Source organism: Lissotriton vulgaris, chromosome 2_1 (assembly GCF_964263255.1).
Source record: "Lissotriton vulgaris chromosome 2_1, aLisVul1.2, whole genome shotgun sequence".
Taxonomy (NCBI): domain Eukaryota; kingdom Metazoa; phylum Chordata; class Amphibia; order Caudata; family Salamandridae; genus Lissotriton; species Lissotriton vulgaris.
The window spans coordinates 1,157,696,533-1,157,768,621 of record NC_141687.1 but is presented as its reverse complement, the minus strand read 5'-3'; the positions used below and the strand labels follow the sequence as shown (position 1 = coordinate 1,157,768,621).

The 72,089-nt window shown below is 44.2% G+C and overlaps 1 pseudogene; it reads left to right on the top strand.

The window, feature by feature from the left end:
• Positions 1-17,871: 17,871 nt before the first annotated feature.
• LOC147731736 (uncharacterized) lies at positions 17,872-64,550 on the top strand (annotated as a pseudogene).
• Positions 64,551-72,089: the final 7,539 nt, after the last annotated feature.

Below are 72,089 nucleotides of genomic sequence, written 5' to 3'. Positions count from 1 at the left end.
TGATTGGATCACACATTTTCCTATCCCCCTCCGTTGATCTTGATGTGAAAAGTGTATCCAACAATAGCAAATCACTAAGAAGATAACTGCATGGCAGGTAAAATAGCCATCACAGATGACACCATAATCAGGGTCAGAATGGACTGAAGACCCTGTCACCCCTGTCTAAAAATCTGATGCCTGCAAAGAGCCTTGCAATGTTGAAGTTATACATAGAGCATGGGGCACAGCCAATCAAATGCAAACACAAAAAGAACTTTAATCAGCAAGGACACTGACAAAACCCACAACAGAAGTAACTGTATTTATTCACATATTGCACAGATGTAGCAGTAGAACAATAGTAGACAACAGCAAGGAACAAAATGATGTACACAGTCAAGATACTATGCACAGGTGAAACACAAACAGGAAGGCCAGTGTCCATAGCACAGGGGAGAGCCCAACACAGCAGAGCAACAGGGCCAGTGTCCATGGCAGGTGAGCCAGCAAGTACATGAGAGGCTGCATAGGCGAGAGTTCAGCACAGCAGAGCAACAGGGCCAGTGTCCATGGCAGGTGAGCCAGCAAGTACATGAGAGGCTGCACAGGGGAGAGTACAGCACAGCAGAGCAACAGGGCCAATGTCCATGGCAGGTGAGCCAGCAAGTACATGAGAGGCTGCACAGGGGAGAGTACAGCACAGCAGAGCAACAGGGCCAGTGTCCATGGCAGGTGAGAGGCCAACACAGCAGAGCAACAGGGCCGGTGTCCATAGCACAAGGGAGAGCCCAACACAGCAGAGCAACAGGGCCAGTGTCCATGGCAGGTGAGAGGCCAACACAGCAGAGCAACAGGGCCATTGTCCATGGCATGTGAGAGGCCAACACAGCAGAGACACAGGGCCAGTGTCCATAGCACAGGGGAGAGCCCAACACAGCAGAGCAACAGGGCCAGTGTCCATGGCAGGTGAGCCAGCAAGTACATGAGAGGCTGCACAGGGGAGAGTACAACACAGCAGAGCAACAGGGCCAGTGTCCATGGCAGATGGCACAGCAAGTACATGAGAGGCTTCAAAGGGGAGAGTCCAACACAGCAGAGCAACAGGGCCAGTGTCCATGGCAGGTGGCACAGCAAGTACATGAGAGGCTGCACAGGGGAGAGTCCAACACAGCAGAGCAACAGGGTTGGTGTCCATGGCAGGTGAGAGGCCAACACAGCAGAGCAACAGGGCCAGTGTCCATAGCACAGGGGAGAGCCCAACACAGCAGAGCAACAGGGCCAGTGTCCATGGCAGGTGAGAGGCCAACACAGCAGAGCAACAGGGCCAGTGTCCATAGCACAAGGGAGAGCCCAACACAGCAGAGCAACAGGGCCAGTGTCCATGGCAGGTGAGAGGCCAACACAGCAGAGCAACAGGGCCAGTGTCCATAGCACAGGGGAGAGCCCAACACAGCAGAGCAACAGGGCCAGTGTCCATGGCAGGTGAGCCAGCAAGTACATGAGAGGCTGCACAGGGGAGAGTACAGCACAGCAGAGCAACAGGGCCAGTGTCCATAGCACAGGGGAGAGTACAGCACAGCAGAGCAACAGGGCCAGTGTCCATAGCAGGTGAGAGGCCAACACATCAGAACAACAGGGCCAGCAACACACCCATATACGAAACAATGTTCAGGAGTAGCAAACCTGTATGAGGCACAGGCGTATGAGGGGGATGTCAACTCCTGGCTGTCCTGCGGACTTGTACCTGGCTGTGTGTTGGGGACAGCAGGTCCACTTGACTGTGTTGACCGAACCCCAGGTTATGTGGTGCTAACAGTGTCTTTGCAAGCTGGAGGGCTGTGTGGACCAGGTGGCATAGTGGCACGTGGAGGTGGAGTCATGCAGACCTCTGACACAGTGTGGGTCAGAGAGGTGGGAGGGGTGCCCTTCCACTTTTTGGGAATATGAAATGGCTTCCCTGTCTTGGGATTGATCGGAAGTGGTGATGACACAACTGGCACACACCCCAACTGTCCCACATCAGGTGCAGATACTGGCACCACCTCTGGAGATGTGCTGAATCCCGCGCAATGCTTGGTCTGGCTACGCCTCTGGACCACCTTCACCTCTTTGCCAGGTGTACCCCCTACAGTGCCCTCCTTCGACTTCGTGCCAGGGCTGGTCACTACAGTGCCCTCCTTTGCCTTCTTGCTAGGTGTATCCCCTACAGTGCCCTCCTTTACCTTCTTGCTAGGTGTATCCCCTACAGTGCCCTCCTTTGCCTTCTTGCCAGGTGTACCCCCTACAGTGCCCTCCTTTGCCTTCTAGCCAGGTGTACCCCCTACAGTGCCCTCCTTTGATGTCTTGCCAGGGGTGGTCTCCACAGTGCCCTCCTTGACCTGCAGCAATGGTCGTGGAATTAGGGTAGATGTGGTGGGTGGATGTGTCCCTGTGCTCTTCCTAGGTGTACCCCTGATATGCAACACTTCCTCAGTGGGCATAGACACTGCATGGGTAGGTTTGTCTGAAGTTTTAGTGACAGGAGAGTCTATTGCTGGTGATGGCTTTGCGGCATGTGAGCCTGATGTCTGCCTGATTGCTCTTCTGGCCTTGCTTTTCCCTGACTGGCTCTTGTCTGTGCATTCTGGGGTGGACATGCTCTTCAGTGGGGATGGTGTCTGTGGGCGGGAGTGTTTGGCTTGTGTCTGTTGTGTACTCCTTGTCTTGTACCTTTTCGTTGACGCACGCGAACCGTGGTCACTGTCATCTGATGTGGCCTTTGACTGGGGGGTGGACAAAGGCACCTGAGCTGCAATGGGAGCATGTGCCTGTTGAAGGGCTGACGTGACTGTGGATGACAATGCCTGGACTGTACGGTGTAGCCCACCCACGTCAGAGTATATGCCCTCCATGTATGCAATCACCTGGCCTAATTTCTTGTCATGGACACTGAAGGCATTGAGCAGGGCGGTCTGGCCCACACAAAGCTGGCGCAGGAGCTCAACACACTCTGCACTAAGTGCAGCAGGGGGGACAGGTGCAGGGGCAGCGGTGCCAGGTGTGAATGTGACTCGTCCCCTCTTAGTAAAAACAACAGATGATGGACCGAATGTGGATCAATGTCACACACTCAACCCAGTCCAAAGATCTGGGCCCAAATCCATCGTTTTTTTGCACTCCACACCACCCCGGGTTAGACAATGGCGGTATGCAAATCAGCTCTGACCCTGTGCCCCATGGGAACAGTCCAGTCCGAACTACAAAAGCCATGTCCTTCCCAGAACGGAATCAAGCATCCGAGGACCGGACCGGTTTCGAGGTAACACCTCTCATCAGCCCGGCTAGCTTGACTCCAGTGGTGTGGAGTGCCTGGGACCCACGTCTGGGCATCCCCAGCGCACTTAGGGCGGAATTTGCAAAAACAACAGGTGATGGACCGAATGTGGATCAATGTCACACACTCAACCCAGTCCAAAGATCTGGGCCCAAATCCATCGTTTTTTTGCACTCCACACCACCCCGGGTTAGACAATGGCGGTATGCAAATCAGCTCTGACCCTGTGCCCCATGGGAACAGTCCAGTCCGAACTACAAAAGCCATGTCCTTCCCAGAACGGAATCAAGCATCCGAGGACCGGACCGGTTTCGAGGTAACACCTCTCATCAGCCCGGCTAGCTTGACTCCAGTGGTGTGGAGTGCCTGGGACCCACGTCTGGGCATCCCCAGCGCACTTAGGGCGGAATTTGCAAAAACAACAGTTGATGGACCGAATGTGGATCAATGTCACACACTCAACCCAGTCCAAAGATCTGGGCCCAAATCCATCGTTTTTTTGCACTCCACACCACCCCGGGTTAGACAATGGCGGTATGCAAATCAGCTCTGACCCTGTGCCCCATGGGAACAGTCCAGTCCGAACTACAAAAGCCATGTCCTTCCCAGAACGGAATCAAGCATCCGAGGACCGGACCGGTTTCGAGGTAACACCTCTCATCAGCCCGGCTAGCTTGACTCCAGTGGTGTGGAGTGCCTGGGACCCACGTCTGGGCATCCCCAGCGCACTTAGGGCGGAATTTGCAAAAACAACAGGTGATGGACCGAATGTGGATCAATGTCACACACTCAACCCAGTCCAAAGATCTGGGCCCAAATCCATCGTTTTTTTGCACTCCACACCACCCCGGGTTAGACAATGGCGGTATGCAAATCAGCTCTGACCCTGTGCCCCATGGGAACAGTCCAGTCCGAACTACAAAAGCCATGTCCTTCCCAGAACGGAATCAAGCATCCGAGGACCGGACCGGTTTCGAGGTAACACCTCTCATCAGCCCGGCTAGCTTGACTCCAGTGGTGTGGAGTGCCTGGGACCCACGTCTGGGCATCCCCAGCGCACTTAGGGCGGAATTTGCAAAAACAACAGGTGATGGACCGAATGTGGATCAATGTCACACACTCAACCCAGTCCAAAGATCTGGGCCCAAATCCATCGTTTTTTTGCACTCCACACCACCCCGGGTTAGACAATGGCGGTATGCAAATCAGCTCTGACCCTGTGCCCCATGGGAACAGTCCAGTCCGAACTACAAAAGCCATGTCCTTCCCAGAACGGAATCAAGCATCCGAGGACCGGACCGGTTTCGAGGTAACACCTCTCATCAGCCCGGCTAGCTTGACTCCAGTGGTGTGGAGTGCCTGGGACCCACGTCTGGGCATCCCCAGCGCACTTAGGGCGGAATTTGCAAAAACAACAGGTGATGGACCGAATGTGGATCAATGTCACACACTCAACCCAGTCCAAAGATCTGGGCCCAAATCCATCGTTTTTTTGCACTCCACACCACCCCGGGTTAGACAATGGCGGTATGCAAATCAGCTCTGACCCTGTGCCCCATGGGAACAGTCCAGTCCGAACTACAAAAGCCATGTCCTTCCCAGAACGGAATCAAGCATCCGAGGACCGGACCGGTTTCGAGGTAACACCTCTCATCAGCCCGGCTAGCTTGACTCCAGTGGTGTGGAGTGCCTGGGACCCACGTCTGGGCATCCCCAGCGCACTTAGGGCGGAATTTGCAAAAACAACAGGTGATGGACCGAATGTGGATCAATGTCACACACTCAACCCAGTCCAAAGATCTGGGCCCAAATCCATCGTTTTTTTGCACTCCACACCACCCCGGGTTAGACAATGGCGGTATGCAAATCAGCTCTGACCCTGTGCCCCATGGGAACAGTCCAGTCCGAACTACAAAAGCCATGTCCTTCCCAGAACGGAATCAAGCATCCGAGGACCGGACCGGTTTCGAGGTAACACCTCTCATCAGCCCGGCTAGCTTGATTCCAGTGGTGTGGAGTGCCTGGGACCCACGTCTGGGCATCCCCAGCGCACTTAGGGCGGAATTTGCAAAAACAACAGGTGATGGACCGAATGTGGATCAATGTCACACACTCAACCCAGTCCAAAGATCTGGGCCCAAATCCATCGTTTTTTTGCACTCCACACCACCCCGGGTTAGACAATGGCGGTATGCAAATCTGCTCTGACCCTGTGCCCCATGGGAACAGTCCAGTCCGAACTACAAAAGCCATGTCCTTCCCAGAAGGGAATCAAGCATCCGAGGACCGGACCGGTTTCGAGGTAACACCTCTCATCAGCCCGGCTAGCTTGACTCCAGTGGTGTGGAGTGCCTGGGACCCACGTCTGGGCATCCCCAGCGCACTTAGGGCGGAATTTGCAAAAACAACAGGTGATGGACCGAATGTGGATCAATGTCACACACTCAACCCAGTCCAAAGATCTGGGCCCAAATCCATCGTTTTTTTGCACTCCACACCACCCCGGGTTAGACAATGGCGGTATGCAAATCAGCTCTGACCCTGTGCCCCATGGGAACAGTCCAGTCCGAACTACAAAAGCCATGTCCTTCCCAGAACGGAATCAAGCATCCGAGGACCGGACCGGTTTCGAGGTAACACCTCTCATCAGCCCGGCTAGCTTGACTCCAGTGGTGTGGAGTGCCTGGGACCCACGTCTGGGCATCCCCAGCGCACTTAGGGCGGAATTTGCAAAAACCACAGGTGATGGACCGAATGTGGATCAATGTCACACACTCAACCCAGTCCAAAGATCTGGGCCCAAATCCATCGTTTTTTTGCACTCCACACCACCCCGGGTTAGACAATGGCGGTATGCAAATCAGCTCTGACCCTGTGCCCCATGGGAACAGTCCAGTCCGAACTACAAAAGCCATGTCCTTCCCAGAACGGAATCAAGCATCCGAGGACCGGACCGGTTTCGAGGTAACACCTCTCATCAGCCCGGCTAGCTTGACTCCAGTGGTGTGGAGTGCCTGGGACCCACGTCTGGGCATCCCCAGCGCACTTAGGGCGGAATTTGCAAAAACAACAGGTGATGGACCGAATGTGGATCAATGTCACACACTCAACCCAGTCCAAAGATCTGGGCCCAAATCCATCGTTTTTTTGCACTCCACACCACCCCGGGTTAGACAATGGCGGTATGCAAATCAGCTCTGACCCTGTGCCCCATGGGAACAGTCCAGTCCGAACTACAAAAGCCATGTCCTTCCCAGAACGGAATCAAGCATCCGAGGACCGGACCGGTTTCGAGGTAACACCTCTCATCAGCCCGGCTAGCTTGACTCCAGTGGTGTGGAGTGCCTGGGACCCACGTCTGGGCATCCCCAGCGCACTTAGGGCGGAATTTGCAAAAACAACAGGTGATGGACCGAATGTGGATCAATGTCACACACTCAACCTAGTCCAAAGATCTGGGCCCTCTTAGTGACACGGATACGGGCAGCCTCAGAGGAAGTGGATGGGAGGCTGGGCATTGGCCGCTGGGTGGTAGATGATGATGCAGACTCCCCATCTCCTGTGCCTGCCAACATGGAAGCATCCCCGCTGGCATCAGATGATGTGCTACTCTGTGTCTCAGCCACGGATTCCTCCTGCATACTTCTGTCCCCCTCAGATGCGCTGGTGGGCTCTGTGTCACTTGCCTCTGCTGCAGCTGTAATGCTACTCTCGCCACCACTGGTGTCTGGCTCATGTTCCCCCGTGGTCTCTTGTGAATCTGCATTAGAGAGAGATACAGGGTTGTGTAAGTGTCATCATCTGGTCACACAAATTCTAATCAATGCACTACAGGAGAGGCCCAAATCTACATGGTGACCACCACACCCTGCAATCACTGTGCAGCAACACACAACATAGACCACAACAGTGCCTGTAACGCAGAATAACTGCCAGGAGTGAGGCATAATGATGCCACTCAGCACTACACCCTTCCCGTAGATGGAGTGCCACCCCCCAACTTGACCTGCCCTAGGGACATGATGTGGATACAACACCTATTACCACTGACAGACCTTCAGGGAACCGGAAGGGAAACCACACACACCTATTATGACATTACATGCCACAATGCCAAGTAGGCCAGAGAAAGCACCATGGGGTAATCTCAGTCACATTGTTGTCAGATGTGTGGGCCTCAACCATCATGGTGCATGCAAAGTAGGCTTACATGAAGTCACACTCATAAAGTTGACACTGCAGTTCACCACAATATAGATTCCCCACACTATCCTCATGATGAATGACCATGAGGAGCCCTGGCAATGCGAAAGCACAGCAGGGAGGATCAGCTCAGTAAGGCCAGGGTGGGCCAATGCCTCATACAAGCACACATCGCAGTAGCCACTCACATCACACAGCAACACACGCACATCACATGGGTCACCGCTGCCATAGGCCCTGTACACATGCATCCACTCCCAGCTAAAGTCACCCTCCCCAGATACTCACCACCCCTGCCTTGCTGCCGATGCTCCTACAGATGTGTATCCAGGTCTGGATGAGTCACTGCCAGTATGCGGCCCATCAGTGGAGTCATGCTGCGCCATGCCAATCGCCCTGTGCGTGGTAGCATCCCCAAGGTCATCTCTGCCACTTGCTTTGCCAGCCGGCTGATGTTGTCCCACCTCTTGTGACAGTGGGTGCGTCATCTGTTGGAAACCCCCAGGGCTCGCACCTTTACTGCAATATCCCTCCACAGGGCCTTACGCTGGTGTACTTTGAGCTGCAGGTATGAGAGAAAAGAAGGGTAAATGAACAGTTACACAATGTCAGATAACAACATCTATCAGTACAGTGGCAAGACACAGACTCAGGACTCATTGTAACCTCCCTCCAAAAGTGGGTGACCCTTCACAATGGCACTCTAAATGGCCCAAACATTTGTCATTGCAGGCACACATTGGGGCGCATAGGCTCCATGATAATATCACAAATGCAGGATGCCTCAACACAATATGCATCGACAGAAGTGTTTAAGTCTGAAATTATATAGGGCACAGATGGGGCATATCTACTGGTCAGTGTGAAGGAACAGGAGCATATGAGTCTGGTGATGTTTTATCGTTTGGGTGGGCAGCCACTGAACCTACTCTGTGGGTCACACTGACTCAGACTACAGGGGCACACTGAAACATTCACACAAGCAATTACGGTCCTGGCACCTACATGGCTAACACCCGCTCGCTCTGTATTTAAAAAAAGTTTTTGTACAGCGCTCGCATACCCAGCGGTTTCATGGCGCTAGTGGTGATCAGTGAGTGGCAGCAGCAGAAGGATTAGGGGTAAGCTTGCGTGAACAGAAAAGTTTTAAGGTTTTTACGGAACAGGGGATAGGAGGGTGAGGTGCGCAGAGCAATCGGAAGGGAGTTCCAAAAAGTTGGAGCCAGGACAGCGAATCTCGCTCCGCCCGCCCTCTGTTTTTTAAAGCGAGGGATGGCTGACAATGTAACATACCCCACTCACACATACAAGTACAGGCATAGAAAAGAGTGACATTGGGACACACACACACTCCCTTGCCCTGGAGACAGCTTGTCTGTCGGTGTCGTACACAAACCCACACCCTCAGGCATATACTTCAGCTGCACAACTACAAGTCTGACATCCCCAGCCCTACAGCTACCTTCATGGAGACTTACCACTTCATTGGGACCACCAAACAGCCTTGGGTACTGTGCCAGCACATCGTCCACAAGGACCTCCAGCTCCTCACTTGTGAATGGACTGGCACGGATCTTTTCTGTCCTTGCCATCCCTGTGGACATGAAACACCTGTGGTGGAAGTGAGTGGTGAGGGGTCCCAGGCACCAGGCTCTCCAGGCAGCAGCAGGAGAGGGTCCCAGGCAACAGGCTCTTCAGGCAGCAGCAGGAGAGGGTCCCAGGCAGCAGGCTCTTCGGGCAGCAGCTGGAGAGGGTCCCAGGCAGCAGGCTCTGTGAGCAGTGGAAATGTGAGGCTCACTCCCAGAGATTTATAGCCCCCTGGGGTCGTTTGGAAGCTGAAAAGCTGCTACAATTGGTTTTCCAGGTCTGCCTCTTTCAAAAGCATCCAATGACCGCCTCCGCGGTGGCGGTGCACACCTTCCACGATTTTCAAATCTGCATCATGCCTCCGCGATCATCACTGCCATTGGCTGTAGGCAATGCTCCATGGCGGTGACGCACCACGGGTACCCGGGGTGCGCTACCGCGATGGTGCATCATTCAAAAGCATCCAATGACAACCTCCTTGGTGGCAGTGCACACCTTCCGCGATTTTCCAATCTGCATCATGCCACCGCGATCATCGCTGCCATTGGCTGTAGGCAATGCTGCATGGTGGTGACGCACCGCGGGTGCCCGGGGTGCGCTACCACGATGGTGCATCATTCAAATGTATCCAATGACCGCCTCCGCGTTGGCGGAGCATGCCCACCGCCATCTACACATGTCTCCATGCCAATGGGTACCACACTTGTGAAGGGGGTGGTGCTGGTGTCACACCACCGGGGCCAGGCGGTAGCTACCGCGATTCATGCGGTGAAGCATGCCCACCGTCATCTACACATGTCTCCATGCCAATGGCTATCGCACTTGTGAAGGGGTGGTGCTGGTGTCACACCGCCGGGGCCAGGCGGTAGCTACCGCGATTCATGCGGCGGAGCATGCCCACCGCCATCTACACATGTCTCCATGCCAATGGCTACCGCACTTGTGAAGGGGGTGGTGCTGGTGTCACACTGCCGGGGCCAGGCGGTAGCTACCGCTTTTCATGCAGTGGAGCATGCCCACCGCCATCTACACATGTCTCCATGCCAATGGCTACCGCACTTGTGAAGGGGGTGGTGCTGGTGTCACACTGCCAGGGCCAAGAGGTAGCTACCGCCATTTTCATAAATTGAAATGGCTATGTCCATCGTGTACACTGTATCAGTACCCAGCAGCAACATGGTGAAGAACACATCCTTGTACACACAACGCCATTCTTCCATGTCATCCACAGGTGGATGCACATTCTGTGTGACACACTTTGGTCTGTGGTCCCTGCCATGTTAGTTATGCATTCGATGGTTGATGATGCTTGCCACTCTTGAGCTGGTGTCAATGATGTTGAAGAAATCAATGTGTTGTGGGTCAATGCTGACCTTGACAAGGCTTGTGTCACTGTATGGTTTCGTACCAGACTGGTGCTTTCACATCAGCTCATGCACACAACTGTAAGTTTTCCTGCTACTGTGGTGAATGTGTAGGTGGATGTGTGCAGACTTTACATGATGCATTGAGGTGTGACAGGTACAGCAGATGGTTATGATACAGTCATGGTAGTTTCAGACACATTAATGGATGTCACAGCACCTGGCGTGCACATGTGACATGTGTGGTTCAGTATGTGTGCATTCACATTCACCAATGTGTTTGTGGCGCTCTTGTATTGTTAGTGGAGAGGTGTGCCCTCTGTGTGTATCAAAAGGCCACCCATGTAACCTGGTGTACTATGCATCTCTCAGGCAGTCTTTGTAGTTCCATGACATCGTTGATGGTATGTGCTGTGGCCATCTCATGATGGTTGTCACTGACCTTTTCTAATTTACATCTCAACTAGGAGGAGGCCAAATCTCCTACGTCACCTGACAGTGCTGGAGGACATGGAGAATGTTGCAATAATTCGGAAATTCCGCCTGGACAGACCAAAACTGAAGATTCTGGGGGATCTTTTGGAGCCCCACCTACAGCCTCGCCGTCACTATCCAACTGCATTCACACCCACATACAAGGTGATGGCAGCCCTCCACTTTTTTGAAACTGGTTCCTTCCAGGAGACCCTGGCTAGCGCTGGAGGGATGTCGCAGCCCATGTTTAGCCAGGTGCTGAGGGATGTTCTTGCAGCCATGATGCTCCATAGGAATCGCTACATTTATTTTCCTAGGGAAGCAGAATTTGCCGGTGTGAAGGGTGACTTCTATCCCCTTGGGCGCATCCCATATGCTGTTGGTGCCATCAATCGCACCCATGTAGGTCTTGTGCCACCACAGGCAACAGAGCACATTTAGAGAAACCGTAAACATTATCATTCTATTAATATGCAGGTGGTATGCCTTGCGGACATGACCATTTCCCATGTGTGTGCAAGATTTCCAGGCTCTGCACATGATTCGTATGTCATGAGGAACAGCATGGTGCCCCGGATGATGGAAAATCTGCATCCCGAGCGTGCTTGGATTGTGGGTGAGTATGTCTACTGATGTTGTGTGCTGTGTGTTACCTGCTGCACTCTGGCTCTGCAACATTGCAATGGGAGTTTGTCATTCACAGGTGACTCTGCATATCCCAGTAGGCCATGGCTGTTGAGCCCGCTAAGGAATCCCAGGACCCCGGCTGACATCTGGTACAATGAGGCCCATGGCAGGACCCGACGTGTAATTGAGCGGACTTTTGGCTTGCTGAAGTCAAGATTCCGCTGCCTTGACAGGACAGGAGGTGCACTGGCATACTTGCCTGGGAAGGTACGCAAGATCGTTGTGGCATACTGTATGCTGCACAACCTGGCCATCCACTAGGGGATCCCCCTGCTCCTGGACGATGGTGAGGAACCAAGCCCACCACCTGCTCAAGGACCTGAGTCCAGTGATGAGGACAGTGGAGAGGAGGAAGGAGTTGACCTGCGCCAACAGCTCATCGACCGCTACTTCACTTGAAGGTGGGTGACGACGTACGACGTGTACATTGTCTGGTGTGGTTGATGTTGTTGTGAATGGCTATGCACAGATGTAACAGACAGGCACATGTACAGTCTCCTGTGTGTGTTTAATGTGACAATGACGTTCCATATGGGGACGTATGCTGGCCTCTATTTGTTCACACCTGCAGCCCATTGTCTTGTATGCCAGTAGTGTCTTGTGTATGTTTTGTGTAGTGTTCTGTCTGTGATGCCACAATGACATCAGTGACTGTGGTTCTGTTGTGTCTCCCTAGGTGCTTCAGAATGATCCTGCCCTACATACAGGACATCATTTGGTCCCATCATGGACATTGTCAACACTGAAAATGTTGTACTAAAAAAGATACTGCACAAAATCTGGTGCGTCAGGTATTTTATTAGTAAATTGGAGATGTGATTTGTGCGTGAATATTTACATGAAGGTGGGGAATGAGCAGTGAGTTGACAGTCATGGTCGATGAGATGCAAGAGTAGATACCACTTGGATGTGGTAACCCAGTCCAACAGACAAGTGCCATTGCCAAGTAAATTTGGGGAAAGACAGTCCAAACAGTCAATGCAGTGGGGAAGAGGGTTGCCATCAGGGCTGGCTACGTGACTGGCGTGTGGCAGGTGCTTTGCTTTCCCAGGCTCTTCTTTGGATGCCCCCTTGATCTTTTTGGCGGTGGGGGGTCTGCTGACTGGCCAGCGGCATCAGGGGACTCGTCCCTCTCTGTTGGCGCAAGAGAGGATGGTGCACTGTCATCCTGTGGCACACCACGAGGGGGCTGTGGTGTTGTTTGGGACTCAGGCCTGTCTCTCTGCAACGCCACTTGCTGGCCCATGAGGTCCACCATCTGTCCAAGGCGGTTGTCGATGGACCTCATCAGCAGGATGAGCTCCCTTAATAGTTCGTCAGACCGGCCACTTTGTCACTGGACCTCTACAACTCTGGTGAAGTGATCCAGGGATGGTGTCCACTCCTCCCGAGGTCTGGTGGTGACCCTGGCCCTCCCACCTGCCATGCTGCTACGGACCTGTTGCCTCACCACTTTGGGTCCACGCACACTCTCCCTGCCCTCAACAGTTGCTGGTGTGGCCTGGTCATCCCCTGGGACAGGGGGGGTGCTGCAGGTGGTACTGGTGGTGGTGGTGGTGGTAGTGATGGCGGTGGTGGAGGCAAAGGCCGTGACTGCAGGGGTCTGCTATGCTGTTGTTGGTCCAGCAGACGTGGTGGTGGGGAGGATGGGGTCCTGGGACCTCAGGGTCTGTGGCACACCAGATGGGCCGGGCTGGAGCTCATCGTCCAATCTGTCCTGGGAGTCAACATCTGAGAGTCCATGTACCGGGGGTGGAGACGGGCTCTGCTGGTCGATGTTCTGGTCCTCAGCAGTGAGTTCTTCATCACCTGTGGATTAGATGGGGAATGCTCAGTGTTGTGCACTGTGCAAGTATTGTATCATCTGCGTTTCATTGACTGTCTGTACACTACACAATTATGAAGTCTCCACTAGTATTATTGATGGGAACACTGTGTGTAATTTCATAGTGCAGAGGAACATCATTTACTCATACATGTCAGGTGTCAATGCATTGCATGAAATTGTTGCTGTGTGTAGGGATGCTGGTCTCACACAAACACATCAGGAAGAGTTAAGATGGCTACCTACCTGTTAGGTGAGGGAGAACAGTGCGATGGCTGACACATGCTCCTGGGTGGGGGAAGCCTCCATGCTGCTGGAGTGTGGGACAGGGGGCATGCTTGGAGTGGTGATACAGGCCTCCCACCCCCAAACAGTGCTCTTATACAAGATGGCTACCTACCTGTAAGTCTGCTTGTTGAACAGTACAATGGCTGACACATGCTCCTGGGTGGGGAGGCCTCCATGCTGCTGGAGTGTGGGACAGGGGGCATGCTAGGAGTAGTGATACAGGCCTCCCACCCACAGTGTTTTTTTCTATTTTTTATTTTTTTATTTTAAATTTAATACACAAAAACATTACAGTTCAAGAAGCATAGATAATCATTCATTTGAAAGAAGAAAGTCATTGGGCACATATATATTTAAAAAAAACACCAAGAGTGCAGCATACATCATATTATTCAATTACATTTAGAATAATCTTGCAGAGGTAGTATACAGAGAAAGTAGGAAACTTCCTTTTGTTCAATTTCTACTCAGTTTCTGGAAAATATTAATCCTCATAATAATCACGGAAGGCTCCCCAAATTTTCACACCCAGTTGTCTCTTCCTAGACCCCTTTACAGAAAAAAGCTCCCATTCCAACATATTTAAATTATACATTTTTGCTCGCCACATTTGAAAAGCAGGTTGATTTTCCTGTAACCATTCAGTTGCAATACACAGATGTGCTACCATCATAGAAATAAAATGAAATATCTATGTTGATATAATACATCCAGCGAGCTGTTTGTGGGTATTTTACCCAATACCATCATAGCGGGGGTAATCACTAAAGGCGTCTTCATAACCATTGTCATAAACATTTCAATGTCTGCAATAAAGTTCTGCAATTTAACACATTCCCAAGTAATATGTAAGCTATCAGCATCATCCTTCCTACAACAAAAACATTTACCATCATACCCACCCCCCATTTTGCCATTCGTACCGGGGTGTAGTATAAGTCAAACAAGGCTTTAAAAATTGTGCTTTTAAATTTGAACACATTAAAGACTCTCTTGCCATGTTAAGGATATCTACAACTTCAATATCGGCCTCCCCTAAAGCGACCACCCACTTCAGTCTAACCTTATCAAGATCGTCTGGCCTACAAAAAAAGTATTTGGTATAGAGTTCCAATTCTAACCTGCCTTCTTACCCCTTCCACCACCATATTTGTTTGTTAGGCGGCATTACGGCGGGCTAAAAAATCACGAATTTGTTAAAATTTAAAAAAATAAGTGCTAGGAAAGGAAAACTGGGTCTTTAACTCATCAAAAGATTTACAAATCCTGTTGTCCATATACATATCACCCAAGTACCTAACACCTTTCCTCTGCCAATCTAAAGCTATACCGTCAGAAAATATACCTGGAAGCACCTTATATGCTTTAAAAGGGGTATAGTTTGAAATCTTCCCCATTCCAATTAATTTCGAAATCCATTTCCATACTTTAAATGCACTGATTAATACTTTAAAACAAGTGCATTTAAAGTAACTCCTGTCCACTTCTATGACTAGACACTGCTTAAGTAAACAAAGAGAATCCAACACAGAGGAAGGGAGGGGGAAAGAGTGATCAACAAATGTTGAAGCACTCAGTGTTTTGTAAAATACCCCTAACACACCAAAAGGCCCCTTGGTGTCATGCTTCATCATCGGGGTCTTCGCACCCCTCTAACGGGATGCGGCATTTTGCGACCTATGACTACGCGTGAGCGCTTGTAGTAATGACTATGTGTGGTGTAAGGTGTGTGGGGGGTATTTATAAGTGAGTAGTGGGATATGGTGAAAAATTAAAAAGTACCTGGCACATGAGTATAAAGGAAACATTTTTTATTCTGAACTCTGGCTGGTGCTGTTAAAAGAAGTGCAGTGTGAGGTCGAATCTGTTATATTAAAGAACAGGACCTCTGGTGTGCGTTGTCGACATGTTTCGGAGACAAGCTCCTTCTTCAGGACGGGAGCACGACCTCCCCACCTTACTCACGTATTTTTAATAAAAAAAGTTGCGTATTTACAGAAAAGTGAAGTATTTAGGCTAAGTGTGCCTACAGCGGTCTGCTACAAGTACAATGACCTGTAGAAAGACAAAAAGAAAAATCAACTAATGGTTACCCATGTAGCGGGTAGGTCAAGCAGGTGCAGTCACCTGGAACCTCACCATTTGCTTGTAATAAGCCTGTGGAAGGAAAAGGTACTCACAACACATACAACATATAACACATAGGTACTAGGAGTTACTGGTAGTGGTAGTCATACTTGTGAAGCTTGCTTGTTGGCTTCATGAGCATAAAGGAAAGTCAGGGGTGTTGCTTGATTTGCAATCTGAAGTGAAGATTGATGCAGGTTTTAATAAATCATTCTCACTTACTTAGGAGGAAAGGTTCAGATGGTCGTTTTCTTAGTTGTTTTGATTAATACTCACACAAACAGGACGCTATGATCACCGTCTTACCCCTCGCGCTGCTCCGCTGTTATGAGGCGGTCATCGGGTGTTTGCTATTTATACCCTGTATTATGACTGGGCGGAAGCGTCTGCATGCCCTTACAAGGGTGTTCCGCTCTTTGTTGCTAATTATATGCCCATGTATGGAGCATCCGCTCCTTGACCATACATATTACTCGTATGTCCGACACGGACTTACATGGGACCAGCGTTGGTGGGTGCGAGTGTTCCTCTGGTGCGCTCGCGCATAGATTACTGATCGTCCTTAGCGCATGCGCGTAGCGTTGTAGCGCTCGTTTGGGGACACTGATGTTCAGCGCATGCGTGTTTGTTCTCTGTGCATTACTCGGGAAAGGTAGTGTCTCGTTAGAGGGCTCGTGGGTAGATGCTTACTTTTGAGAGGGCACAACGGCAGGGTATTGCCAAAGTAGTTATGGGGACCCACACTTATGGGCCCATTCACTAATAAAAACAGAACGAAGGGTTATCACAAACCACACTGATAAATCATAGTAGGGTGATTGGCACCAGGGCATTTCATCAGTGTGTCGCATGTTCATAATGATACATCTTAATTGGATAATTGGCCCCAGGGCACCTCATCATTAAGCCCGATTATGTGGGTGCCAAGTCTGAAAACCCATCTTTGTTCCTTTTGGAAAAGGCCGGCATCAGAAGGTAGTTGCTCTATAATTGCCCAATTTAGATCATTCACACAATGTTGTGCGGTCAGGTAATGTGTGGCCATTTTAGTTGTACTTTTGTTACAGCGCACATTGCTCTTGTGCTCATTCATTCTTGTCTTCATGGCCCTTGTGGTCATACCCACATACTCAAGATTGCAGGGGCCTTTTATAAGGTAGACCACGTTTTTTGAGTTACAGTTAGAGAATCTCCTTTGCTCCCAAGTGGTTCCATTGCGAAAAGTATGTTTTGTGCTTTTCTGTGTCAAGTGGTAGCTGCTGCGGTTGCCGCAAGGGAAATGACCTTGAATACCTATGGATGGTTGTATGGCAATTGTTGTTGGTTTAGGTCTGGTATGTACCAGCATGTCTCTGAGATTGCGTCCCCTACGGTGAGCAAACAATGGTTTTTCCAGGTTCAGGTTGCCACATGTTAGTATCTTCCAATGTTTGTTGACAATTTTGGATACTTCGTTGGACACGGTGTTGAATGTTGTCACACATATTGGTCGTTTGTTTTCATTTGGTTCTTTTTGTCGCTCTTCCAATAATGCCTCTCTGTTGTTGTTCTTAGCCCTCTTCATTGCTTTGTCAATGATTCTGGTAGGGTACTCTCGTAGTTTCAGTTTTTCTCTCAGGTCTTTGGCCTGCAGTTTGAAGTTGGACACATCTGTGCAATTACGCCTGAGGCGTAAAAATTGTCCCTACGGCAGGTTTTCCCGCAGGTGCCTGGGGTGAAAACTATCGTATCTTAACAGGCAATTCCTGGATGTCGGCTTGAAATGGGTAGTGGTTTTCAAACCTCCTTCTTCTGCGTAGATATTTAAATCCAAGAGTCCCGTACTCTATGTACACCACCTCGAAACCACCAAGATTCTTCATGACTTGAATCCATACAGATCCAATATAAAATGCTGGAGGAGGTACATAGACGACGTCCTAGTCATCTGGGAGGGTGACCAACGATCCGCGGAAAATTTCCAAGCATGGTTAAATAACCAAAACGCCTTTCTTAAATTCACGAGCACGATCTCGGACCACATGTTGGTCTTCTTGGATTTAAATATCTACGCAGAAGAAGGAGGTTTGAAAACCACTACCCATTTCAAGCCGACATCCAGGAATTGCCTGTTAAGATACGATAGTTTTCACCCCAGGCACCTGCGAGAAAACCTGCCGTATGGACAATTTTTACGCCTCAGGCGTAATTGCACAGATGTGTCCAACTTCAAACTGCAGGCCAAAGACCTGAGAGAAAAACTGAAACTACGAGAGTACCCTACCAGAATCATTGACAAAGCAATGAAGAGGGCTAAGAACAACAACAGAGAGGCATTATTGGAAGAGCGACAAAAAGAACCAAATGAAAACAAACGACCAATATGTGTGGCAACATTCAACACCATGTCCAACGAAGTATCCAAAATTGTCAACAAACATTGGAGGATACTAACATGTGGCAACCTGAACCTGGAAAAACCATTGTTTGCTCACCGTAGGGGACGCAATCTCAGAGACATGCTGGTACATACCAGACCTAAACCAACAACAATTGCCATACAACCATCCATAGGTATTCAAGGTCATTTCCCTTGCGGCGACTGCAGCAGCTGCCACTTGAACAGAAAAGCACAAAACTTACTTTTCGCAATGGAACTACTTGGGAGCAAAGGAGATTCTCTAACTGTAACTCAAAAAACGTGGTCTACCTTATAAAATGCCCCTGCAATCTTGAGTATGTGGGTATGACCACGAGGGCCATGAAGACAAGAATGAATGAGCACAAGAGCAATGTGCACTGTAAAAAAAGTACAACTAAAATGGCCACACATTACCTGACCGCACAACATTGTGTGAATGATCTAAATTGGACAATTATAGAGCAACTACCTTCTGATGCCGGCCTTTTCCAAAAGGAACAAAGATGGGTTTTCAGACTTGGCACCCACATAATCAGGCTTAATGATGAGGTGCCCTGGGGCCAATTATCCAATTAAGATGTATCATTATGAACATGCGACACACTGATGAAATGCCCTGGTGCCAATCAACCTACTATGATTTATCAGTGTGGTTTGTGATAACCCTTCGTTCTGTTCTTATTAGTGAATGGGCCCATAAGTGTGGGTCCCCATAACTACTTTGGCAATACCCTGCCGTTGTGCCCTCTCAAAAGTAAGCATCTACCCACGAGCCCTCTAACGAGACACTACCTTTCCCGAGTAATGCACAGAGAACAAACACGCATGCGCTGAACATCAGTGTCCCCAAACGAGCGCTACAACGTTACGCGCATGCGCGAAGGACGATCAGTAATCTATGCGCGAGCGCACCAGAGGAACACTCGCACCCACCAACGCTGGTCCCATGTAAGTCCGTGTCGGACATACGAGTAATATGTATGGTCAAGGAGCAGATGATCCATACATGGGCATATAATTAGCAACAAAGAGCGGAACACCCTTGTAAGGGCATGCAGACGCTTCCGCCCAATCATAATACAGGGTATAAATAGCAAACACCCGATGACCACCTCATAACAGCGGAGCAGCGCGAGGGGTAAGACGGTGATCATAGCGTCCTGTTTGTGTGAGTATTAATCAAAACAACTAAGAAAACGACCATCTGAACCTTTCCTCCTAAGTAAGTGAGAATGATTTAATAAAACCTGCATCATTCTTCACTACAGATTGCAAATCAAGCAACACCCCTGACGTTCCTTTATGCTCATGAAGCCAACAAGCAAGCTTCACAAGTATGACTACGACTACCAGTAACTCCTAGTACCTATGTGTTATATGTTGTATGTGTTGTGAGTACCTTTTCCTTCCACAGGCTTATTACAAGCAAATGGTGAGGTTCCAGGTGACTGCGCCTGCTTGAACTACCCGCTACATGGGTAACCATTAGTTGATTTTTCTTTTTGTCTTTCTACAGGTCATTGTACTTGTAGCAGACTGCTGTAGGCACACTTAGCCTAAATACTTCACTTTTCTGTAAATACACAACTTTTTTAATTAAAAATATGTGAGTAAGGTGGGGAGGTCGTGCCCCCGTCCTGAAGAAGGAGCTTGTCTCCGAAACATGTCGACAACGCACACCAGAGGTCCTGTTCTTTAATATAACAGATTCGACCTCACACTGCACTTCTTTTAACAGCACCAGCCAGAGTTCAGAATACATTTTTTTTCCTTTATACTCGTGTGCCAGGTACTTTTTAATTTTTCACCACATCCCACTACTCACTTATAAATACACCCCACACACCTTACACCACACATAGTCATTACTACAAGTGCTCCCACATAGTCGTAGGTCGCAGCACGCCGCATCCCGTTAGAGGGGTGCGAAGACCCCGATGATGAAGCATGACACCAAGGGGCCTTTTGGTGTGTGAGGGGTATTTTACAAAAGACTAGGTGCTTCAACATTTGTCGATCACTCTTTCCCCCTCCCTTCCTCTGTGTTGGATTCTCTTTGTTTACTTAAATATTATTGTGGAGCAGGAATCCAACCCTTTGCTCTACCTCCCTCTTGTGTTTTTGACATAGACACTGCTTAGCAATCGGTCCTAATAAAATTCCAAAAATTGTAGGAGCGGTGGCAGTATTAGGGACAGTGTACCCCGTAATCATTACCCTCATTTTTAGCAAAAAACATGTGACATAGTACAGATAAAAATCAGGCACCGCCATCCCCTCTCTATCAAGAGGCAAAGTCATATATGTCATAGCCCGTCTAGGTCTCCCTGGACTCCATATAAATTTTACACAAGTCGATTGTAGGTGCTGTATACTCTTTTTAGGTATTTCCAATGGTATTGACCGAAATATATAGAGAGCTTTCGGTAAACAATAATTTTTACAATATTACATCTGCCAATAATTGAAAGATACAATCGTTCCCACCTATCCAATTAAGTTTTAACTCTAGAGATCAACGCATTCCAATTAACATCCACAAGCTCATTCATACTTGCTCTAATTTGTATCCCTAAATACGTAGCTTCTTTTACCGCCCTATCATCCTGACATACTAAGGTGTCTGAGCATAGAATTTACGTCTTTGATTCATTAAGCTTATAGCCCGTTTCCCTACCAAATTCCTTAGCCAGCCTCTCTATTTCTATAATGGCAAGTGCGGGATTCTCTGTAGCCACCGTTATGTCATCAGCGTATGCAAAAACAGAAAAACAATAATCAAAAACTCGAAAAGGTGGAATAAGTGTGCTCTGTATTAATTGTTCAATAAAAGGATTAATATATAAAGCAAACAAAAGAGGGGAGCAGGGGCACCCCTGCCGAGTTCCCCGTGTTATACTCAAAGAGTCGGAAAGCATTCCCATAGCAGATGTCTTAGCCTTAGGGGTTGCATATAGCGACTGTAGAGCAGCAATACATTTCTGACCAAACCCCATTTTATCTATAAGTCACCACATGTAGTCCCACTGAATGCGATCAAATGCTTTCTCTGCATCCAATAAGATAAGCGCTAACTCTCCGCAAGATTGAATAAAGTTATTACTTTGTTTACGTGATCCACCGTTCCTCTTTTGGGTATGAACCCGCGCTGGTATTGAGAGACTAAGGGTGCTATCACTCTAGACAATGGGTTGGCCAAGATCTTAGAATATATTTTATTATCACTATTCAATAATGATATTGGACAGTAAGATCCAACCAAGTCTGGGGGTTTGCCCTTTTTACAGAATACCGCAACCGTAGCATCCGACCACGATTGAGGAGGGTAACCCTCCTGTGCCAGCCGCATTACCTTAAGCAACTCATGCTTAATAATATTAAAAAACTGCCTATACACCTCTCCGGGGATTCTATCAGGCTCTGCAGCCTTTCCTAAAGCCAAACTATTCACAGCGTTTTCCAATTCCACCATAGTTATCAGTGTATCCAATTCTTCTAATTCAACAGGGTCTAATTGTTTCAAACCTTCATCAAATATTCCCATCGCAACTCCTTCCCCCTCTACAGGGCTCTGCTCAGTATACAGCTCAGAATAAAACTGCTTAAAAATCTGAAGAATCTGAAAAGGGTCAGAATGTGATATCCCATTCACATCTCTCAATTCCTGGATGTTCCTAGATGACTCCTTCATCAGCAATCGTACCACTAACCATTTCCCAATGATTTCACCAAATTCATGGCTTTGCAACTTACAAGTTAAATATTTTCTAGCATTCTCTGTACTCCAGAAACCCAGAATATTTGCTCGCTCCTTTGCCACCTTATTCTCTAGCTCAGGTATATTATCCGTAACTGTCACTATCCCCCTAGTTAAAGACGTTTCTGCCTCACTTAGCTGCTCATAAAAAGTTGCTGATTCTTTTTTAGATTTCCTTTGTTGCCATGAACTGAAACTGATGCATTAGCCCCGAAAACAGGCTTTAAAAGTGTCCCACACTGTGCTGACAGATGCGGTCCCGTTATTGTTCCCAAAAAAACCTTAATCCAACTATCCATATACTCCCTAAATTCCATATTCAGAACAAATTTTCGATCAAATGTAAAATTGAGACATTTAGGTCTACTTAAAGACCCAACTAATTCAAGCACAATTGGAGCATGATCCGAAGTGATCCTGGGGAACACCAAATTGTTGACCCCCCTAGAACAGAAAAAGGTGAGAAAAAATAATCAAGTCTTACTAATTTTTTGTGGGGATAAGAATAGAAAGTAAAAGCACTATCCTGTTCTCTAATATTACCCCACACATCCACTAATCCTTGATCCCTAACTAGATTATAAAGTGCCTTAAAGACTCTAGGTTTTTGCCCCCCGTATTTATCAGGGCCATCCTGCAGTACTTGATTCATCAAATTTATATTAATATCTCCACACACCACCACCGGTTGCGGCCAGGTAGTCAGTTCAGAATTTATTTCATTTAAAACCCCCGCATCGTGCAAATTAGATCAGTTTACCGTGCAGAGCGTAACTTTTTGCCCCTCAAATTTACACTCTGCTATAGCCCACCGCCCGTTCTTATCCATAACTTTACGATCTACTTTAACGAAATTTTGTCTAGCCAAAATGGCTACCCCTCCTATCATACTAGTTTGGCAAGTTGCAATAATTAAAGATAGCCCTAACTCCTTTAATACACCCCTCTTTAACCATAGAATATCAGTTTCCTGAATACATACTAAATCTGGGCGAATATGTCTTAATTCTGCTGCCACCTTTTGTCTTTTTAAGACATTATTCAGCCCAGACACATTCATTGAACACATTCTAACTCTTGTGGTTAACATTTTAATTCAAAAGATCCTAAAGCAAATAATCCTATCATCATGAAGTCAAATCTGCTGCTTAACTCACAAAACACAAGCTGCCCTCTAACATATGTACAAAACTGATTTCTTTGTCGCTGTGAAATATGTGTCCCCCTTTTTTCACTGCACCTAAGTGCAACCCACCTCCCCCTTACCCAGCTAGCACTCCCCCATACCCTCCCTCTTAGCCTCCCCAAAACCCCCACCCACCCATCACTTAGGCTTTAGGACCGCTGGTCCTGTAGATGCAAGCTTTACCTGGTCCTCTGGCGTTCACCTATCGAGCCCTTACCTAAGCACTTTTAAGACTACTTAGAATATACACAAAAAAACAGAGTAGTAGTGACCCATACTAGTACCCCAGGAGAAGGAACACACAAAAAATAGATAACATTCTACTCACAATAATTAATCTCAACATGTATTTCAACAAATATCTCAACATATTTCAACATCATCTTGTGCTGCTCCTTAACCCACTGACCTAGATTGAGTGTACAAATTCAGTAGCTGAGGCAATATTCGTAAAAAACCTGGTTTGATCCTTAGCTACAATTTTCAATTTAGATGGGAACATCAAGAAGGCTGATGCCACCTTTGCCTGGCACTCAGGAATTAGTTGACGAAATTGCCATCGCAATTCTACTGACTTCTGACATAGGTCAGAGCGGACAAAGTATTGAACATCACCAGCCTTCCCCTTTTTATCTGGCCTCGCAAGCTTAAACACCTCATCTCGTGCCAAAAAGCTGTTGAATGCTACTAATATTGACCTGGGCTTGTTTTCTTGTACTTGTCCAGGCCTTAACGGTATGTTAAAGGGGAATCTGTGCACCCGTTCAACCTCACGTTCCCAATCCCACTGAGTTACACCAGGAAATGCTGTTTTAAACAACCCAACCACAAAACCCCTTGGCTCTTGCCCCTCTTTCCCCTCCGGAATTTGATTCACCCTCAAGTTATTGCGTCTGGCACAATTCTCAATGTCAGCGAATTTCCACACCACGTCATCCTTTATCGAGAGGCTCTGCTACACTACTGCCTTCTGCTGCCCAAAGTCGTCTTCCAAATTCGAAACCCTGGTTTCCATTTCATTAATTCTAACCAAAGAGTCCCCATGTGACTTCACCAAGCGTCTCACAGAGTTTTTTAATTTACAACATATATTTTGGACTCTTAGGGGCATATTATCAAGCCTGTGCGCTAAAATTATCGCCGCTTTATCGGCCGAAAACGGCCGATAAAGCGGCGATAATGGGCTTAATAATATGCTCTGGGGAATTCCAATCGAAGCCCATGTTAGATGTCTTCACATCTAACATGTGCTTCGATTGGAATTCCATAGAGCATATTATCAAGCCCATTATCGCCGCTTTATCGGCCGTTTTCGGCCGATAAAGCGGCGATAATTTTAGCGCACAGGCTTGATAATATGCTCCTATGACTTTCTTCCTCGGTTTCTTCTCGGTGCTGCATGATAGATTTATAAATTAACTCCACGGAAACCTCTGTCCCTCCAGCATCGTCCAAAACCCTTTGTACCTCTTGAAGCTGATACTTAGCAATAGTACCATTCTCCTGATTTCCTTGGCTCACACCCAAATCAAGTTTTCTCACAGTTTGTAACTGGCCTTCCACCAATGCCTCAAGATCATCAGTAATTGAGCTACCACCATCACTACAGTCAATCATGGAGAGCTGTGCCGAGTATTGCTCAGCCAGATCCTCACAAGGGGAAGCCTTCATGCTGCTGGAGTGTGGGACAGGGGGCATGCAGGGAGTAGTGATACAGGCCTCCCACCCCCAAACAGTGCTCTTATACAAGATGGCTACCTACCTGTAAGTCTGTTTGTTGAACAGTGCAATGGCTGACACATGCTCCTGAGTGGGGGAGGCCTCCATGCTGCCAGAGTGTGGGACAGGGGGCATGCTGGGAGTAGTGATACAGGCCTCCCACCCCCAAACAGTGCTCTTATACAAGATGGCTACCTACCTGTAAGTCTGTTTGTTGAACAGTGCGATGGCTGACACATGCTCCTGGCTGGGGGAGGCCTCCATACTGCTGGAGTGTGGGTCAGGGGATATGCTAGGAGTGGTGATACCTGCCTCCCACCCTCAAACAGTGCTCCAATACAAGATGGCTACCTACCTGTTAGCTGAGGGAGAACAGTGCGATGGCTGACACATGCTCCTGGGTGGGGGAGGCCTCCATGCTGCTGGAGTGTGGGGCAGGGGGCATGCTGAGAGTAGTGATACAGGCCTCCCACCCCCAAACAGTGCTCTTATACAAGATGGATACCTACCTGTAAGTCTGTTTGTTGAACCGTACAATGGCTGACACATGCTCCTGGGTGGGGGAGGCCTCCATGCTGCTAGATTGTGGGACAGGGGGCATGCTGGGAGTAGTGATACAGGCCTCCCACCCTCATACAGTTCTCTAATACAAGATGGCTACCTACCTGTAAGTCTGTTTGTTGAACGGTTCAATGGCTGACACATGCATCTGGGTGGTGTTGGGGGGGTTATACATCTTGGTATGCTGTGGTAGAGGGGTATGGTGTGAGTTGTTGTACAGGCCTCCTATGCAAGATGGCTAGCTACCTGTTGGGTGAGGGTGGACAATGTAATGGAGTTTGGGTTGTATAAGGGAGTACTTCTCAGTGTGTTGGTTGCCATTTGTTTGTATTTACCAGCCTCTGTTCCCCCGGCTACTCCTGTGAGACTCTCAGGATGCAGTATGGCAAGCACCTTCTCCTCCCATGGTGTAAATGTTTTCGGTGGGATGGGAGGGCCCCTGCCAGTCACGTTTGCCAGATGCTAGTTCTTGCTCCTCTTCTCTTTGACCACCCTCTTGAGATCATGCCACCGCTTCATGATCTCCTTCTTGGATCTTGGGGTGGTCCCTACAGCATTGACCCTTGGACTATCCTTTCCCACATTTGTGTCCTCGTGGCTAATGGTGTCTGTTAGACCAGGCTACCAAGCAGTTGTGGCTCTACTCTCACTATCTCATTGACCATGACTGTCAACTCACTCTCTGTGAATTTGGGCATTTTCTGTGATGTCATGGTGTGTGGTGGTTGAAGTGTTTGTGGGTGCAGGTGTGTAGGTGGAGGTTGTGGTGTTGGTGTGTGAGGTGTGTTGTGTGCTTGTGTTGTGTGCTGGGGGATTGTTGGTGCTGGTGTGATGGTGGTAGTGATAGTCGTGGTGGATGTGTGTGTGTGTGCTATGCTCTTTTGCCTCTCCTGTCAGATGTGATGTATGGCCTTCTCTTCTGGAGTGTTGCAAAAGATTATGGTCAGTGAAGGTGGTGGTTTTATACTCTGCTGTGTGGGTGTGTCCAAGTGCAATTTGGCTGTCAGGTGTGTTGTGAGACTAGTCCTGTGCTTTTATATATATTTTTTGTATTATTTATTTTTATTTGTATGTTTTTTTTTGAGGGGGGGGCATGGCTACTTAGATTTTTGCAATGTTTGGCCTCACTGCGGTGTTTTGGAATCGTCCGCCATGTTTTTCATGTTCAGTCCGCTGAGGTGGCTATGCTGCCCCTCTTCCGCTATCTCTCCCATTTACTCCTGTGTGCGACCGTGGCGGTCGGGACCAGCGGTTCCGACCGTGGGACCCTCGGGGATATCCTAATTTCCAGTGTGGTGTCTCTGCTTTCCTTGCGGCTGGTTGTTGCTTTTCCGCTGCTTTTCCGACCGCCGCGGTCGATATTTTAGACCTTACCGCCCGCGTAGGGCGGTTTTGATAGGGCCGCTACCGCCGCGGTCGGTCTTTTGTGGCGGTTCATCCTAATTTGGCCGCCGGTTTATCCGCGGTCCTGGTGGGCGGTTGTTTTCCGCCTCCATGGTGGTCGGGGTGATTTTCCGCCCACTATCCTAATGAAACAAGAAAAAAGAGAACAATCATGGAAAATCAACTTCTGAAAAAACAGTGTATAGTAAAAGGAAGAGAAACCTATTTAAGGAAATTAGGAAAAAATGTTTTATAATAGAGTTGTGTCGAATTTAATAAAGGAAGCGAAGAAATATAAAAAAAAACAGCATTTTATAAGAAGAAGAAAAGTATAGAAAATCTAGTTGAGAAGGCTTTCAAATGTAATTTTTTAAAATTTGTTTTAGTAATCAATAGAATTCGATCACTAGATAAGCCAATCCATTTAATGAAGGCTAAAAGTAAGTGGAGAAGAGTAATTAACAGAAGTAATTTTTCTGAGGTTTTTTTGGGTGAATGGAAACATAGTTCAAGTTCTGAGCCTTTTTTTAATGAAGAGAGTTATCTTCAGAGTAATGATTTGTTGCATGCAGTTGACACTAGTGGTCGTGCTTATGAGGTTAGAAATGGTTGTCCTATTGAGAAAGAGAAAATTGTTCCTAGAAATGCAGAAGAGGTGTTAGCTGATGAAGTTTTAGGGAAACGTCCTAAAGCTCCAGTGTACACTTGGAATTCTAGTACTATTTGGAGTGTACGGCAAGAATCTATTGTTATTTTACGCAATTTCTTAAGTAACTATACTAAGAAAAGTGTTAAACAAAAGATTAAGATGTTGCAAGGCTAGACCTTTGCAGAGTGAGAGAAAATACTGGTTTGCAAGTTCATTCTCTGGCTTCTCTTTCTAAAAAAGTATGTTGAAGTGTTTTTCACCATTTCAGGATGTTAGCAGTTCATCATATTGAAATGAGGAAATTAGTCAGAAGATTGTATTATGCAAAAAGTCCGGCACTAATGTTAAAAAAGTTGAACAGTGCTCTTTTGCGTGGATCTGTATCAGATGTAACGAATGTTTGTGATGAAATTCAGGTTAGTTACTTTGGTCCTCAGGAAGACAGTGTAGAAACTGAGACATTAACAGAAGGAAATGTGGAAGAGAATGTACAACATTGTAGTGTAGGACATTTTGAGCAAGAAATTACAAAGTTTAAGGTGATTTCAGGTGAAAGGCCAAATTATTCTTGTATCTGTTGTCGACGAACTCATTATAAAAATCAGACCAGGACTGTTGATTTGTATTTGAAAAGTGAAAAGGAAAATAATAATGAGTGGAAGCATTTTGCAACTTATTTGTTGGTAGGGAAACGTTTTGATTTGAGTTTTGATCAGCGTATTTGTAAATATTGTTATAACAAATTAGACGAGAACAAAATGCCTGCTAGAGCTGTGCATGATTATTTTGAGTTGGTAAATATTCCTTCTGAAAGGGTGGATTTAAATACCTTTGAGTCTATTCTTATTCAATGTGTGCATCCATTTCAGGCTATTATTCGTATGGAGCCTAAGACAGGGAAATTGCCTCCTTCAGATTTACAGAGAGGATTAAAGGGAAGAGTTGTGTATTTGCCTTTAGATTTAAAGAAAAATATTTAAACAATTGGTGTAGGAAATGTCGAAGATGAACCTCCAGGAGTTTTTAGTTTTTAGTTAATGGTGTTTCTACTAAGAATAAGAAAATCAGGCAAGAACTAGTGGATGTTAGGAAAGTGAAAAAGGCAACGTTGCATCTGGTAAAAAAATTATCAATACTATAAAAATGTGTATGTGGGACAAGAAGAAATAACTGTAGAAGAAGATAGTGACTCAACTTCTGGACAAATTGAAAAAGTAGATGAGTCCAGAACTGAAGAAATCTACGAACATTATAGTGTTCATCTACTTCATTCCAAAGAAGTGATGGGGAATACTATAGAGTTATTCCAAATGAAAGAAGCAAAGGGAAGTCCCATTAGTGTATGGGAAAAAATCTTGGAAGCTTGTTGTTTCCCTCAGTTGTTTCCAACAGGGAAAGGAGGACGATATGATGACCGACCTGTGCAGATTCCTACATCTGAATACCGGACATCAAGGTTGTATGCAGAAGATCCAAGATTTCGACAATGTATTCCGTATTTGTTTCATTTTTTTTTTGAGAGTGACTTATCTGGAATTTTTTATGCAGTGAATCATATATTGAAAACAGGTGTACATCTGCAAAATGTTATGGCAAAGAATTTTATGGATAAAGTACCGCGGAAAGATAATGTTTTGGAAACTCAGCTAATTAATCTCATGGCATGTCAGCGTGGTACTAATGAGTACTGGTACCATCATCATGGAGAACTTAAATGTATGCTAAGGAACTTAGGAACTCCTACATGGTTCCTTACCCTAAGCTGGGCTGAATATGCTTGGGATGATTTACTTCAATTTCTTCGAGAACCAAATATACTAAATATTGAATGCAAGACACCTGGAGAATTGTGTTCTTTGGATCCAGTTAATGTATGCAGGTATTTCAATCATAGATTTGAAGCTATGATGTCTTTTATCACCAATAAAAAAATATCTCCTCCAGGAGAGGTTCTGGATTTCTTTTGGAGAAAGGAGTATCAAGCGAGAGGTGCTTCTCACATACATATGGATCAAAGATGCTCCCAAATTTGGAACAGACTCAGATGATACTGTGTTGTCTTTTATTGAAGAATATGCTACATGAGATATACCCAAAAATACACTAGATAAGGACTTAAGACAACAAGTGTCACGATTCCAAAGCCATCGTTGTGGCAAATACTGTCATCGAAAGTACAAATCAAAGGACAAATTCTACACCAAATGTCGTTTTGTATTTCCACGTCCTGTAATATCAAAAGGAAGAGTGAATAGTTTTATGTAATATTTGCGACATACTATCACAAGAAAGTCTCCCAAAAATACCTACAACTTAAGAAGAAATGAAGAGTCAAAATACATAAATGACTACAACCCAGTCATTTTAGCCATGTGGAAGGCTAACATGGATATTCAATACGTTGAGGACAATTCCATTGCTGTTCCTCGATATGTAACATCCTACATAACCAAATCACAAAAGACAGAATTGAAGGAAATGTGGGAAGAGATTTCCCACGAGAAGAGTCTAAGTAAGAAATTATATAGTTACAGTTTGAAGATGTTATCTCATCGAGAAATTGGAGCGTATGAATGTTCGGATCGCTTATCATCTGCAAGTCTATTCTCCAAATCTAGAAGAATCATTTGGGTGAGTCTAGGGGGCCCATTAGGATGTTGGGCAGATTTCCTCCGCCAGGGTAACTGTGGCCCCCGCCACCCTGGCGGAGGCAATCCGCCGACATCCTTCCGTGCATTCCCCCCGCCATATTACGATGGCAGAGGGGATCGCAGCGGTGGGAACCACCGCCTGCCTGTTTTCTGCCCCGGTCGCCTTGCGGCCTGGGCGGAAAAGGGATAACATGGTGGTGGTGTCTATCAGACACCGCCCGCCATATTAGAATAGGCATTTTGCAATGCCTGTCCGTGGCGGCAATGCCGCCACGGAAAGGCATGCGGTGTTCACTCTAGGGGGCCTCTGTGGGCCCCCAGAGTGATGGCGAAAGGGGGGTGGCACACGGGGGGGGTACCTGTAGTACCCCCCTGCATTTGCATAATTGCAGCGGCAGGCACCGCACGGTGCCTGCCGCTTCGATTATGCAAATGCGTGCATTTGTTTTTAACATTGTGGCGGGCTGTGCAGTGAGCACCGCCCGCCACAATGTTAATTTGAGGAATGCGCCCGCCACTGTGGCGGGCGCATCCTAATGCCAATGTCGGGACCCCCGCCCTATAGGCGGGCGGTCCCAATGTCCGTTAGGGTGGCGGGCGGACTTTTTCCACCTGCCATCCTAATGGACCCCTAGGTCTTGCTGCAACACGAAATCGAGTACTTAAATCTGTACAAGAAATTGAAAATTTTGCTGAAAAAGAGCCAGAAAGTACAGATATTGTGAAAACAAATATGTTGGTTACCTATTATCCAAATAGAAGTCATCATTTTGAGAACATTTGTCTCTATGAAGTGCTGCAAAACTATACTTTTAAACGGAATCTTACAGAAAACATCAATAATGGTATATATGCTGTGATTGGTTCTGAAAGCTGTTTGGTGAAACAAAGAAAAGGATATTTGATTATTCACTGTAAACTGAGTTGCGAAACTCTTGACAAAAGGGAATTTTTACTATTTAGCTCTTTTGCAACTCTTCAAGCCGTGGCATTCAGAATTGGAATTACTTGGAGATTTTCAGAGCTACGAAGATTCGTTCAACGAAACTAAAGATACTATAGAATGTCCTCTTTTTGCTATTTATGTGAAAATGTTGAACGACGGAATTGAGCAAGAAGCTACAATTTCAGCTGAGATTGCTAGAGACAGTTCTCAAGACAGTCAGACAGTCAAACAGTCAAACCTCTGCTCCGTTGAGTCAGGATCCACTAGGAGAACCAATTGTTCAAAATGAAGCAGCAACTGCCATGGATGAGGTGGAAACAGTAATGTATCAAGCTCAAGAAGATGTAACAAACTTAGGAAACTTGGAAATACAACTAAATGTTGAGCAAAAACAAATATATGACCAAGTGAGAGAACAGATTGACCATGGATTACTTAATGAAAAGAAAGAGTGCTCATGCTCATCATTTCAACCTATCCGAATGTACATGAGTGGACAAGCTGGAACAGGAAAAAGTTTTTTAATTAAAGTAATTACAACTTATCTACAGAAAACAACTGAGTCGCATTTGTCTTGTGTTGTCACTGCTCCAACTGCGTTGGCAGCACACAATATTAAAGGAATTACTTTACATCGTTTACTAATGCTACCAGTAGAGCATGAAAACAAATTGGAATACCACAAGCTATTTATTTATTTATTTATATGCTTCTATAGCGCCAGAATCGAGCCCGAAAGGGTTATCTCCGCGCTTTGACAACAACAGGTTACGAAGGTACTGTATAGGCAGCAATCCTAAAATTATTTCTCCATAAACAGATTCGTTTTTAGCATTTTTCTAAAAGTGAGGTGATTGGAGATCTGTCTTAGGCTAAGGGGCAGGTTGTTCCACAAGGCCGGCCCCACTGAAGAAAGGGCTCGGCCGCCTTGTCTGGCTTTTTTAATGAAAGGTGGTTTGAGCAGGAGTAGGTTACTTGACCGTAATTCTCGTTCTGGTTTGTATGGCTGGAGTACTTTGGATAGGTATTTGGGGCCATTTCCAAATAGGCACTTATGTACAGTGCAGCAAATCTTGAATTTAACCCGTTGGCGTATTGGGAACCAGTGAAGTTTTTTCAACAGGGGTCCAGAGGGTGTTCTGGGGGGGGCATTCAGAATCAATCTCGCCGCCGTGTTCTGGACCACCTGCAGGCGGTTGATGGCATCCTCATTGGCCTGTATCAGAAGCCCATTGCAATAGTCAAGGCGACTTATTACAAGGGCTTGAACCAGAGTCTTTCTGTAGGTGTCAGGTAGCAAGGGGAAGACTCGCCTAAGTAATCCAATGGTGTGAAAGCAAGCACCTGCAATTACATTTGCATGTTCTTTAAGATTTAGGTTTTGGTCAAGTTTCACACCCAGATTTTTGATGGTAGATTTAGGAGAGGGTACAGGTCCCAAATCTTGGGGCCACCAATCAGGGGACCAAAGCATGCTAGCTTTTCCGAAACACATTACTTCGGTCTTCCCGACATTGCACTGGAGGTAGTTAGCAGCCATCCAGTTGGAGATGGCCCTCATGCCTTCCGCAAAGTTTTCCCTAACATTAGGGTCAGGGGCATGGAAAGGGTAGAGGAGTTGAGTGTCGTCGGCATACGACACTGGAGTGAATCCGTACTTCCTCACAATCTCAGCAAGGGGGGCCACATATACATTGAATAGTGTGGGGCTTAGACATGAGCCCTGTGGCACCCCCTTAGTGAGCGCCCTAAAGATGGAATGGTAAGGGCCCAGGCTGACAGATTGTGAGCGGCCGGAGAGAAAGCTCTCCAACCATGCAAGTGCCTGACCTCTGATGCCCACTTCTTGTAACCGGTTCAGCAGGATCTTATGAGAAACAGTATCGAAAGCAGCTGACAGGTCTAACAGCACCAGAATCATCGAGCCTCCTCTATCCTGTGACATCTTGATGTTATCGGTCACGGAGAGGAGTGCAGATTCGGTGCTGTAGTTGGGCCTGAACCCGGATTGGGATTGGTCCAGGCCCCCTGTCGCTTCGATAAAGCTAGAGATCTGAGTGTTGACATGCTTCTCAGCCAGTTTGGTCAGGAGGGGCAAGAGAGAGATAGGGCGGAGGTTGGAGAGTTCAGTCCAGGGGCGGGTGGTATTTTTTTGTATCGGATTCACGGTTGCCTCTTTCCACTGTTGCGGGAGCTTACCTTCTTTAAAAGAAAGGTTAAGGATTTTAGTGATAGTATCTGGAGAAGCTTGTTGTGAAGTTTCAAGAGTCTTGAAGAAAATGAAACTTCTCATTATTGATGAGGTAAGCATGGTATCAAACTTAATGCTTGGCCTTTGTGCCTTTAAGAATGCAGCAAATTCTTGCTGCAACACGAAATCGAGTACTTAAATCTGTACAAGAAATTTAATATTTAGCTGAAAAAAAGCCAGAAAGTACAGATATTGTGATATTGTGAAAACAAATATGTTGGATACATATTATCCAAATAGAAGTCATCATCTTGGGAACATGTGTCTCTATGAAGTGCTGCAAAACTATATTTTTAAACGGAATATTACCAAAAACATCAATAATGGTATATATGCTGTGATTGGTTCTGAAGGATGTTTGGTGAAACAAACAAAAGGAAATTTGATTAATCACCGTAAACTGAGTTGTGAAACTCCTAACAAAAGGGAATTTTACTATTTAGCTCTTTTGCAACTTTTCAAGCCGTGGCGTTCATAATTGGAATTACTTGGAGATTTTGAGAGCTATGAAGATTCATTCAACGCAAGTAAAGATACTATAGAATGTCCTGTTTTTGCTAATTATGTGAAAATGTTGAACAACGAAATTGAGCAAGAAGCTACAATTGCAGCTGAGATTGCTAGAGACAGTTCTCAAGACAGTCAAACTTCTGCTCCGTTGAGTCCGGATCCACCAGGAGAACCAATTGTTCAAAATGAAGCAGCAACTGCTATGGAAGCGGTGGAAACAGTAATGTATCAAGCTCAAGAAGATGTAACAAACTTAGGAAACTTGGAAATACAACTAAATGTTGAGCAAAAACAAATATATGACCAAGTGAGAGAACAGATTGACCATGGATTACTTCATGAGAAGAAAGAGTGCTCTTGCTTATCATTTCAACCTATCCGAATGTACGTGAGTGGACAAGCTGGAACAGGCAAAAGTTTTTTAAAGTAATCACAACTTTTCTACAGAAAACGACTGAGTCACATTTGTCTTGTGTTGTCACTACTCCAACTGGATTGGCAGCACATAATATTAAAGGAATTACTTTACATAATTTATTAATGCTCCCAGTAGAGCATGAAAACAAATTGGAATACCACAAGCTATCTGGAGAAGCTTGTTGTGAAGTTTCAAGAGTTGTGAAGAAAATGAAACTTCTTATTATTGATGAGGTAAGCATGGAATCAAACTTAATGCTTGACGTTGTGCATTTAAGAATGCAGCAAATTCCTAAAACAGAGTGTGATGTATTATTTGGAGGAAAACACGTCATAGTTTTTGGAGATCTACTACAACTTACTCCTGTAAAAGGACAACCAGTGTTTAAAACATTGGCGCATGAAGATAGCAGAAAGTCTTTGGGGAGCATTGAAAATTTTAACATTTGGTCATATTTTGAGTATAAGGAACTTATTACAAATATGCGACAGGCAAATGCTGCTGATTGTGGAACTATTCTTCAAGATGTAAGAATTGGAAAAGTTATTAAACATGGCAAAGAAGCTTTACAGAGACGATTACTTTCCAATTTGTTTCCAAATTAAAATATTGTTCCTGAGAAAATATATATGAGAATTGCAGAAAACAAATCTGTAATCTGCTTAATGCCAACACTGCGTGCATGTTCTATATTCAATGAAGACATTTTAAAGTTGGAAAATTAAGAAATTATAAAATTGGAAGCTATTGATAAAATAGAACATGAAGGAATCACTATTATTTTGACTGAAAAGTTGAAGAGGAAATTGGATTTTTTAGAGAAATCGATAAGTAAAACTGCTGGTTTAGAAAAGAATTTATATGCTTGTGTAAACTGTAGGGTCATTTTACGACGTAATTTGAATGTGGAAAAATGTTTAGTAAATGGAGCAATGGATAAAATTGTTGATTTAGTTAAATATGTAAATAGAGATGGTATTGAATTTTTGAAAATCAGATTTGATGAAATTGCAGAAGTACAACAATTTAGTCGTTGTTTAGCTCGGTTTTTGCTTGTAAAAGATTTGTATGTACGCAGAAAACAGTTTCCTATTTCTTTGGCATATGCGGTGACCATTCATAAATCTCAAGGTTTAAGTGTAGATGGTGCTTTAGTGAATATTGAAAGTAATGTGTTTAAAAAAGGTATGGCATATGTTGCTTTGTCTCGAGTCAGAACTTTATCTGGATTGTACTTGATTGATTTTGAGAAGACAAAGTTTAGTGCCGATGTGAATTGTGTGAAAGAGTATAATAGGTTAAGAAGAGAATATGCACCCACAGTATTTGAAAAGTGTGCGGTAGGTAGAAAAAGAAGATTTGAGAATATCTGTAGTGAAGCTGTAGAGAAAGAAAAAAAACAGGATGAAGTTGTGATTGCAAGCAAAAAGAAGAAGGATAGTGTTGAAGAGAATATTGGTTATCAGTTTGAAAATAGTTCTGGGCTCAACTGCTATGCTAATGTAGTGGGTAATGTTGTTTTTTTTCTCGAAAGTTTGCATCAGCAAATTGTTGAAAATCGGGAAGAAAGATTCTGTACCTTGTTGCATTCTGTTTCTGAGAAATGTAGTAGTGATAAAAGTAAAATACAAAGTGTTTCTGATATTCGAAATGTTTTAGACATATGTTCTGGTTCTACTCAATTTAAGGAGAATATTCAGCAAGATTGTCAGGAATTTTTAATGTATATGCTTGTATTGAAAGATGAAGGTATAGATATTTAAAACCTTTTTCGCCTTTCTTATAAATGGCAACATGGGTGTGAAAATTGTTTTTTATATGTAGCACTAAACTGAAAGATTCATATATATGTTATCAACATTATTTATACAAAGAAATGGACAGTATGTCATTTTAATGCTGCAACGTTGTAGAGGTGATGAAAGAAAATTGGAAACTTTAATTAAAAATGTTGTAGCTAGTCAACTATCAATATCAGGAAGAACTTTTGTAGCTGTAGCAATAATTTTTCATGATGGACCTTCTTCAACATCTGGACATTACACTGTTTATTTAGTATGTCTCAAAGGTTGGATGCATTGTAATGATAGTCAATTGGTTTTTAAACAATGTTTGCCTAAAGAGTTACCAAATTCTTACCTAATATTTTTGAAGCCAAAATTTTCGGAACAAAATTTGGCCTTTCAAGATTACTGCTGTTAAGGTAGGTTGTTTCCGGTCCAGGGAAGACATGGCTTGGCAGTTCGGGCTGGACTGTTCCCATGAGGCACAGGGTCAAACTGATTAGCATATAGCCATGTCTGAACTGGGGTGGCAGAGTGGGCTAAAGAATGGTGATGGATTAAACCCAGATCTTTTGACTGAGTGTGAGTGTTTGATTGATTCAGATGCTCCGTCCATCACCATCCCCTTTTGTACCGCTTTTGGCCGCCATAAGTGTGGCAGGGTATGCTCAGATGTGAGTCCCTTGCTCACTTTGCCACTGGATTCCAGCAAGCCGGGCTGAAGACGGCTGGAATGCCAGAAACCGGTCCTCGGAAGCTTGTTTCCGGTCCAGGGAAGACATGGCTTTGCAGTTCGGGCTGGACTGTTCCCATGAGGCACAGTGTCAGACTGATTTGCATATAGCCATGTCTGAACTGGGGTGGCAGAGTGGGCTAAAGAACGGTGATGGATTAAACCCAGATATTTTGACTGGGTGTGAGTGTTTGATTGATTCAGATGCTCCGTCCATCACCACCCCCTTTTGTACCGTTAAGGTAGGTTGGTCTGGTATTGTAGAGTAGTTTGTAAGTAAGGGTGAGGAGCTTGAAGGTTATCATCTTGTCAAGGTGGAGCCAGTGTAGGTCTTTCATGTGGTGGATGATGTGTCTGCAGCAGGGAACATTGATGATCAGTTGAGCGAAGGTGTTTTGGATGTAGTCGTTGTAGGTGTTTGTCCGAATTAAGATTTAGAGAGTTGATCTTATGCAGTTGGCGACGTCTTTCGGTGCTATGTAGCTCCTTGGTGAGTGAGAAGAGGAGTTGGGTGTCAATGTCTTAGCAGATAATGTTCAGATTGTGATGGCGAGGCACTTGTGTGAAGGAGCCATGTAGATGTTGAATAGTGTCGAGTTGAGGGATAAGCTTGGGGGACGTTGCAAATGATGTCGGTGGTTTTGGATCAGAAAGGTATGATGACGGATGCTAAGGATTAATATTGAACAACTTCTGAAGTAAGAATTTGAGATATACTATTTGGCCATGAGGAAAAGTATATAAAAGCATTAAGGACTATTTGTTGTATATTATGTCAGGATATATTTATAAATAACTTTATTTGAAGTGTATGAAAATTAATGATAGTGTTTTGTTATTTTAAGATTGTTTGAGATATCTGATAGTTACATAAGTAATTGCTATGAGAAAAAAACATTTAACATATGTTTTATTTCTATTTTTTAGATTGTTATTGGGAATGTTGAATTTTTTTAAGATAATCTTATTGATTGTCTTTTTTTTTGCCCGCTGTTATGTGATGAGTACTGTTGAAGTCACTGTTTTTAGTGAAATTCAATATATTCTGAGAACAGAAAAAAGGCAAATGAAATGCTTTAAAAATTATTTTCTGTCGGAAAAGATATATTGTAACTATATTTTATTTTGTCTTAAACAGATGCTTATTTTATAATATATCATTTTTTTTATTACTTATTATGTTTAAGGTAAGTATAAGTAAGTGTTAAAAATGGTTCATGGAATGTGCATCTACAGAGCTGAAGTAACAAAAAATGGTTTGTATCTTTTAAAGACATTTAAAATAATTAATATATATATACTGAGGGTACCAGTATTCTTTGCAGTTTACTACAAAACATCTACTAGTTTGGAACAGATATGGTGAATAGACATATTGTACTTTTTTTAGTACTGCATTTTATTATAACAGCCTGAGTTTTTTCCTATAGTGATAAGGAGTGACTGGCTTGAAAATTTAAGAACATTTAAAAACTGAACATTCATATAAATAATCATATTTATATAATCTTATTAAGTAGTTGAGAGTTGTATTTGTATAATATTTTTTTAAAGGGCAAAATAGTTGATCAAACTAGTTTTGTGTTAAGTATTAGGAAAAATGATAACATTAAGTGTTTATGTTTTTGTACAAGGACCTACATCATAAAAAAATCAGTATGGAAAATCAACAAAGCAATTTGGAAGACGATTTTGAAATCAGTAACAATGTCATAGAAGAGCTGAACATACCTTTTACAAGTACTGAGAATGAAGAGGAAGAAATGAGTGCTGCAGATATCAGCTGTGATTTCTTAGACGAAACCTTGGATGCTGATTTTGTGGAAGCATTAGATGACATCGAGCATGATCATATGACTTTTGAAATCAATAACCTGGGAAATGAAATACCTGATAACATTATTTTAGAAGCTCTATTAAATTATGAGATGTTACAAGAATACATTTATTATTATATATTAATAATGGTGTGAGACACTCTTCTTGCAGAATTGTAATCATTCATCTAGTACTCAAGTACTTATGGTGCAAAGTGGGCCTTAGGGCATGGACTGCTTCAAACCTCCATAGACTATGCATGCACTCTTCTATACACTGACAAACTTGTGTTTTATAGCTTCTATTTCCCAGTCTATATCCTTACAGTTCTAGCAAACTCTCTGTGATTGCTGATTCAGTATTGTACTGAGCTATTCAGCAGAATGTCCTTATCTATGCATGTACTATAAATGAAGCTCTTTTAAATACAGTCAGACACTCTCGTTCCAGAACTGTAATTATCCGGTCAGTACCCAAGTAATCATGAAGCAAAGTAGGCCTTAGGCCATGGACTTTTTTGCAATCTTCTATGTACGTGCAAACTTGTTTTTATACCTTCAATTCCCCAGTCTATATTATTAGACTTTCACTAATCACTCTCACTCTACTGTTTCAATATTTTAGTGAGCCATTCAGTAGTATTTCCTTATATATCTACTGTGGTAAAACTGAAGCTGCTATAAATTCAGTCAGGCACTTTCTTTGCAGAACTGTAATCATCCACTCAGTACCTGAGTATTCATACAGCAGTATGTGCTTATATATACACTGTTGTAAAAGTAAAGCTGCTATACATTCAGCCACACACTTTCCTTGTAGAATTGTAATCATTCAGCCAGTACCTAAGTACTCATGGTCTAAAGTGCGCCTTAGGGTATGGACTGCTTGAAACCCCTGTAGACTATACATGTAGTGTTCTGTGAACTGACAAACTTGTCTTTTATACCTTCAATTCCCCAGATTGTATCCTTCATCTTCCAGCAAACACTATCACACTTCTGTTTCAGTATTGTTGTGAGCCATACAGCACTATGTGCTTATCTATACACTGTTCTAAAAGAATCCATTCACTGCATTAAAACACTAATCAGCAGATGTACAATAAGTGGTACATTCCTAGAGATATGCCAGTTATTGTGTACTGTGACATCACCACCATGGATGCACTATATTTACAATGTGGTGCACTATGGGGCAAAAACGGCACAGATATGTGTTGTATCTGTGCTGTGAAGGCGGCGCATTGCTTGACTTGAAATGAAATGAAATGATCTTTATTCGGATTTTGATACATCCATAAAAGTACATACAGAATGAAACATTAAAAACACATTAAAAACACATACATATATAAAAGTTAAGAACAAACCAGTTGGGTATGAGCAGCATATATGACATAAAGTGCATAATACAAAATAGAAAAACAGTAATCAATTAGTAAGTGCAATCATAGGTTTCTAAAACCAATAGTCATATGGATCCGGACATATATATAATTAATTCTTTGTGCAGTATATATTTAGATGTTAAAGTGCATTGTGCATTCAATGGCCATTATGCATGTTCCATGCTTGCCCTCGATCTCACACAGGCTTTTATAAAACAACTTATAGTGTATATAACGTCGTCGGTTGGTAACATTTGTAAAAATTTTAATGCCAGATTAAAATCCCTTAGGTTATATTTTCTAAAAATCGGCATTAGATATTGACGGATATACAATTTATAGTGGCCACAGAAAATAAAGTAATGCAACAAACTTTGTTTCCCTCCGGCAGAGCAGGAACAGTCCAGCTCTTCTAAATTTTTATTATAGCCGAGAGGGAAACTTAGTAAATTGACGATACTTCCATCCCGGACCCTAAACAATAGGCTACGGTTCCATCTTCCTATTGGTATTGACAAGTATCTACAGGGCTTGTTTGAGTTATTATTACCTATATCAGTTAGTGGGAGATATTTAATAATAGCTGATTTCATCAGTTCAATTCTCATGCGTTCCTTCTTATATTTTTCAAACAGTGCCCGTTTTACATTATTCTTGTGGGCGGGGACGATAATATTTGGGGAGCTAAACAGAGAGCCATGTCCCACGCTCGACAGGCTATTCTTGACGGCATTTAGCCAGGGTATATGATGAGATCTTTCATGTGATAGGCAGTCTAAAATTATACTGCGGGTCAAGGATGCCGCTGGATTTGTCCATATTTTTATCCAGAAAATTGCAGGCCTTGACCTAATAAAATCAGCTATATATGGCAACATAAGTTCATGGTGACAAATGAATGTGGGCGCACAAGAAATTCCCCCCAGCACCTTCCTGCAAAATCTATTTTCCTCCAACTGCAAAGACATGCTATTACATTAACCCCACACTTCTGATCCATATGTCCCGGTTGGCTGACATTGGGTGCGGTAAATATTTAACAGTGGGGTAATTACATCGGCCGTTTTCGGTTGACGAAGAGATAAAATTGAATTAATTGATTTACAAATTTTATTTCTTGCATAAGTAGCATGAGGCTGCCAGGAACCAGTGTTGGAAAATAGTAGCCCTAAGTAGGGGAAAGTGCTAGTGCATTTTAATACATTGTCACCAGTTTTAATTGAAGTAGTATTGTACCTTTTTGGTCCACAATTCATGATAAAAGATTTTTTTAAATTGGTATTTAAACCCAAATCGGACATAAAAGCGACAAACCCTGTAATTAATGAACGCAATGCATTTGGGGTACGCCCCATTAATACTGCGTCATCCGCATAGAGTAGGGTAGTAATGGGGGAACCATTTATAATTGGAACATCCTTGGTATCCTTACTCAGGGCAGGGCTCAGCCCATTAATATATAAGATAAAAAGCAGAGGGGCGAGTACGCAGCCCTGTCTAACTCCTCTGCTAATTAAAATATCATCAGATAATACACCATCATTGCTAATACGTACTCTTGCCTTAAGATCCCTGTGTAAATATGAAAGAAAATATACCAATGAGTCATCTAATCCATAATCTAGCAAATGTGACCATAGCCTAGAACGATTAACAAAATCAAAAGCGGAACTCAAATCCATAAAACCTAAATAAAGCGGGGATTTTTTAACGATAATGTATTTAGCCATAATCAAATTCAAGTTAAGACACTGCTCAACAGTGCCCACCTGGCTTCTAAATCCCAATTGACTGCAATGCAACACATTGTTATCCTCAGCCCAATTCCGTATTCTCTTAAATATTACCCTACCAAGGACTTTTAGTGTGTTGTCGATCAGTGAGATCGGACGGTAGCAGGCAGGGTCCGACCTGTCACCTTTCTTAAATATTGGTACGATGACACTGTTCGACCAGGAGTCAGGGATTGAGCTGTCAGTCAGATTGTTAAATAAGTTACATAATAAAGGGGCCCAAAAATTAATTTCCGATTTAATCTGATCGATGGATAGACCATCCGGGCCAGGGGCTTTATTGCTAGCACTTTCCAATATTGCATCCTCCACCTCAGATATTAAAAAATTCAGTTGTTCAGCATTATTTAATAGGGGGGCAGAATCTACAGGAGCGGCTGCTATAGCATAGATTTTAGAGAAATGCTCCACCCAAACCTCACCATTTATATTACAATTGATTGGTTGGATGTTAGAACCAAGGGATCTGAGTGACTTGACTTCCCTCCAGAACCCCGCCGTATCTTTTAGCGAGGCAGTCCGCGTGAGCGATTCCCAGTGATTAATCACCAGAGCTTCAGATCTTGTCCGTAGGGCGATTTTATATTTTAATCTTAATTCTCTCACTAAGTGAGTGTCCCTTGGATTTTGTTTTAAGGCCGCCCTCAGTTCCCTGTTTGCCTTTGAGCACTCGGAATCGAACCAGTGAGGGCCGTGATCTGTATTGGGCCTGGCTGGTTTAGAGGATTCACTTTTAATAGCCCCACAAAGATTACTAAATGCAGCAACAAGTTCATCGCCAGTACTATTAGGCGACAAACAGGTCTCTATTAGCAGAGGATGTTTTTTAATTACTTTGGCTAGGATAGCTTTATTGTCCACCCCTTTCCATATTAGTCTTAGTCTATCGGTGGATAGTGCCAGTTTTTGCGCCCCATTCTCCATTCTCATAGCAGCCTTTACGGTCTGTGGATTGTCCAAATATATTCTAAGCGGATAATGGTCACTATATGCGGAGCAGATAACCTCTGCTTTTCGAGTTATATCACATAGGGACAAACAAAGGAATATATAATCTATTGTGGAAGCGCAACCTCGGCCTATGTAGGTAGGTGTAAATATATTTTCAGCACTAATACCAGCAATTTCCATAGCGTTTACTAAATCACGAGATGATAATAGATTTTTCAACTCTTCACCATTTCGACATGAAGCACTGGTGGGATACATATGCGCATTAAAATCGCCTCCGATGCAAATAACATCAAAGGACCCATACTTCAGCCCCTCCACGATATCATCAATAAAATTAAACAATAACAAAAAATTTTCATTGGGACGGTTAACAAAATCATTATTGTAAAAGTTAATTATACATAAATTCATCCTGTTAATGTACTTCATAGCCATAAAACATTTGCCTGGTGTAGGGATCTGTTTGGTTTGTACCCCGGGTTTTATCTTAGTCCAAATTGATAACCCTCCACTGGGGCGACCCATAGGTGAAGGAGAGGCCTTTAAATTATAGCAGCAAAAGCCCTCCATTGTGGAACTGGTTGTGCACCAAGTCTCTTGAAGCAACAATATGTCACAATTGTTATTGACCCAGTCTGACCATTCTTTAATTTTCAATTTGGAGTTAAGACCCGCTATATTCCAACTTACAAGCGAGAGTTCAGAGTCCAGAAGATTTTTGTTCGTAGATTCACCTCTTGCTGTAGTCCCTGTCAAAGGTTGTAAGACTTCCTGGTTTCCATTGTTTGAAGTCGGTGACGGATCAACTAATTTATCTGGCTTAGTCAGAGAGGGTCAATCTAACATATCCAGGTCTGACAAAGGTGCAAATCTGTTAAATGTATTAAATGGATAGGCAGCTGGCTGAAATTGCATAGGAGGTGGCTGAAAATACCTAGGTGGAGGGTGGAATTGCATTAAGGGTGGTCGAAATTGCATTGGGGGTTGTCTATAGAAGTAGCTCAAGGGTAACATGGTTGCAACCGTAGAAATGGCGGAACAGTTACCACTTCTAACAAGCAGATGTCTTACAGTTCCAGGATTTTTAAAGTTGAGAACTATGCAATCTCCATCCTTATTTTTGGGTAATGGTCCAATCCAAGACACCCTACGAACCAATATGATTTCTCTTGATATATCATATCCAACCCCCTTATGTTTAGTCAGCCAGTCTATACATTTATTTTGTTGTTGCACCCAAGATTCCCCCTGATCCTCCCTCAACGGTGGTACTCCTGCCAGAACCAGGACAAAAGGACAAGCATCCGGAGGCAAGTGTAAGGGTAAAGCAGGCTCATGGTGTTTACGAGGCCTGCTTGACACTGCTTGGGCATTACCTTTGTTATTAGCAGAAGTTGGTATTGTTGCTGTTGTAGATTGGGTAGGGCCATTATTCTGGTTAGTGGCATTTGTATTAGTAGTAGTCGAAGGGACAGTTTTTCTAGGTGCAGGAGTTGGAACAGATTTGGCAGTTGTACTGGGTTTTGCCAACTTCACCCCTATGTTAGCAGATCAGGGTTGAATTGTGGGTTTTATGACAGACGGTGGTGGTATTCCCGGGTCACTCGTGCCCCCGCCCAGTACGGTGCGAGCATCCTGTTCCTTTAATGTCAGAGTGTTGCTTAGAGATTCAAGTCCTTTTAAGAGACGCTCAGCTCTAATTTGATCCAAAATGATAGACCCCTTCCTTTTTGCTTCTTCATTTTTAACCAGGTTATCAAGTCTATCGAGTCTTTTAAAAACATTATTAAACTGGGTGATCATTTGCTTTTCCAATCGGTTAAAAATAGTATCCACTATAGTTTCTATAAGGTTCCCATTTTGTCTTGAGAGATTGTAATTATCTCCCATTAATGTTGTTTGGGTCCATATAGTCTTTGAGTTCCCACTAGGGTGCATAGTGGTTGCGGCAAAGGTACTATCCATATCCGCCGATTCTTTATCCTCCATAGAAACAGTTAGTGCCCCCGAAAAGTTTTGTTTATTCCACAAACTTTGGGGTGTGGGCTGATTTTTGTTGGTTAAAGGTTGTTTCCTCTTATTAGCGCTTTGCTTAGTAGAGCCTCTTTTTCTTTTTTCCCCTCCCAGTTTGTTGCTACTAGAGTCCGTACTATCCAGGGTAATAACGTCTTCCTGGGAAGCTATTGTGATAGTAGGGACAATGTCTGTCGGCAAAGGTAATAGGGGTGATGATGACAATACCGGCTGTGGAATGACAACAACTCGTGTTGAGGGGGCAGAGTCTGGTGCTATATAAGTAACAGTGTTTTCGTCATCCAAAACAGTGGGCACATTAACAGGCGGGTGTGATGGCTTAACCACGATAACCTCAGGGGTTACATGTGTATTTCCATTAGAGCAGTTTGTTACACTCGATTTGTTGTTCATGGTGAGGGAACCCATGGAGAACCTCCTCTCAGTCTCCGCAATTTCATTAAAAGCAGTTTCTATCATGGTTTCAAAAGATGTGATGAGAGAGGCGGAGGTATCGATACACTGGGTTAATGTGTCAGTATGGTTACTAGTAGTCGTGCAGTCACCCATTTTAGTATCCTAATACAGTGCTCACCTTAGGGAAGGATGTTAGTGGGGTGGGCCGCCCGTCCACTGCAGTCCACTGACAGCCACAGACTGCCCGCCCTTTGCCCGGGCTTCGCCCTGGGCGTCCCGCTCGCGTCCCGCGACGCGGGTCTCCTCCTCCCTTTATGCAGCTGTCTGCGCCCTGCTGGCGCGTTCCGCGTCACTCCTGCACGCCGCCGCGATGCCTGCCGGGAGTTGTAGTCCTCCCGGAGTGGCGGCGCGGTTTCCAATGCCCGGGTATGACTCTCGGCGGTGGCGGCTTGGGCGTCAGCTCTGGCGAGTTCTATTGTGGCCTGGAATGACTCTCGGCGGTGGCGGCAGCTAAGTAAATCTCCCCCCGCTCTGCCGGTCTCCTCCTCCCTTTATGCAGCTGTCTGCGCCCTGCTGGCGCGTTCCGCGTCACTCCCGCGCGCCGCCGCGATGCCTGCCGGGAGTTGTAGTCCTCCCGGAGCGGCGGCGCGGTTTCCAATGCCCGGGTATGACTCTCGGCGGTGGCGGCTTGGGCGTCAGCTCTGGCGAGTTCTATTGTGGCCTGGAATGACTCTCGGCGGTGGCGGCAGGTAAGTAAATCTCCCCCCGCTCTGCCGGTCTCCTCCTCCCTTTATGCAGCTGTCTGCGCCCTGCTGGCGCGCTCCGCGTCACTCCCGCGCGCCGCCGCGATGCCTGCCGGGAGTTGTAGTCCTCCCGGAGCGGCGGCGCGGTTTCCAATGCCCGGGTATGACTCTCGGCGGTGGCGGCTTGGGCGTCAGCTCTGGCGAGTTCTATTGTGGCCTGGAATGACTCTCGGCGGTGGCGGCAGGTAAGTAAAACTGCTTGACTTGCGTTGTAAGCAAAACGTAGCTACAACAATGCTTTTGGGGCACTGTGCTCATAATTCTGTGTCAATCCTTACACCTGCTTCAAGCAGGTGCAGGGATTTGATGCAGCATAAGCTCAAAAGTGACTGAATGAAATTTTATAGATTTCACTTTTAGGAGGTGTTCCTGCGCCAGAACACCCCCCCCCCCCCTGCGCAGGAAAGCCTCCTTCTGGGTCAGGGCTTTACAATTTGATGCATCTTCCAGATGCGTCACATTGTAAATACTACATACCAAATACACTGCTTTGACAGATCTTACATCTTACAGATGGAAAATGTCACTTACACAGTAAGCATTTCTTTTTGGCATGTAGTGCTGTAGATTTAGATGCTTTCCATAGACCTGCCATCTCATGTTGTGTTCGGCCGGGGTAGTAGCTACAACAAAACGGCTCGATAAAGAGCCTTGACCTTAAATCAGAAGAATATGAAATTCAAGGATAAATGATAACCCCAGCCAAGAAAGGCAGCAAGTGTGCAAATTTCCCACTGCCTTCGGTTGGGGTAGTAGCTACAACAAAAAGGTCAGATAAAGGGCCTTCACTTTGAATCAGAATATGAAATTGAACAATAATTGATAACCTCAGATAGAAAGGTAGCAAGTGCGCAAATTTCCCACTACCTTCGGCCGGGGTAGTAGCTATAACAAAAAGGCTCGATGTAGGGCCTTGACTTTAAATCAGAATATGAAATTGAAGAATAATTGATAACACCTGCCAAAAAAGGCAGCAAGTAGTTGTGTGTATGTGTGGATGATGTGTTGATTGCGTGGAAGATGAATAAGGTGAAAAATAAGAAAGGCTGCAGACGCGCAAACTACCCACTTTCTTGTAAGTTTAAAATTAAAATGGGATAGGTCTTTCAACAGTTGGAATAGGATGTGTATTGAACCAATCAAATCTCTTCTTTTAAAGTCACATGGCTTTGAGTACGCTTACGATACGCTTATAGTGCTCTTACGATGCGAGTACGGACGACGTACTGCCGCGATTTTCGTAATTGCTTTTAAAAGTAATATACGCTTATTAAAAGTTAAAAACTATTTTTTTGATTATCCCAGATAATGTCTTCCCTTAGTATGTACATTAAATACATAAATATATGTTTTTAAACAATTAGAAACTTTTGCGCCGTACGCGTACAGGACGCCGTACATGACGTTACTGCGACGCATAACGTGAAATCGCATTTCTAACCTGTGCGCAGGTACACGCAGAGTACGATTAGATGTACGAAGGATGGTGCAATCTCCGTATGCGTACAGTACGATTACCAAAAAAAAATTAAAAAGGAATTATATAGAATTTAATTTTAATATATTGAAAAAAAAATAATTAATAAAAAAAATGAATTTACTTTTGTTATTATTTTACATTAAGAATACAAAATATAACTTACAAAATTAAATAAATATAAATATTTATAATAAAAATATAGGAAATTAGTATAAAAAAAGGAAATACAATAATCAATACATTTAAAAATTAACATTTACAAAACCTTTGAAATTCACTGAAAAAACCATAGGTTTCACACATGTTATAGTTAGCTGGACATTTCACTCTTAAAAATATATTGAAATTCCCCCGTTATAGTTAGTTCAGCTAACTATAACTTGTGCGCCCGCAATGCACTGTTGATGACGTCTGTTAGACCTGGACTTGTGGCGTGGTACCCCCAACCCTCAGCGCCCCGATAGTTGCCCCTGTACAGCAGAAACACCCGGTCTTCCCATCTTCTGTCCGCCATCACTCCCTCCATGACCCTACTGATCGGACGACCATCCCTGTATCCCGCCATCTATCTCCCCCGGTACTGGGCGCCTCCAACCCGCATCATGCCCGAAGGCCTCCAGTAGCCCTCACCCTTTCCTAACATCCCTGACTCCATGGCCCCCTGCATGATCCCGGCCCCAGCAAAACCCCGCAAAACTTCCTCTGAGTGAGATAGGGTGGAGTAGTTTCGATCACACCTCTGGTCTCCCCCTGAAGACTGGTTCAATCGCCCCTCCGGCTTCCTCGAGAGCTGGCCCCACTCCCTGCTGGGTGTCTGGAAACCCCCGGACCCATCTTCACAGGATCAAAGGTCCGGATAGCAGGAAACCCCGGCAATCAGCCCCGGGCACCAGATCCCCACCTGCGAGGGTGGGGACTTCAAAGGGGAACAGGACTATAACCAGGGCCGCTCTGGAACTAGTGGGCAGATGAATCCTGGAAGAAGAGAGCCCGGCTGACCTGGCCGCGGCTCAACCATCTCACGAAAGGATCGCTACCCGAACTTTGGAACCTTTGTGAGCCCTGCTGACTCGGTCGCGTCTCCCTCAAACTTTAACAACCTCAGCGTGAGCCCTGCTGACTTGGTCGCGGCTCCCTTAAAATCTACTGACCTCTGCTTGAACCCTGCTGACTTGGTCACGGCTCCCTTGAAACCTTATGACGCTGCAACAACCTCTGCTTGAGCCCTGCTGACGTGGTCGCGGCTCCCCAAGAACTGAAGGACACTCCGTTCACTCGTGCCAGAGCCCTGCTGACCTGGTCGTTGCTCGAGGAGTACTCTGGTCCGGCTGGACCAACGACGCTACCAAAACAACGTAACTCGAGGAGGGTGAGTGGAGCAACCAGTGCGACCGACGCCTACAACAGCCCGTATCCCCCGGCTAGAGGATTGAGAGCCGTGCGCCGGATACGCGTCGTACTGGCCCCAGTACTGTGACTGTCTCGCTTTCCACACCCCTGCAACCAAGAACTTACGAACCCTCGACCTAAATGTAAATATTTGACTATTTGACCTGAAAGTAACTCATAACTACTGCTTGATAAAGAACCTTTCATTCAGTAATCTCTGTGTGGTGTCCATTTATTGAGTGGTGGAATCTCAGCATGTACGATCCTAAATACGAAGCCCTCTCCTGTAGGGCCTCACGCCTGTGCTCTGCAGCGTTCCTGGGAGAGGCGGGTCACGGGGTGGTCAGGAGAACGACCTCTGTCCCCCCTGGGATCGCCCCTTCTAACAACGTCACATATTACATCACTCATGACATGGTCAGTGACATCACTCATGACATCACTGATGACATCTCACATGACATCACTTATAACATCATCCTTTTGAAAGAGTGGCAGACCTCCTCTCACCCTAATATAACCTTTGATACATACATTCAAAAATAGAAACTAAAGTTTTTTTAAAAATGGAGATACCAATACCAGTTAGAACAACCTATTCAGTAATTCCAACATCTACATACACATCCACTCATTCACCAACAGTTCTATATAGTCACTCATACATGTACTCACTCATCATATGTACTCATACACCTATACATCCTGTTACACACCAATACTCATCCATAGAGTTAATCACATACATACTCACACATGCAAATAAACTATCAAACATCCATTTACTTGCATATACAGCTTTACACACACCACTACACTTACTTCTACAGAAACATACACGTACCTACTCTCGTAAACAATCACTTATAGAAACACATACCTATTTATACAGGAACTCTTTCAACCTCTCGCACTCACATATACTCACTTATATACATCAATACTCACATGTACTAGTTTAAAACAAATTTGGTTACTCATAAAGATACTATTGAGACAGTCATTCACTCACTAACACACCCATAGACACACTCATCCACCCATACAGTCCTGGACACATGCTGTCTTCAAAACACATACAAACAGTGTCAGTCATTCATGCATCTGTGCGCTAAGTAATACCCCCCACCAAACCATACAGACACTCATTCTGATACTAAAAAATCCAACTAATAACCCACAAAGGGCCATATGTATGAAGCGTTTTTCTTGTCGCAAACGCTGCGAATCAGAAATTCGCAGTGTTTGCGACAAGAAAAACGTGAAATGCGATGTATGAAATTATCGCATCGCAAATGTTAAGGAATCGCAACATTTGCGAATCCTCAACATTGCACAAGCATTTAGGAAATCGCAAAATGCGATTTCCTAAATGATATTTATGAAATATTTAAACATTGCGATTTTGGAATAAGATGTCGCAAATTACCACCAACTTGTAGTTGGTAGTAAATTGCGAATTCTTTTAAAAAAGCATTTTTTTTTAAAACAAAAGGTGCCATGTGACGCTCATACATGCCCTTTGGGCATGTATGTGCGCCATATGCGCACACATGTCATTTTCAGGGGTGCAGCAGGGTGTTCTTGAGACACCCCTGCACCCTGGAAAATTCGCAAAATTTGCGATTAGCAAATTGCTAATCGCAATTTTGCCTTTCATTTCTATGGGCCAAGAGGCCCTTAGAAATGAATGGGATGTATTCCTTATTTGCGAATTCGCAACTTGAGAAATTCGCAAATAAGGAATTATTGGAAATCGCTAAAAAATAGCGATTATTTACATACATACCGTTTTGCGATTTCCAAATAGCGATTCCTTAAAATTCGCTATTTGGAATTCGCAAAACGATAGAATGATACATATGGCCCATAGACACTCATGTAGCTACTCACCAACCCATGCAGCCACTTATACACAAAGTGAGACACTGATACAGATATTTACATATTTAAACATTACTCGCTAAAACATGTATTCCCTAAGATACACTTATTAAGTCAGTTATCCAACCATTTTTACAAAAAAACATCAATTTAGACACTTATTTACCCATTTATTCTTCCATCGACCTTTAGATATACATATATAAAAAAATATTTATTTTTCAGAATGACACACATTCACTGGATGATGTCATCAGTGATGTCATCAGTGATGTCATGAGTGATGTCACTGACCATGTCATGAGTGATGTAATATGTGACGTCATCCGCAGTGCATTGCGGGCGCACGAGTTATAGTTAGCTGAACTAACTATAACGGGGGAATTTCAATGGTTTTGTAAGAGTGGAATGTCCAGCTAACTATAACATGTGTGAAACCTATAGTTTTTTCAGTGAATATATATATATATATAGTTTCTATGTAGTAACATCTGGTAATTATTTAACTTGATGTACTCTGATGTTTGTGTTGGTGATTTGAAGGAAGAGATTTTTATATTTATAATGTATTTATTAGATTTTATCGCTTGTACTTTTATAGTTTTAGTTAACTGAATAAAGTATTTTGACTGACTGACTGAGTAAACTTGTGTAGCTTGTGATGTCCAAGTGTTGGATGATTGTTTTTTTGTTCTGCCTCTTACAAGGTAAAGAAAAAGAATGGGATGCTGATTGCTTTTATATTTACCTCAATATATGTTAAGCAAGATATTAATTACATATTTGAATAGTTTTTTTTGTTGTAAGTTTGTTAAAATGACTGCTAAAGCATGGATGCTTTCTTGACACGTGAAGACCCAGAGAAATATTAATATTTGAATTTAAGCTGTTCCAAAAAGCCTGTGTTGAATATTGAAAATGTGAAAGTGTCAACTGTAATTTCTTGACAGGGGTACAAGCAAACAGCAGTAGCAAAGATTTTTTGATTTTTATCAGAGATTTCGAATGGAGAGCACTAGTATCTGGAAAATTATTACCAAAGGGAAGATTTTGATGTGATGTTTTGGGTGACCACAAACGAATTAGTAACATTTGAAGTACCTAAATAATTCACAGACATTCCTTTCACACTTTAGATTGTGCATAGAAGGTTCATTTAAGTATAATGCACAGTGCCCCGTGGGTTGCACTTGAGAATATGAGGGCAAAAATATTTGCCTGCCAAAATACCATGGACAAAATATCAACTACCACAAATTGTGAAGATAAGTATATATGAGTAAATATAGATTTACTATAATTCCAAATGTATCCAACTTAAAGGTATACTATAGAGTACATTTTAGAGGTGAGAGAGTCAACAAATTACATTGAGAGCCGACCGAGAGCCAAGCCGAGTGTCTGATTTGGCTCTTAGAGACTGTGTTCGAGCTGTAGCCTTGAAAGTCATAAGCACAGTCTATTTCATTAACCCCTTGCGTGCGGCGGGAATTCCCCGCCCATGCTGACTCCGCCTTGCGCGGGCGGAGTCATGACGGAACGGTTCCGTCATCAGCACGGCTCACCCGTAGCTGATGACGGAACCGCTCCGTCATCAGCATGCAAGGGGTTAACATGCAGAAGCATTTCAGAAGTGATAGTTTTTAGGTCGAGCCTAAGGCAGCACAAGCGCTGCATAGGAAATCGACCTCTTGGAATCACTTCAGCTTCAGTAGAAGCTCGTGCATGTGGTGCTCACAAGCTATTGGCCTTTGCGTCTGGCTTCAGCACACAAATGGCCAAAAGCATGTGGATGTCCAAGCTTTTCCTGAAATGTTCACTCCCAGAGCGTTTTGCTCTCTGGAGCCAGCAGCAGTGTGCAGGGGCCATTTGGTTTGGGTCAGGTTTCGATGGCAGCTGCATTCCTTACAGCGAGCGCTTGCATCACCCCGGTCTTGGTGTTTTTTCTGTGCTTTTTGTCTAATTGTATAGTGAACCTCTCCCGCTCCTCCCTCCACTGCTTCCCTTCAGCCTCCTTCATTATATCCAAGTCTCTGGCCATTGTACAATTAAGCGAGGTCGCGGAGCAGCGAGCTTTCTTATTTCCCTAGGCTTTGTGTTTCCAAACAATTATGCCTGGGCTGCAATGTCTATGGTGTTGCCGTTCACTTCAAGGTACTTGCACCTGGTTGGCAGTGTCTGTGGTGGTAAGGTGCAGGCTACAGTGTCGGTGGCACTGCTGTGTAGATTGTAGGGCCTGTGCACTTTATTTCATTGATTTCTGTGGCTTACACGTGTGTCTGGGGTCTGGGCGGCAGTGTCTTTGGATGTGCACTGCATATCAAGTCACACATACATGCCGGTTTCCGCTGACTGAAGTGCTCTCAGCAGCGGGACAGGCTCTTTTCTCATTTCATACACTGAACGCCTGGACGAGTCTCTCTCGGCGTTGCAGTAAGGAGGCCACCGGGCCAGTAACACCCACTGCTGCCGGAGTCCTCTGGTCTCGACATGTGCATGTGTGCAACTGGTATGCTGCATGTCAAGAGCCATGTACTGCTGTGCACGTCGTGTTCACTCACTCCCTCTATAGAAAGGCAGGTTTGGGTTATAGCCAGGTAGGTGAGGTGCTCTGGTTTAGAAAGAAGCACCCCTTAGCAGTGGTCCAACACAAAATGATTCTTCTCCCCCGCACAATGTGAAGAGAGAACCTCCAGCCTTTCATAACTCTCATATATTCATTTACTTTGGGCTTAAGGGGGCCCACAAAAAGTGTTGGGGTCTTGAAGGCTTGGGGTGCCCCTGCGCCGCAGGGGCTGCCCGAGTTTGCATTATGCCCCTGTACCTCAGGGACAACATGCAACTTAACAAAGCACTGACTGCTGCTGGGCACCAATTCTCACTCGTGCCCAGGGGTAACTTACACACACCAGCTGCGGTTTTAGCCAGACCACCTCTCGGGATGCTACGGGAGCGACTTCACATTCTCTCCACCCTCTTTCCTCCAGTCACCGATTGGAGTCCCGAGTGGCTGATGAGGTGAAAGCCGGGTTGTGGGTGAGGGACAAGTGTGCTTCTGGCCTGGGGAAGCAGTGCTGGAGGGATCTTATCTTGTGTGGTGTCTGAGGGATGGTCCGTGGTGTTCCCCTGTGCACCCATGACCTATTCATCCATCCATCCATTGCTTCACCCTCCTTTAACTGTCTTTTCAAGGAATGCCCTGTGCACAGGAGATGTCAGTCATGCCCATGGCAAGTCCTTTGCTCTGGCTTTGTATGGGATCGGTGCGAGCGCCATAAACTAGTGCTAAGAAGCAAACAGCGCACACTCTGGCATGATCTATTAGCGCCTCCTCTCGCCTCCGTGATCCTATAACAGTGAAGTCTGTGCACCATCAGACTGGTACTTCCTTCGCATCAGTGCCCTGTGGGATGCCATGTGATATTGTATGGGTATTTATATATTGCTTACTACTCCTGTCAAGACACTGAAGCACTAGCTGGCTCCGCACAGCCGGTCTCACACAATCCTCAAGTCATCTCTTGCAAACCTCAGGTGTGAGCAGCCCCAGTGGACCTGTTTCTTTGTCTCCATCATGGGACGAGCAGTCCTGTATTTCGGGAAAGAAAGCTAAAAAAAGTACCAAAGTGCACAGGGGAAAGCAAGGCTGGGTCACTGGGTGAGCAGCTCATCTCGGTCTCTGATACACAGACGTTGCGTGCACCGAGTGGGCTGACACCGGAAACTGCTTTCTGAACTCCTGCCAAGAAGTAGCGTCCGCAGCCAGTCAACAGACGGGTGTGCAACACAACAGAGCTAAATGATCATGGTAATGGGAGGGGGTTTACACTTAAATTATGTGGTATCATGGGTTTGATAGCATCCAAATGATTTTACGGGCATCTGTGTATATGCGGCGCACCAACCGCCCCCGTTACGCTTGAGCTATTGCGCGTCTCTTGTATATACCTCAGCGCTTTGGAAACCTAGTGTCCACACCGTCATCCGCTCCCACCCAACATCATGCACATCTAGCCCCATAAATGATACACTGGACATCAATGCTTAATTTGTAAAATATGAAGTGCAGGTGCTCAAATGTTTGTCGGAGGCCACACCTACTTTTATATGGCTCCACCCACTTCCTCCACTGGCTCCACTCACTTACTATATTAGCTCCACCCACATTGGAAACGTCAGACAAAGGCACCCAGGCCAGAAATCATGGAAAAGTCACACAAAGGCACCCAGCCATCATGGAAACGTCACACAAAGGCACCCAGGACAGAAATCATGGAAACATCAGACAAAGGCACCCAGGCCAGAAATCATGGAAACGTCAGATAAAGGCACCCTGGCCAGGAATCATGGAAACGTCAGACAAAGGTACCCAGGCCAGAAATCATGGAAACATCACACAAAGGCAACCAGGACAGAAATCATGGAAACGTCACACAATGGCACCCAGGAAAGAAATGATGGAAATGTCACACAATGGCACCCAGGAAAGAAATGATGGAAACGTCATACAAAGTCAACCAACCAGGCCAGAAAGCATAGAAATATCACACAAAGGCATACAAGCGAGAAAGCATGAACATGTCAAAGAAAGGCACGCAAGCCAGTGGTACTGGAACAATTTCTAGAGTGTTGGTGCTGCCCTAAATGTTACCTCACTGAAGAAGTCATAAGATTGTGAAAAAACCCAAACATACACTAAGGACAAACATAGCAAATGAGCCTTGCTCATTCCGGCAGTCCTAAAAATTAAAAACATTGCTCAAAGTTGTTGAACAATCACCGACGTGTAATGCCCTGTTTGGAAGCATTTTGTAGCAGAGTACCCAGTTTCTTACATTAATTTAGTTTAATAGTGCCTCTCATACCAGTGTAAGTGGTCAGAGCACTTTGCATCATTCACACATTGCATAAATATAATCCTACGTGTGTAACTCAGTATATAGGGAATGTCAAATCAGACAGGACCACAAGGTATAGGAGTCACATGTCATCTATGATTGTCATTGTAGGCAATATAGTTAAAGAGTTCAAAGTCTGGAAAAACGCAAATGCATAATTTAAAACATAACAGCATTGTTAGGGGTTCTCTTGAAAAAGAATTGATTTCTACCCACATTAGACCCTTTTTCCAAAATTAGGATAATGAAAGATTGGCCCCAAAAACATATAGCTCTAATATATAACTTGCCCTTTGCATGCAGCTCTTTGATGACAGACAGACTAGTTAATAGCTTGCTGTTTTATGATAGGATTTTAACTTACAAACTGCAAGTAACAAAAGGACAGAAGCAGTAACACACTGATCGATTTACATTATATGCACTTTTTGATCTGCATGGTAAACCTTCTTTGCAGAAGGTATACAACCCTGTACTACCTATCAAGCAGTCACAGCTTCCCCTAGACAAAGCCCCTGGCTCTCTCCAGGTAGACGATTAATCGCCAGAGTTATCTTGACATTTTAATTTATGCCTGAATATTACTGGAGCCCAGGAACTCGGCACCAGCTGCTTTTAAAACAAGAATATACTGGCAAACTGACCCACCCACCCCACCCCCATAATGTTTAATGAAAGTATGAAACAGATATTCACTGAGGGATCTGTGTTACACCTCACCCCATCGTACCTTTGCCTCATCATCCCTTCCTACTCCTCACCACCGCACTGCCCTTCACACTCACAAAGTGTATGTATCTGTAAAACTCTGACATGCTGTGATGAGGAACATTTTAAATGGTCTGACTGCATACTGTGTGTGGTTAGCTGCCTCCACGGTTTAATTTCGAGGTGCCAGCGTCCCCCCACTTCTGTTTTTAGGACTTGTGAATGGTTAACAGCATAAGTGGCACCTCGAAATTAAAACGTGGATTCAGCTAGCCACACTTATTCGTCCATTCTGGCCTCCAAACCAGGTACAAACAAGTGCCATCATTGCGCATGGTCCAATGCTCTAAATTAAGGAATGCTTATACTTTGAACTCACGAGGCAGTGGTCTTTTTTCTTGTTGGTGCCGTGTATTTATTCACTGGATTTTCGATCAGTATGATTGAAACTATTAACACGGGCACGAGAATGGAAAGTGTAACGCAATAATTGCCTCACGTTTTTTGTGAATGGTCAAACACAGAAGATGAAGAGTAGCACCGCCCCAAAGGCAAAGAGGGCACACACACACCTAAATATATAAACACTGCCCATAGAATATCACAATAATTGGGACTGTATCATCAAAGTTAAGGAACTCCTATCGGAGCTACTTTATTGAGCATGAACTGACCGTCGTTATCACTGGGGTGGGGTGGGTTGTGGTGGCAAAGCAGTGAATGGGCGCGCATTTTACAATGTGAAAAAATGTGGGCAAGCACGCTGCTTGCCGCGCACAGCCACAGCCCCAACCCAACCCCCACCCCACAGATGAGCCTGGGTGCCCTGCCCTGAAATGAAACTGAATCCATCCTGTAGTACTATACATACAGGCAGCCCGGGCCGGCCCGCAGAACTGCGCAACAAATAGCCACTGTGATCCACTGCAATCAGTGCACCCACTACTGCCAACAAAACATGATCGTGATGATCAAACACGGCGATAAAAATCAAAAACAACCTCTCATGATCTGGGTGACGTGAACATCATCAACAAAAAAGTAAACCAGTAGGCCTCACCTGCGCAGCTTTATTTTTTAATTCATGATTTGCCGCCGGTCTGATCAAACCTGGCTGTCACAATCAACAATTATATAAAAATAAAAAATTGTCCTGCGCCTGCAGCCTACCAGGCCCTGCCCTGCCTCATCTGCGCAGCTTGATTTATTTAAACAAAACCATGATGATTTTGCCACCAGCGCCGGCCCACCAATCAAGATCATAATGATTTTTAAAAAACCTGACCGGTAATCACCATCACGCTGCCAGGCTCTGCTGCAAGCCTCGCTCACCCAGGTCGCCCTCCTCCCCTGCTGAGCAGTCCAGACCTTGGGGCTATAATGTACTGCAGCGCAGCAGCAGTAACTGTAGCCAACCTCGCCTGTGTCGTCGCTCCCGAGTCCCGACTCCCGTTATAATATTTTCAAACGGCGTGTGTTGGTTGCGTTGACTGTGAAAACTTTAGTGGCTGCTGGTGAGGACGGAGAGGTGCGGGTATGCTGGGGCGGGCAGCGAAAATGCGCGCACATTAATTTGCACACTCTACGCAGGCGTCACTGCCTCTAGCACTGTCAGTCACGTGACGTCACCGAACAACACGACAGTAAGTGTTTGTGTTTACAATTTACAGCATGCATGATCGATTCGAGTCAACTACAACCAGTACTGTCTGTATGACTCGTCGGCGGTAGCTTTCTTAAACTTCAGGAAACAGCACAGCACTTGGTACCACAGCAGTAGAACAGTACACATGCTCTCTGTGTGTGCCAGTGCCACGCACAACTAGGACATGTGCACTTCTTAATGCAGCGTGCCTCCGTGACTGTAGACCCGGCCCTCATAATTAGGTGCCGGTGCTAAGCACCGGCAAGCTCCGGCTCAAATTAAGCCCTGCTGGACACGTGTTTATGGGTAAGAACTGCTGCAGGTTTATTTTCATACAACAAGCGTATGACGTTTGGTGGGTCATCTTACGGGCGATCCAAAGCAGGCAGCCCCTCGCTGTCCCGCCTGCCTAACGAGCCAGCCAGCATGGTGAGTCGATGCTCGGACGGTGCAGCACCTTGTAGATCCTATCTTATACTCCCGCCCCCCCCTTTCAGGGCGGAGCGAATGGCACACCCCCGGTCGGTTCAGGCCCCCCGACCGCCCGAAGGACCAACGGGGTGCCATCGTGGTTTCCCGGAACCTCTTGCGGCTCCAGGTCCTTGTCCCAGGCACCCTTACTGTCCTGGGCAGAGGTACCCTTACTGTACCAGTCTGTCGCAGAGGTACCCTTACTGTACCTGTCTGCCTCCAGATCGCCTTGTAACTCCGCCTGCAACACAAAAGATAACGTTAAGACATTCCATCACTTCGCGCCACCTGTCGAGGCGCTGGGTACGAGGATAGGGTGGGTGCAGCGCTCAGGCGGGCGGAAAGCCGAAAAAGAGGCAGAGCCAGGGGCAGCCGGGGCTTAAGTAATGGCAGTTGTATGCTACACAACGCATAACAAAACAACATAACATCAGGACCACTGGAATTATACAGCAAGGGAGGGCCAAATTATGTGGCAGGGCTTACTAAAATATGTGAAAAGAAAATGCTAATTATGCAGCATGATTCGGCACATCAGGTAATTATTATGTTATGTTTCCACTTTAACACTGTCTGAAGAAAAGTTTAACCTTATTAGTATTTCAACCTAAATACAGCAATATGCAACTCAAAGGCGTACAGGCCATCTTTGCAAACTGCATTCTCTGCATAGCAACATGTGTTTTCGCATTTTGAGTAACTTTTGATCATTTTCAGCTAGAAACAGCATTTCTTGGGTAAAAATCTTGAAATTATCCTCAGTTGATGTATTATGTAACAAATCTATAATCAAGCGAAGAATGCTCAGAATTTCTTTATTGGTTTTTGGCAAGTTTAAATGCACATTTAACATGTTGATAGATTTCGCATTCCATATAGTTTGCAAATGAACCACCACTGATTTACTTGTAGGTAGCTGTCAATGCAGCCAGCGCCCAGATACCCCTACTGCTGCTTTATTGATTGAATGAATATTATGTGCAATATGACAAGAAATGATACCGTGATGCTAGGACCAACACTATGCCTGATGCCACGTCCACCATTGTCTTGCTGGCTACCCCTATGGTAAGAATGGCAAAAATAAGTAAAGAGTTACCACCAATATGCCAGGGCCAACAGTAACCAGACGTGAACAGTGCATGTATACCAACAGGCCAATGGTAAACAGTAGTTCAGGGGTGTGCAGCATCATGCCATGGATGCCTCCGGTGCCTCTTTCCCCTCTCCCTGTTACCCCAGCCAGATAGCCCTTGCATTCAAACATGAATAATGTAATCATTGTGCAGAGTGCATCTTTTCGCACTCCCACTTCAAGATCTCACAAGAACTTCTTTAATTTCTCTATATTTTTTGCATTTTTATATAGTGCAAATTAAGTCATCAACGCGCTTTATATAAGCACTGGTTCCATTACAGAAATTTGCCCAGTGGGGAAATTATGTGCTGCGTGGCTAAACACTTTGGACAGTATCATAAACTCAAGTATGGGTCCCAGATCTTCTCAAAGAGGCAGACTTGATTGTTGATTTTGTAAAGTAGTCTTTAGGACATGGCAGTAGTCATCATGGTTTCTATTCATTCATGTATTGTTGGGCAGAAGCAGATTTCCAGTGTGTTAGCAAGCAGTTTGTCACTGCAAGAGTGGAAAACAGACACTTCTTCCAGCGATTCTTGTTGCCCACTACATTCCCAGTGTCATGAAGGAGCACAAGCTCCATAGAAAGAGTCGGACTCCAACAACTTGCTGCCTTAATGGGAATCACATACCACCCCGGTACACTTTCAGTATTGGGCAAAGCTATAGAATATGAGTCATGCCTCCCACTTGGGGGGAACATCTGCAACACTGCAAGGCAGGTTACAATGTTGCCTCATGTAGTTTATACGCTGACCAGTGCCAGTCTTAGATAAGCTGCCCCCTCTCAAACCCCTGCGGACCTCACAAAGCAGCTGAGACATTTGTCTTCCCTGAGTTATTTTTGTATCATTGGCTGCCATCTAAGCCACAGTAGCTGCCAGGTGGACTTGGAAAATGGCTCTTCTATGAGAGTCTCATAAAGACATAATACAAGTTTCTTATAGCCCCCTAACTCAGTAATTAGGTACGCCAGACGGGGCCATGCATCAGTTAATTGTATCGCGAATCCTGGGATGCAACCAGGGCACTTTCTTATTGCAACTCAGGAAAGGTTTAAAATTAACCTAAAACTAAATTGTTGTGAGTGTCAATATCCTTTTGTTACCATAGTAGCCAATTACTGAGTTATTTTGTTTAACAATGCAGTGACATCTGCCGAAATCTTAAATATGGGGCGGATTATGATGGCGGTTGGATGAGCACATGACTGCCATAGTGGGGAAGGGACCGGATGACAGGCAGTCGGCGGTCCTGTCCGCCAAATTATGATCCGACTGCCAGGAAGGTGGTCAGAAACAATCCTCTTTATATTGAGGCATGTGCTGCGGCCTGGAAAAGGGCCACAGCACAAGCTCCAATGCCAAAAGGGATGTTTGCAAACATTCCTGCACCCTGTGGCAGGCACATGCAGTGCCTGTGACACAATTCAGGGATGTTTAGCCGCCAGGATCCATAGCGGAGGGTCATAGGGAACAGCCTGTTCACGTCAGAAGAACCAACGTGAAATGGATGATGGAAAGGTGGATAGTAATCCCCATGGCGGTGCCTGAGAAGGCACCGCATCCACAGTGGGGTATGCAATCCGACTGACCGCCCAAATGGCTCCTTGAGCCCATTGAAAGCTGTCTGGTGGTCCCTTGAGCCAATGCGTTCTGACCGACCTCGTCCTAATGTTGCAGTCTGACTGCAGTAAGAGATGACGGTGGGAATGACATCGTAATGGACCCCTACGTTCATTAGAATGAGGTTTTTGTTAGCTCCGTCTTTCCCAATTAGGTATTTTAAAATTGACTGAGAATCTGTCACTCCACAGTCTGAACTGAAGTGGCAAAGTGAGCTAAACAGTGATGATGGATTCAACCCAGATCTGTGACTGGGGTGAGTGTCTGAAAAGTTTCAACGCTCTGTCCATCATCTCTTTGTGTTAACCTGTCATGCCTCCCCGCAGGTCACTTTTAATCACTGCTCAGTCCAGAGTCACTAGTTCACTACAACAATGGTGACCATTTTAGATACATTCTGTGCAGCATGATATAGCTCTAGCTCCTGTAAGCTTAGACTTCTGGAGTATGTGGCTACATAGAGCTTTGACATAGCCAGTGTTGGTGTGTCACCATGCCGTATATATTTCTTATTTTGGGTTTTATTGCTTCGAAGTAAGGTACGAGAGACTCCAAGAGATATTATAGCAGATACATAGTTGAACCGTAGTGTGACCATCATTTTGATTGTATGAATTGGACCTCATAGGGAGAGATGTAGTTTGGACCCTTTTGCTAAATCTTTCTGCATCTGATCTTGCAAGATTCTTAAGTGGTCTACAATCGTATCCGAAATTTTGTCACTAATCAAAGTACCCAGATACTTCATTTTGATTTAAGCCCACTGGTATGGCTATCCTCTGGGAATGTGTGCAGTCGTGCTTCTAGTCATAGGTATTGCTTTGATATTAGATGAGTTAATTTTATACCTTAAGAACCGTGAGTAGTTTTCTCCAATAGACCCTGTATTGAAGTACCAAGTGAAGAAAGGGTCAGTAAGATATTATTGTCATAAAACATTTGTTGGAGTTTGTCTGCCACTGTGTCTACCCCCTAGTGCCATCTGAGCTCCAGATAGTGAGAGGTAGAGAGGTTCTAATGCCAGCAGATAAAAGCAGGTGAGACTGGGGACATCAAACCATTGCAGTTCACTACCATAGTAGGTTGCTTATACAGCAATTTCATTATTGTTAAGAACTTATGAACCCAGGTCCATTCTACACATAATGTGAAACAAGTAGCTCCACTCCAATCAATCAATCACTTTTTCGAAGTTGAGGGAGAGGGCTTCCTTCTCATCAGCATTATTTTGTGTTTTCCTTTTTAGATATGATAAAGTAAGCACATTTGGGTAGATGCATCAACGTTTTTTTTTGCAATTCCTTATTTGCAAAAAATAAGGAATCGCAAATAAGGAATTGCAAATGTCAATGCATCATTTTTTTCGCAATTTTATAGCGATTCTGTAAAAATCGCGAATTTTACCGAATCGCAGTAAAGTTGCGAATTCTTAATTGCGAATTCGCATTTTGCGATATCGCAAATTGCAAAATTACACACATGACGAATCTCATTGATTCAACTGCCTGAAAGCCAGAACAGCAATTAGGCACAGCTGCTCCCATTTTTGAAGGTGAGGTTTGGCAGTTAGCTTAGTGAGCTTTCCCAGGAGGTTGCTGCTGCAGTGTGTGCCTGACAAATCTTTTGAAAAATGGAAAATTAGAATCCTGTTGAAGAGGGGCCAGCCAGGAAAAGGAAAATTAAGTTTTCTGATCAAGAGTTGGAAATTCTTATTGAGGAGGTGACTGCAAGACAGGAACAGCTTTTTGGTGAGCTGTCTCTGAAGGTTCCTGAGGCTGTAAAACGAAACCTATGGATTTCCATACAAGCAAAGGTGAATGCAGTAGGAGTGGCACATCGTGATATAAACAATTTACAAAAAAGATGGTATGACCTGCGCAGTCGTGCAAAAGAGAAGCTAGCAAACAGGATTAAATCAGCAAAGAAAACTGGAGGTGGAACAACCAGGGATAGACCCAACACTCCCCTGGAAGACATGGTGGAAGGCACACTGTTGACTGAGGCTGTAATCGGTGTGATAGACATTGATACTTCTGAGATTCCAACTCCTTCTGAAGGTAATTGAATTGCATATGCTTTTGATTGTGTGAATGGAGCCTAGAAATTTCAAGAGTGTTGTGAAAGTAGTTGGATTAACAGAATTCTAATTCTGTTGTGTATGATATGTTATAAGTGTGTTACCAGCAACAGTTATTTAATGTTAGGTGAATGAGAGCAGTGCATTATGGGAGATGTAGTTTTTAAGAGTCCATCATGCACACAAACAATAATTTGTAATTGAAACTTCATTACTATGAAGAACTATTATGAATGACACTGGGATCATGTGATTGTGTAGAATTTCACATTTTATTAATAATTTTAATGAAAGTGCAAACTTTAAGTAACATCATGTTTGCATTTTTTAAACCATAGAAGCACTGCAAGAAATAATTGAGCAGGATTTGAGGGATTTCAACAACCAAGAAGTTCAAGAAACACAATTGGGAAATGCCCCTAGCACATCAGCATCCAAACAGGGGAAAGACAGAGAGTGCGACAACTGCTGCAAACTGATTCTGAAACAGAGCAGAATGACAATGTAGCTGAAAGGCAACCTCAAAGCACTCCAACAGTCACAAATAGAAGTCTGAGTAGGCGATGGAGACTTCAGCAGTTTTCTTTGCGCCGAGGTAATGTAAGAGAAAGTGGTCATTTTGGAGAGGGTTCCATCACTGGCAATCTTGTTGAAGACAAAATACTAAAGGTACAGCGCCTGCAAGGCAAAGACATTAGAATAATAAAAGGAAAACTGGGACATATCAGCAAACAAATGGGTTCATTATCTACCAGTATGAATAAAATGATAAATGTTATGAAGACAGGGCATGAAACATCTGCATTGAAGCTTGACCGCATTGTCAATTCTTTGGAGACCATGTGCACATTGATGCAAAAACAGCAAAATATAAGCGGCAAAAGGCAGGTGCGACTACTAACCAACATGCAGGCTCATAACAGGCAAATGACTCACCTTTCCAATTGTACACGTGGCCTCTGCAAACTGACCCTTTCAACCCAGGTACTCTTGATGAAAACATTTGAACATATTCAAAAGGGAATAGAGACTACCTATGAACCATCAGGAATTTCACAGTCTAATGCATCCCCAGAAAAGCAACTACCAATGGGGGAGAGTGGTGCCGGCAGTGCTGTGAGTGGCACACTTGAGCATTGCTTAAGTGGAACACGGCGTAGTAATAGAAAGATGAATGATGCCAGTAATATGGCCATGCACATTGGAAAAAATGCAGGGAAGGCATTAGGAGTGCATGGCCATAAGAAATGACATTATGTCTGTGATGCCTCTTGATTGGTATTAATAATGTCAAAGTTGTCTATGGTTCAATAATTATCATTTGAACATTTCTGATTTAAAGTACAGTATTAAGTTTGTGATACAGTCAAAGTCCATGAAGTAAATGCATTTCTGTTTCACTTTGAATTAAAATTTACATTGATTGCAAAACCAAAAAAAATCGGAGTATGTTTCCTACCTCATTTAGAAATAATGCTGTGTGATCTCTGCCATTCTCCTTCTCCCCTCTGCTGCCTCTGGTCCATGTGCTCTTGCTTGTGGTTGAGGAGGCTGATTGTCATTTTGAGGTAAAACATCTTCTTCATCAAGTTCTATGCCTCTCTCAGTTGCTAGATTGTGCAGCATTGCACATGCTGCTACTATTTTGCAGCAAATGTCTGGTTGATATTGCAATGCTCCACCAGTTTTATGAAGTATTCGAAAGCATTATTTCATCACACCAAAGGTCCTCTCTATCACATTCCTGGTTGTTATGTGAGCCTGGTTGTAGTTCTGCTCTTTCCTGGAAGTTGGATTTAGGTATGGTGTTAAGATATAAGACCTTACTGCATAGGCATTATCTCCTGTAATAGAAAACAATGTAATTTAAAAATTGCACAGAAGAAATGTGTGAAGATGAAGGGAAAGTGTGTTTAGTAGAAAAATAAATTTACCAAGCAGGTATCCATCACCAAATTGACCTGCAAGCAGTCTAGCATGAATGGCACTGTGTCTAAAAATGTAGGAGTCATGGGCACTTCCAGGTTAACTTGCAACTATGTCTGTGATAATGGTTTTGGAATTACAAATTGCTTGAATGTTAAGGGAATGGAAGCATTTTCTGTTGCGAAAAATATACTCATTTTCAGAGGGTGGGCAAATGGGAATATGTGTGCCATCTACACAGCCAATGACATGTGGAAATTGAGCCATGTTGTAGATATCCAGTTTGGTTTTCATTAACTCCTGTTGTGTGCTAGGAAATTTAATATGATACCTTATTCTTTGTAACATGGCATTTAGAAAAGCATTAAAAAATCTGGAAAGTGAACTCTGGTAGACACCACCAGCAATGGCTATTACACCCTGAAATGACCCAGAAGCAAGGAGGTGCAGTGAACACAACACCTGCACATGGGTTGGTATGGCTTGTGTCCTGCGTGTTTGCCTCTGCAAAATTGGGTCCAATTCTTGAATTAAATCTAATATTAAAGTAGCATTCAGCCTATACTTAGAAAATATCTCTGATTTAGTCTGCCCTAGTAAGGTTATGCGCACTCTGAAGATTCTCTCTTGTATGAGCCTTCTCCGCCATCCTGCAGCTACTCTCAACCTCTGCCTGTGAGCCAAAAAGAAAAGTGCTGCCATCCTGAAAGGCTAATTCAAGGTCTATGAGGTCCTTATATGCAGCACTGATGATTGACAGCTGCAGTGCAAGAAGTTAGTTAAATTAGCACCAGGTTCAACTTCTTCTAAATGTAAGAATTCCAATTTGCGATTTCTTAAAAAATCGCAAATTGCGATGTTTCATGCATTGCATTTTTTCGCAAATTAAATGCGATTCGCAAACTTAGCAATTTTTTAAAGAAATCGCAAATGTTTTTGCGATTCCTAAAAATGCGAAAACACATTAATAATTGATGCATTCCAAAACCATGAATTGCATTAGCAAATGGCCGAATTATGCGATTCGCACCGTTTGCGAATGCAATTTTGAATGATGCATCTAGGCAATTATTCCTGGATTAGCTCCCAAGTACAAAGCCCACTTGTTTGTGGTGCACCAGTGTCGGGATAACCCTCCTAAGCCTTGGTGAGACTCTTCATATCAAAGTTAATTAGCAAAATTGTTTGATATTTTCACTCAGGTGCAGACCTGTGCCTGCTTTAGTAATTAACAGATATATGCCTTTTTTTAAATGAGGAATAGAAACTGTACATCATTTATGCCCTTCTAAAAACTTTACTCAATGGAAGCCCAATAAACAGATCTGTCGGCTTGTAAAATTAAATAGGGAAGCAATCCCCTCCAGAGCCCCTGTTGGTAGTCTTTTGATTGTTTCCACAATTTCTTCGTCCTGACCAATTATCCAAAGCTCTCCTCAAATCCACTGCAAGCAGGGAAAATCGTCTGTTAGTTCAAAAAACACATGTTCTCTGTTGTCATCCATATCAGCTTTGGGAATATGGGAATAGCTTTTTGACCCCATGAATATGAATTCATGAGGTCATGAAGATGATACGAATTGTAATATTATGAAATTGATCTCACTGAAAATAATTGCTAGAACCTGTCAGAAGGAGCTGCAGTAAATAGCCTGTAAGGTCTTGAGCTTGAGCAGAGCAAATACGGAGAGTACCAACACAAGCACCACAGTGCTTGTGAGGGCTGGGACTGGTTAGAGTAAAGTGTTTGAGTGTAGTAGTCAAAAACTGTGAAAAATTTAACATTTACAAGGATGAACCTGCCTTCTAGCATTTAACATCCTTCCTTTAATGTCTGATCATCCTTCATCTCATAGTAAACTTACCCCATGATGCATGACAAGGGAAATATGAATGATATGAATGAATGAATGACTAAAACGGGGGGAAATCCTCAATGGCAATCAGTGCCTTGCACTTCAAATGTTCAGCCTTAAGGGAGAGTCTTGGTTTATCTCTATCCCTTAGTAGGAAGTCTTCCACATGCCTGCCTCTGGCCAACTGTCTGTTCCTTTGGGTTGGGATCAATGGCATTCTATCTTATGAGTAACAAGCGGTCTGTGAGATAACTGAGAAGCAAGCTTCTACTAGCCCTTCGGTGATGGTCACTTTCATTCGGAGAGGGTCCAGAGTCTCTAGTTAAGATTCCAATTCTTGTAGATTGTAGAATTCTCCTGCCCTATTCTTTGGTGACAATCATGATTGCGGAATCTCTTAATCCATATTTTGTTCCTTTTTTTGTTTAAGAAGAGTACTCAGAGCTAGAAACGTTCTCCTCTGATGCTGGTCTCAAAAGAGAATCAGCTGCAAATGAGATCCTCCTTCCTTAATACATGTGTGGTGCATGTATTTTTGCATTTTGGAGATTCAACCTGACCTGCTGATGGTTGAGGAGGCACATTATAATAGGTCTGGAGGCATCTCTTCCTAAGTTCCTTTAAGCATGAAGCCTATGTGCTCTCTAAAATTCTACTGGCTGGCAGAATTCTACATTAAGCAATTTCAGTATAAAATCAGAGAGGAACTGTGCCAGATTATGTATACGGACTCTGAGATTCCAAAAATAAAATAATAATCCTGTGACACTGATCTTCCAGATGTACCACTATGTTTGTAGATTCCTTACTTCTGTTCCCCAATCTGAGGTCTCATCCAGTCTAGTTTCCAGAGCAGCAACCCTACCTCTGTTTTCGCAAGTTGGATCTTGAATGCTGACATTTCCACAAGGATAGACTCTAATTCTTTTTTTTTGTTTTCTGTTGTCGATAGTTCTATAGTTCTGATTAAGGATTACATTTTTTTTTACTGTTTCGCGAGTGCTTCAAATGCTATCTCAGCCATGCTAGGGATCAGGGTCTCTCTGCCACCTTGTTTTACCCAATTACAGGGCATCAGAGAATCGAAGCTTCTCATGAGGACCTTGTTCCTGAAAATTAAAGGAGTCCAATAGTAGCAGTAATGAACTGTTGACAATAAGTATATGACACAAAGGACTAATTACGATGTCAGGCGGACTTGAGTCTGCCTGAAACTGTTGCGGTGTGGGAACCAAATGCCCGTAGGTTGGCGGTTCCGAACACCCTATTACAATGTGACGGCACACTCCCATTTCACTATGGGAGCTTGTGCAGTATTCGGAAACCAGCCATGGCATAAGCTCCCATAGAGAAATGAGAGTTTCTCTAAATCCCTACGCCACGTGGCAGGGATTTATGGTGGGGCACCATAGGTGGCCCCCTACCGGACTTAGAAAGCCCATCATGAAAAGCCTGTCGGAAACTGACATCATAATCCCGATGGCGGAATCACCATCCATAGGGGGATTATGTGCGGCCTCCGACTGGTCGACTAGCTCCTTGAGCCCATCGGAAGCCAGTCCATCCAGCTGGCTGGTTCAAATTTCAACCACCTACATTGTAATTAGGTGGTCCTACTTTAAACCAAGTATGACGGTCGGAAATCATCTGACCTACGTTTGGAGGCCTTCCAACCGACATCCTAATGAGCCCCCTAGTCAGTAAATGTAGTGAACAATTGCTGCTAGCAGCTGGCAGCAGACTGTGAAAAAATGAGGTCACATGATTGTTTTTACTTTGCTGAGCTGCTCGGCTACAGATTCTTCAAAATAGTGACTCCCCAGGGAGCTGGTGGGATGACATCGACCACAACTGATACCAAGACAAAATGAGTGCTTCCTGGTAGGGGGCTGTCCCTCTCACCATCCTCCGGGTATTTTGGTCCTGCTAGAACCCTTTTTAGAAGGCTACTGGAAAGCAAGGGTTAAGGGGCCGACCTAATATGGATTCTATGTAACTGGGCCAAGTATGTCTTCAGCACTTGACTATCAGGAAAAGTCTGCTCTGAGCAGTCCAATGCTTCCTCGGGGGAGGTGTGGATACAGGTGAGTGAACACAGACTTGGTATTCAGACAAAAATATTCAGTAAAAAATGATTGATTTGCAGAAATATCAATTGTTTTTTTTATTGTGATCCACCAATATTGTGATTCAGAAATATGGTTGACAAGGATATCGATTTTCTAAAGTAAGTAATATCGATGTCAAAAATATCTCTGTTATCAATGTTTACAAAAATATCTATGTTGTTATTATTGATTTTTAAAATATCTATCTTGTTAATATTGTTTACCAAAATATTGTTGATATTGTTTTTGTATTATATTTCTGTATTTTAGCATATGTTTTAATTGTATATATTATATACTGTTTGTATAAATATTTTTAACGTTTTTTACCCCTTCGCTGCTAGGACTTTCCACCCCCAGTGCTAAGCCTTTTTTTGGCGATTTGGGATAGTTCACTCTTCTGCCCCTGTAACTTTTTTACCAAAGGAGATATCCATGCCAAATTTGCATCCTTATTTTTCAGTATCATGAGGATTCTAAAGGTACCCAGGGTTTGTGGATTCCCCTCTAGGGCACCCAGAAATGAGCCAAAATACAGCTACATTTTGTTTTGTTTTTGGAGAAATGGGAAAAATGGGCTACAGATGAAAGCATTTGTTTTATTCCCTGCAAATGGTATCAAAAAAAGGGGTTTTGGTGCTGAAATCACCATCATCTCAGCTTTCAGGGACAAGCAGCCTTTTGTCAGAAAAACAAATTCTTTATACATTTTTGGAATTTTTCTAGGACATGGCCTATTTTTCCTATTTATTTGTGCTTTTAACCTCCTTCCAGTTGATGGTAGAAATGGGTATGAAAGGAATGATGGATCTTGAAAAGCTGAAAATTTTAGGAAATTAGACAAAATTCAGAATTTAGCACGGGGTCACTTGTGTAGATCCTTCAAGGTTTCTCCATAGAAACTAACAGTTAAATAAAGGAAAAATGTAAAAATAGTTGAAACGAACAGCCATTTGTGTTAACGTTTTCACCTGTAACTTCTTCTAATTATGATAACTGTTTGAAAGCAATATACCATTACATTTGCGGGACCTTTCTGGTTGTGGGGATATATAGGACTTGTAGGTTCACCAAGAACCTGCCGAAGCCAGAGCCAATAACTGAGCAACGTCTTGCAATGTTTTTTTTTTATTTTATACCAGGTATTTAGCAATTATTTTGGGAAAATGTATACATGGAAAAATTGGTATGAAAGACATCTATGTATTTCTGAAATGGGAACAAAATATAGAGTTTAGAAACAGTAGATATTTGCACATTTCCAAAATTGGGAGTAACCATACAAGCATGACAATTATAGGTCATTTTTCAAAATGACTTATTTTTTACACATTGTCTTTCATTTGGAAAGCAGAAATGCATTGAAAGTCAATAGGTAATAACAGTTGCTCTACAATTCTGTATTACCCTAAGTCTCCACCAAAAAATGGTACCTCACTTGTGTTGGTAGACCTTGTGCCCATGACAGGAAACGTCTCAAAACGCAACATAGACACACCACATACCACATTTTTGAAACATGAAAAATGACCCTTTTTTTGCAAAGTGCCTAGCTGTAGTTTCTGAACCCTAACTCTTCCTGCACCTAAGGAAACCTAGCAAACCTATACATTTGTGAAAGCTAGACACCCATGGAAATCCAGGATAGGGTGATTTGACTGGCTCTCATCAGGTTTTGTTACCCAGAATCCCTTGCAAATCTAAAAAACTGTAAAAAAAATACACATTTTTCCATTTCTGTGGTGGTGGTGGTGTGGTGGAAAGTTCTAGAATCTGTGTGGATCCACGAAATTCCACCTACCCCCGCGTTCCTCAAAATCTTTCGAGAACAATGGTAACTCACTTGTGTGGGTAGACCTAGGGCCAGTGACAGAAAATGGCCCAAAACACAAAGTGGACTCACCACATTTTCAGAGTGAAGAATTACCCTTTTTTTGCAAAGTGCTTAGCGATAGTGTTTTAACCCAAGCTCAGGCGACACCAAAGGAAATCTTGCAAACCTATACATTTTTGAAAAGTAGACACCCAGGGAAATCCAGGAAGGGATGACTTGACTGGCTCTCACCAGGTTTTGTTACCCAGAATCCCTTGCAAACCTAAAATACTGTAAAAAAACACTTTTTCCGCATATTTCTGTGGTGAAAAGTTCTGGAATCTGTGTGGATCCACAAAGTTCTAACCTACACGCGCTCTCCAAAGTCTTCTGAGAAAAATGGTACCTCACTTGTGTGGGTAGGCCTAGTGCCCGTGACAGGAAGTGGCCTAAAACACAAAGTGGACTCACCACATTTTCAGAGTGAAAAATTACCCTTTTTTTGCAAATTGCTTAGCTATAGTTTTTTTAACCCTAGTTCTGCTGGCACCTAGGGAAACCTATCAACCTATACATTTTTGAAAACTAGACACCCAGGGAAATCCAGGATAGGGGATTTGACTGGCTCTCACCAGGTTCTGTTACCCAGAATCACTTGCAAACCTAAAAAACTGTCAAAAAAAACATTTTCGGCACATTTCTGTGGTGGAAAGTTCTGGAATTTGCGTGGATCCACAAAATTCCAACCACCCCGGATTCCCCAAAGTCTTCCAAGAAAAATTGTAACTCACTTGTGTGGGTAGGCCAAGTGCCCGTGACAGGAAACAGCCCAAAACGCAAGGTGGACAAACCACATTTTCACAGTGATAAATGACACTATTTTTGCAAAGTGCCTAGCTGTCACTTTTTAACCCTAGCTCTGCCTGCAGCTAGGCGAAACCTAGCAAACCTACATATTTTTCAAAACCAGACACCAAGGGGAATCTAGGATGGGGTGACTTGACTGGCTCTCATCAGGTTATGTTATCCAGAATCCCTTGCAAATCTAAACAAATTCTCAATAAAAACACATTTTCCTCACATTTCT